General features: G+C 43.7%; 2 protein-coding genes and 1 non-coding gene across 4 annotated transcripts; 1 reads left to right on the top strand and 2 right to left on the bottom strand.

The window, feature by feature from the left end:
* Positions 1-4,305: 4,305 nt before the first annotated feature.
* On the bottom strand, positions 4,306-4,444 carry LOC127753602 (small nucleolar RNA Z247). Its single transcript, XR_008012657.1, has one exon. It is a non-coding gene; the product is annotated as a small nucleolar RNA Z247 (small nucleolar RNA).
* Positions 4,445-13,112: 8,668 nt separating this feature from the next.
* Positions 13,113-18,032, top strand: LOC127752785 (probable E3 ubiquitin-protein ligase LOG2). The gene is made up of 3 exons (XM_052278194.1): positions 13,113-14,033; positions 16,713-17,214; positions 17,385-18,032. The coding sequence occupies exons 1-3, from the start codon at positions 13,453-13,455 to the stop codon at positions 17,577-17,579; spliced, it is 1,278 nt and encodes a 425-aa protein (XP_052134154.1). The 5' UTR covers positions 13,113-13,452; the 3' UTR covers positions 17,580-18,032.
* An 18,112-nt stretch (positions 18,033-36,144) lies between these two features.
* On the bottom strand, positions 36,145-46,221 carry LOC127753366 (uncharacterized). 2 transcript variants are annotated; one of them, XM_052278841.1, is made up of 18 exons: positions 45,989-46,221; positions 45,818-45,883; positions 45,543-45,716; positions 44,573-44,647; positions 44,369-44,495; positions 41,502-41,566; positions 41,306-41,376; positions 41,080-41,189; positions 40,819-40,856; positions 39,913-40,048; positions 39,653-39,823; positions 39,417-39,491; positions 39,238-39,299; positions 38,860-38,926; positions 38,722-38,771; positions 37,461-37,694; positions 37,236-37,373; positions 36,145-37,137 (listed from the first exon to the last, which is right to left on the bottom strand). In XM_052278841.1, exons 1-18 carry the CDS (start codon positions 46,181-46,183, stop codon positions 37,000-37,002), a joined length of 1,992 nt encoding a protein of 663 aa, XP_052134801.1. In that variant the 5' UTR covers positions 46,184-46,221; the 3' UTR covers positions 36,145-36,999. The 2 variants fall into 2 exon arrangements, with proteins under 2 accessions (XP_052134801.1, XP_052134802.1); XM_052278842.1 differs by having other exon boundaries at positions 41,502-41,542.
* Positions 46,222-71,936: the final 25,715 nt, after the last annotated feature.

Below are 71,936 nucleotides of genomic sequence, written 5' to 3'. Positions count from 1 at the left end.
TCGGCACTCCCCGAGGCCCAAGCGAATCATGCCATCTCCGTGATTGGCACCTCCTCGCCGGACACCGCGCGACTCCCTCGATTCACGCCCAAACTCCGGTCGGCGATCTCCTCTTGCAACCTAAGAACACGCATTGGCATCCCCTAATGATTCGCTCCCGTGCACCGGTAACTCCATCTCGATCCTCTTCTCCTCCGCGATTCTCTCATCATCAGGACTGCCTGAGTTGCCATTGTTGCAGAATGACAGATCAACGCCACCTTCTCCAACGGTACGCACCATCTTCTCATCTACCGCCGATGCACCCTCAATCTCCATGGCCACGGTCGACACCTGCTCTCCATCAAGAAACCACCGACCAACTCATGTGAGTCATTAAATTTATCTTGCTGTTTTCATCTTTGTAGTTGACTGCTACGAGATTTATGCTAAGTTGGTATTGCTAACCATGGGCTATGTGGAAGAACTAGATTGATTAGGATCACCTCCCGTGGGAGGCCACACGAATATATTGATTGAGCCGGCAAAACACGGCGAGAGTTACAGGGAGTTTGTTACATATGATAAGCAACACAAAAGATAAGAAGATAACCAATCTAATCCTGAAACTTATCTCTACTCTAACAGCCCCCCTCAATCATAACTTTGACAAGTTAAGATTGTGCTGAAATTCGCGAAGTTTCTGAACACTGAGCGGTTTGGTGAAGCCATCAACTACTTGGTCATTAGTAGAAACAAATCTAACCTCAAGAAGCTTCTGCGCAACCCGTTCTCTCACAAAATGGAAATAAACTTCAATGTGCTTTGTCCTTGCATGAAATATTGGGTTAGCAGACAAATAAGTTGCACCCAAATTATCACGCCACAATCTTGCCATGGACGGACATTGTATACCAAGTTCCTTTAACAAAGTTTGCACCCAGATTACTTCTGCTGTTGCATTGGCCAAAGCCTTGTATTCTGCTTCTGTACTAGATCCAGATACAGTAGCTTGTTTGCGTGCACTCCAGGATATAAGATTACTTCCTAGAAATACAGCAAACCCACTAGTAGATCTTCTATCATCAACACATCCTGCCCAATCTGCATCTGAGAATGCACTTACAAGCATAGACTGAGATTTCTGTATCTTGAGTCCCATACCAACAGTACCTCTCAAATATCTGATAATTCTTTTAACAGCAGACCAATGTGTCAAAGTAGGAGAGTGCAAGAACTGGCATACCTTATTAACTGAAAAGGCAATATCAGGTCGAGTCAATGTCAGATACTGGAGAGCTCCAACAATACTCCTGTAATTAGTTGCATCTCCAGGACCTAAAAGACTCCCTTCCTGTACAGATAATTTTTCTGATGTTGACAAAGGGGTTGGCGCAGGCTTACAGGTCGACATACCCATTCTTTTCAATATATCATGTGTATATTTGTCTTGAGACAGAACTAAACCATCACTTATCTTCTTTACTTCTATCCCAAGGAAGTAATTAAGATCACCCAGATCTTTCAAGGCAAAATCCATCTTAAGATTATGAAGCAAAGAGCTAACAGCATCTTGTGACGAACTTGCAACAGTTATATCATCAACATATACCAAGACAAAGATAGTCACACTACCTTTTCTATTGAAAAATAATGAGGTATCAGCCTTTGAAGGACTGAATCCTAATTGTTGCAGCTTCATGCTTAGTCTAGAATACCAGGCTCTAGGGGCTTGTTTCAAACCATATAGGGCCTTGTCAAGTTTGCAAACATAGTGTGGCTTAGATTTCTCTTCATACCCAGGTGGTTGTCTCATATAAACATCCTCCTCAAGAATGCCATGTAAAAACACATTCTTCACATCTAGTTGGCACAAACTCCATCCTGTAGACACTGCTATTGATAAAACTGTTCTAATAGTGGTTGCCTTTACCACAGGACTGAAAGTGTCTTCATAATCTATGCCATAACATTGTTTAAAACCCTTAGCAACTAGCCTTGCTTTATATCTATCTATTGTGCCATCTGCTTTTCTTTTAACCTTGTACACCCACTTGCAATCAATGAGATTACTACCATCCTCAGGTGGAACTAGATGCCAGGTTTTATTTTGTTTAAGAGCATCAAACTCACTATCCATGGCTACCTTCCAATCCTTATGTTTTAAAGCCTCTTCTAGACTTTCAGGTTCTCCAGTAGATGTAAAGCAGCCATACCTGACACAGCCATCAGTATAAACTTTGGGCTTGCGCACACCACTTTGTAGCCTAGTGTGTGGTCGAGGGTTGTTTGCCACTGTATCCTTCGCCACAGAGGATCCTGAAACCAGCTCTTCCTCATCAGTGCGCGTACCAGATGGCGAGCTCACAGTGGTCGACGCGGCATGCGGTGAGGGAGGTGGCGACGGAGGATTGGGCAACGCTGGTGTAGAGAACGGCGAGGCGAGAGAATTTCCCCCTGCACTCCACACGTCAGCTGCTGGATCATCGGTCGCGGCAGACGATGATTCTGACGTCGATTCAGCGCCTGCAACGGAGTTAGTAGCAGCCGAATCGGTCTAGTGCTCCGCGGCATCTGTTGCTGCTGATATTTCATGTGAAATCTGCACCGAATCATCAGCAAAACTCGCAGAATTTTCTGCATTACACATATTTTCAGGCACAATATTTTGATTAGCATTATTAGGCACATGGTCACCCCCAGAAAAAGGAAGAAAAAGACTGGGAGTAAGATCAATTTTTTTGCGAAGAAGTGCACCAGCATTAGGATGAAGCTTTGCAAAGGGGAACACATTCTCATCAAAAATAACATCCCGAGAAATGTAGATGCGACCGGTGGATACATGTAAACATTTAAATCCTTTGTGGAGAGGGCTATAGCCAAGAAACATGCATTGCGTGGATCAGAAGGCAAGTTTCTTTGAATTGTAGGGTCTCAAATTAGGCCAACATGCACACCCAAATGTGCGAAGGGAAGCATATTCTGGTTTTTGATGAAAGAGACGCTCTAGGGGCGTATCAAAATTAATCGTCTTGGCCGGAGTATGATTAATAAGATAGGTCACAGTGCAAAAGGCCTCATCCCTAAACTTTAGTGGCATAGACGCATGAGCAAGCAAGGCTAAACCTACTTCAACAATGTGTCTATCTTTGCGCTCTGCAGCACCATTTTGTTGATGTGCGTGAGGGCAAGAGACCCTGTGAGAGATTCCTATTTTAGTAAAAAAAGAATTTAGTTTTTCATATTCACCACCCCAATCTGTTTGCATAGCAATTATTTTTCGATCCAAAAGCCTCCCAACAAGACTCTGAAATTCTTGAAATTTTTGGAGTACCTCAGACTTGTACTTAAGGAAATATATCCAAGTAAAATTGCTAAAATCATCAATAAAACTCACATAATAGTTCTTTCTGCCAACTGAATCAGTGGCAGGACCCCAGACATCTAAGTACACAAGTTCTAAAGGAACAGAGGAAATACTGCTAGACTTAGGATAGGGTAATTGGTGACTTTTGGCTTGTTGACAAGCATCACACACAGTTTCTTTATTGGACTCACTAGAACACAAAATATTATGCTTCTTAATGACTTGTTGAAGAACAAAAGAGGACGGATGCCCTAGACGACTATGCCACTTTGACGTTGAGGGTTTGATGGCGCCATATGCTTGCTTCCTTGTATCCACGGATTCGGGAGGAAAGGGATAAAGGCCATTCCTACACTTTCCTTGAAGAAGAGGTCTCCTCGTTGTTTTGTCCTTAACCAAAAAGAATTTATCATGAAGTTCAACAAATGCTCTATTGTCAGATGTAAGACGATGAATAGAAACTAAGTTCTTTTTGGCTTGAGGAACATAAAGGACATCATTAAGATTAAGTGCCCGAATGGAAGTAGGAATCTGGGTGTGACCAATGTGACTAATATGCATACCTGAGCCACTTGCTGTATAGATTTGTTCGCCACCATTGTACCTCTCACGCACGGAGAGCTTGTCTAGCTCGCCGGTGATGTGGTCTGTCGTCACCGTATCTACATACCAGTTGGTATCAGTGTTGTAGCCATGGATTGCTGCAGCTGCACTCTTCTCCGGAGCAAAGTCCTCGTTGTAACGGTACCAGCAGTCGGCCACCATGTGACCAACTTTGCCGCAAAGCTGGCAAGTTGGACGATTGCCTCACCCGCTAGCATTGCTAGGTGGTCTGCCGCCACAGCCACGGTTTCCGCCACCGCGACCGCGACCGCCGCCGCTGCGCCCTTGTTGGTTGCCTCCTCGTCCCCGCGAAGCCGCGTTCACGGAGTGTTGGGCCGCCCGACGACTCAGGCGCTCCTCAAAGCTGAGGAGTTGAGTGTATGCGTCGGCGATCGTCACTGCTTCAGTGCGCCCAGTGATCACCGAGACCACCGGGTCGTATTCTTCATCAAGGCCTGCCAAGATGTATGCGACAATCTCCTCGTCGTCCAATGGCTTTCCAGCCGCTGCCATCTCATCACTAAAAGACTTCATCTTGTTAATATAATCTGTAATTTTCAGATTACCTTTCCTGGTTGTGGTCATCGCCATCTCATCACTAAAAGAATTCATCTTGTGGTAATTTTCAGTCTGGGAGCAGAGCATGTTCTCCAGAGTCCTCCAGAGCTTGGCTGCAATTTCTATTGACACCACCTGTGTCAGGATCTCCCTCGTGAGGGAGGAAAGGAGGTAGCTCAAGACTTGTTGATCTGCAACCACCCACTTGGTGTACTCTGGATTGGTGGCTTTCACCACCTTCTCGCCTTCTTTGACGTCGATGAGACGGGCCGGCGGCGCCGTCCAGGTAGCCCATCATCTGTGCGCCGCGAACGGCCGGAACAACTTGTGTCTTCCAAAGCAGGAAGTTGTTTCTTCCTAGCTTTTCTGCCACCGGTTGGCCGAACAGAGAAGGGGACGCCGTTGCCATGACGGAGGAGCTCGCCATTATCAATCTAGATGACTTTGAGGAGTAGGCTCTGATACCATGTGGAAGAACTAGATTGATTAGGAAGCGTTATCACCTCCCGTGGGAGGCCGCACGAATATATTGATTGAGCCGGCAAAACGCGGCGAGAGTTACAGGGAGTTTGTTACATAGGATAAGCAACACAAAAGATAAGAAGATAACCAATCTAATCTTGAAACTTATCTCTACTCTAACAGGCTATTGTAATGCAATTCTCCAATTGAGAAAGTGAGATCCTGATGGCAATTTTTAGCTGACCGGACATGCTGGAAATCTCGTGGAAACAGCAGGCATGGTGACATATTTCTGTCTTTTACCCATCCCGAGATGCTTCAAAGCTGTTCTTTTTTTTGGATTAATGCGATCTCTCTACATATATTTCTGATGTTGATCTTCGCCTTATTCATTTCGTGCTCTTCCTTCTACTGCTTGGAATCAGGTATTAAATATTTTCTTTATGCACACAAGTTGGTTGATGAAACTACCCAATGCGGACATGCACTGGAATGCTTCCCTCGCATTCTACAACTAATACTGTTGTGACAAGTTGGGTGTTGATTATTACACCAAATGGGTTGAGTAAGTGTACTAACAAATGGAGACACAATATATATATGAGGAGGGACTGAGTATTCTCGTTCACGTTCTTTTTACTACGTACAAAAGCCTCTCCTCTCCTCCCTTTATATAGCCAATTAGTGTAAGGCCCATTAGTGTGTTGGGCTAGCCTTCATGGGCCAAAAGCCCATGTTTCTCAACACTCCCTCTTGGGCTTTCACCAGCCACCACGTATTGCTTATGCTTCATTAAAACGGCTCAAAAACCCAGTGGGAAAAATTGGAGAAAGAGTACATAACATATGTTTTGTGTGTTGCACGGATTGCCTAGTTAAAAACATTGATAAGAAACCACGGGAAAACTTATCTATGGGAAAAAGAGTACGACCCACCCAATTATTCTTTATTAGGCACTTTCTCATTCTGGACTAAGTTTGACAAGTGAGTGAAATTCTCTCCATGAATTTTGCACTTCTCTAAGTCCCATTATCCCGATCCCTCGAATGCATCTTTCAAAAGGGGTTGCCAGTAATGATTTAGTGAATAAATCTTCGAGATTTTAACGAGACTTAGTATGCAATACTTCGATTTTGTTCGTCTTATGCAGTTCATGAGCATAAAAGGACTTGGGGTTGATATGCTTGGTGAGATTGCTTTTCACTTAACCCATTTGTACTTGTGCGACACACGCTGCATTATCTTCATAGATAATTGTAGGGGTCTGGGTGGTGTTCAATTCACATGATTGCTGAATGTGGCGAATCATCCTACGAAGCCATACACATTCATGAGAGGCTTCGTATAGTGCAATGTTTTCCGAGTGGTTCGTCGAAGTTGCTACGAGACTTTGCTTTGACGATTTTCAGGAAATTGTCGTTCCTCCACATAGGAAAACATAACTGGTCTGTGACTTGGCTATGTGTGGATCTGATAGGAACTATCTTTGTAGCTCCAGAATGTTTCAGTTTATTTTCCTACCTATTGTCTGGTTATACCAAGAGAGATCTACAATCTAATGAGGCTACTATGAAATATTTACTCATGGGTGGGGTAAGCTCTTCTATTCTGGTTCATGGTTTCTCTTGATCTTACTGAGGAATCCTATCTTCCCCAAAGGTAGAACCCCTCTCTCTTTAAAACACTATACATTTAGCTACCCGAAAAACGAATGGTATCCCGTATTCGGGCTCGCCTCTTCAAGGGGCCTCCGCTCGGGGACAACCGAACTCCGGCCTTACCTACCTTCGAGTCCAATCTTGGGTAGGCACTTTAGGCATGTCCTATTCCCTGGACCGGATCCAAATCCAAAAATGCATAATTGATGTCAGCTTCGATAACTGATATATACCCAGCATCTGCATATCCTACTTAGGTGAGGTCCCGGTTCTTTCTGTAGAACAGTCCCATGTCCTTGCTTCCTTTAAGATAACGAAGAATGTCCTTGATGCCTTTACAATGTCTCTTAGTAGGCTCTGTGCTATACCTTGCAAGTAAGTTGACGACAAATGCTATGTCCGGTCTTTGTGCAATTTGCAAGGCACATATGTGCTCCTATTGCACTCAAGTATGGATATTCTGATCCAAGGACTTCCTCCCCCTCTTCTCTTGGTCTATACGGATCTTGGTCTACTTGGAGTGACCTTTCGACCATGGGGGTTTTCGAAGGATATGCCTTTTCAAAGCCAAATTGTTCCAACACTTTCTGTGTATAGGTTGACTAGTGCACTGAGACCCATTCGGGGGTATGCTCAAGCTGCAAGCCTAAGCAATACTTGGTTTTGCCTAAGACTTTCATTTCAAACTCAGATTGCAAATATGAGTTTGCTTTTTCAATATCCTTGAGTGTCCCGATGATGTTTAGATCATCGACATATACATATATTATGTAAAATCCATCATGGGATCTCTATATAAAAACACAAGGGCAATCTTCATAATTATTTCCCTTTTTTCTTAGGAAATTGCTAAGGCGATTATACCACATTTCCCCTGACTGTTTTAATTCGTATAGTGACTTCTTGAGTTGTACACTATACATATTTATTCTTGCCCTGTCTTAGTTTGGGACAGGGAAACCTTCTGGTACCTTCATGCAAATGTTCGTGTCCAAGTTCCCATAGAGATAGGCAGTTATAACATCTATCAATTATATTTCCAAATTCAAATTTACTGCCATTGAGATTAAGTATCTAAAGGTAATTCCGCTCATGACCGGGGAATAAGTTTCTTCGTAATCGACTCCAGGTTGTTGGGTGAAACCTTGAGCTACTAGCCTTGCTTTGTATCTCACTACCTCGTTATTCTCATTTCTCTTTCGAACAAATACCCATTTATGTCCTACGAGACATACCAAGGAGGGAGGGGGCAGAGCTAGCCCACCGCGCAAGGCAGGACAGGGGAGTCGAAGAGGGAGGGAGGTCGCTGCACAAGGAAGGTGGGAGCCAAGGGGGGAGGAGGGCAGCACCAGCCTACTGCGCAAGGCAGGAAGCGAGCTAAGCGGGAGGGGACGACACCAATCGTTCTGGCACCAAGGTTGGTGGGGGGCGGTGCTAGCTCGTTGCACAAGGCAGGAGGGAACCGAGGGGGGAGGGGGGGGGCGCCAGCCAATCGCCCGTGGCAAAAGGGGAACCGAGGCAGGAAGGGTAGGCCGCTCTGGTTTATCGACGCATGAGGGGATGCCGACGCTGTGTCAGAGGGGCCAGCCAGGGGGGAGGATGCTGTGACATGGAGAAGGCCACGATATGGGCTTCAAATACTCAGGAGACAAAAATCGAACCTAAAAAAACATACAAAGTCACTCTCATACATGCACGTCATACTTCCTTGATGCCGAACAAATACGATAACTTTTGTGGATCAAAACACGAGAAAAGTTCAATGGCATCATCATCAACTTAAAGTCTCAAATTTAAAGTGTTTTGCACCATGCATGGCATACTCGTGCACATTTCAATGCACAACATTCAATACTGCCATTATTACATGTCTTAGGGAATTTAAAAATGTCCTCGACCTCCAACTGAACTACTAGGTGCAACGAGTGCATTGCGCCTTGCTAGTGGCCTCTGGACCAGCCTCCTTGGCATGTTGTGCCCTATCCACCTTTCCCGCCCGTTCCTTTGCACGCTCGTTCTTCTCCGCAAACTCCCTTGCCATCTTCCTAAGCTCCCTCTCCTCATTCCTCTTCCTCTTAGTGTTCTCTATAGCCGCAAGTCTGAGACGATGATTGAGCTGTTCCTCTTCCTATTCGTGTTCCCTATGAATCATCTCCGTATTGTGGGGATCAATCTCCGTGTCAATCCATTTCACAAAGTCACACAGAGGAGGCGATGTCTTCGGTACCTGCACATTTCACGATTTAAAGGATCTTCATTACAAAATACAATGCATTTAGGATCTCAACCTCAGAAATATAAGAAATTACCTCCACCGTCTTCTCCACATTTCTTTTCTTTTTCTTTGCCTTAGGCTTCGGCTTAGGCTTCTCTAGATTGTACGCAGAGTTGCGATACATCCAATTCCTTTGGTGTTGTGTCTTGTGATCATTGCAAAACGACATTCGTCACCACACCAACACATGGGACGGTTAGTGTCCAGTGGAGGTAGTTTCCTAGGGCAATAACCTGCTGCATCCTTCCTGAACATTCTACAAAACCAAAATTGTCTCCCGCTACATAAATTACATTGAAATTTTATCAATCACCAGCCTTAAAAACTAATTAACTTGACAAGCACTCAATACCCACATATATTAATAAAGTAAGTACATTAAATTTGTCATTTTTCATACAAATTTATAAAGTTATATTTAATTTCAGTAAATTTCTATCATGCGACCAAATTTGTCTATCCTTCATACAATACATAGCAACAAATTTAACCTAAATCAATTTTTTCATACAACCATCTATTCATGTCTCAACTAAAAATTATCATTACCACATATATGTACTTGAAAAAAAATCATAGCACGAACAAGCACATTGCACATACCTAACACTACAATCATCAAATCCTTAATTTCAATGGTCAAAATAAAAAAAAGGGCAAAAAATAGGTTCTAGCGTTACCCTCCGATCTACAAATTTCATCGATTAAAACAAAAAAAAGAGGGATGAATGGAGTATTATACCTCGCTCTTCGATTTTCCTAAGAAATCCCATGAAAAATGGCTCCAAATTGAGTAGATTTGAGGAGGAGAGGTGGGGGGGAGGGGGAAGAGAGAGGAGCAGAGCCACTTGGGCTTGGATAGGGAGGAGGGGCGAATGGGTGGGGAGGGCTGGGCGGTGGGGCCTGCGTGGTTAAGTGCGCACACCCCCCTCGGGGGGTGCACGCTTTTGACGGTCGTTATAGACCAGTTTCGACCGTCAATATAACCAAAATAAAAGGAGAATTGGCTATGCTTGTAATACATATTTATTTTAGAATAATATATTTTCACTCATACTTGGAGTATTATTTGTTTGCAGAGATTAGTACATAAATGAAGAATAAATGAAGGAAAACTCACTCCTAAGCAATCTCAAGGATAAAGGGGCCCACAGGTCAGGTATAACCGTCCTGAAACCCACCATAACTGCCAGAACTGCCATGAGGACCCACCTATCAGCCCCTCTACCAAATCTGGAGGCTTGCTGTGCCGGCCCAGGTTCAGCCGAACCAGGGATTCGCCCAAATCCTGGCAGCGCCGGCTCAGCTCGGCCCTCCACATGGATGCTTCAGATGCACCCCCAATGATGTTTGTGGGGCATTTCCGACAATTCCAACTGCCATAACCGTCATTGGGAGGTTGTATAAAGGGCTCACTTCCTTCACTTCATCACACACTCAACCAAGAAGCTTTGATCCCTCTGTCAAGCTTAGTTTAGTGCTCTAGTTCTAAGTGAAATAGAATAGGATAGTTCTCGGAGTCCTCGAGTCTTCGGAAGATCTCGGTATGGCTCTAGTAGCTTTTCTTTCTTCTTTCGTAAGACTTCCGGAATTAATAGAATATTCTTCTTTATATACCTTCGGCACTTTAGTTTGCCCGAGTACTAGTTTTACTTTAGATTTGTGCCGATATAGTTGTGTGACTGGCCTACCAGAGAGGTGTAGTGGTGTGGGTTTAATGTTCATGCAAATGATTACTCTATATTATTCTAGAGGGTATAGAGTAGTATTTGATAATGTAAGCATGGTGCTTAGATTATTAGATATTATTAATTGGGCATATATGCTGCGGGATAGTAGAGGTGGGCCGCTTATCGTGATAGCTCAGTACGGGTATTCCTCCACATTAGTATATATTCCTAAGAAAATTTCCTGGGAGGGTACTCCTCTGTATTTAGCCTCGGTTGGACGGCCATGATAGGTTGTCGTAAGAAACTCGGCAACCCGGGTGGTCTCTCGAAGCACCAGGAGGGCATTGTTAAGGGGGTATTGGTCAACACAACTGTATACTAGCAAATGTAAACTAAAGTTGAGTGTATATTAGAAGTATAGGAATGACTACTTTTCTATTTCTTTTTCCAAGTTAGTCTAGAATTATTTAAATGAGAGAATCTAAGTCCTTATGCTTCGTGTCACCCTACCCATATAATTAAAGTAACCCTTGCATAGATTTTGATATATATGTAATGTATATAAGTTATTAGCAAAGTTCTCTCTTATAAATCTTCCCTTGGGATTAAACAAATACGATATCTTGAAATACTTCCGGGTGAAATGCTACAATGGTATATCCGTGCGCTTGCAGATTACTTCTATAACCATAAATATACTAGGGCTATTTTTGCACCGTTGCTGGAAATTCATATTCCTAGTAATGTCGTTAAGAAATACCAACACACGCCAACGGTGTTAGTGCTGTGGTGGAGGGGCGGCGCTAGCAATATTGGTGCCGTCCTCCTGCCACGTCAGCACGTGGCTGCTGTATTGGTGTCGTCCAGTTGGACCACGGCGCCAGCGACTCTAGCGTCCCAAAAATGATTATTCCTGGAATAAGTTTTCCAGGAATGTATTTCTAAAATAAGTTCCAAGGCCCTCGATCCGTGTGCTTGCGCGTGATTCGTCAGAGGTGTGTTTCGCATGCTGGCTCATTTCACTTTCACTTTATTGTATGTTCCCTACATACATAGTATTTCTTCAAGACAAATGGAACTACATTATTCAATACTAATATATGTGTAAGAAATGCTAGTTATTCTTTTATATATTATGATTTTATATATTATGGTAGTTGAATGTAAGCCGAAATCGGTAAGTAGCGACCGCCAACACTAGGTTAGAACAACATGACTACAAGTGGCATGTATTATTGTTTTTAAACAAATAAATTATTATGGAATTTTAAGAAGCATCCATTATTGATAGAAAAACAATGATGATAAAACCTGCGTATGAGGGGATCAAACTCAGTCCAATCGGCATGCTCTAGCAGCTCCCCACAAGATGAGCTACATTTTGTTCTTGGCTTGTATTTTTTTTCGCAGACGCGTAAAAGGATTACACGTTAATATAATAGACGAAAAGAGTTTTAGTTACACCACGCAATCAGCCAGACCTTGCGAAAAAGGATTACACGTTAATATAATAGACGAAAAGAGTTTTAGTTACACCACGCAATCAGCCAGACCAGCTTATGCTAGTGAAAGGGAGAAAAAGCAAAATAAAAAGCTGAAGCTAGAGAAACTACGACAGCTAACCACAAACTCCAAGTAGCGGGAATGGGCCTAGCCACGCTACACTCCCAACAAGTCCCCAAAAGCGGCAACGCCAGGTAAAGACCACAGATGGCCCTCCAAACGGATGGACTCCAGGACCATTGAGACGAAAGAGAGCGCGGAGTCGAAAACCCTAGAGTTCCATTTCTTCCACACCTGCCAAGAGACCAGGAACACCAGGGAGTCGAAGTCGGCGCATAGATGCTCAGGTAAGCAGGCCCTAGAAGATAGCCAACAGTCCTGGAACCAGCTGCCACAGGGAGAGAGAGGGCAGCCCAGCCAGGAGGCGACAACACCCAGAACCAAATCTGCTGAGCGAACATGCAGTCGAGGAGGATGTGGTTCGCTATCTCAAGATCCTGAGCGCAAAAGGGACAGGCCGAGTGACTATCGATACCACGCTTCTAGAGAAGATCAGCTGTCCAGTAGTGCCACTGGAATGCAAACCAAAGGAAGAATCTGCATTTAGCATTAAAAAAAATACTACATTCGTCCCAAAATATAAGAATCAAATACCGATGATACGTTTTCCTAATACAACGTATCTGGATAAGGAGTGTATGAAGCCTGTCTAGATACGTTGTCTCAGAAATATCCCGTCCGATTCTAGAATCTTGTATTTTGAGACGGAGGGAACATGAGACGGAGGGAATGTATGTTTTAGATCGATATTTTTTGTTATTTATGTTTATGGGTGGAATTGTTGGCTGTGGCAGGTTTTGGGTGGCATAATTCATGTACCATACATATATTTTAAAATTTTGTTTATGTATTTTACATTTCTTTGTTAAAAATCCTACTAAATATTTTTAAAGTGAAAATATATCTCTCAAAATTAGCGGCGGGCAAACCGCGAACGTTACAAAATATTAAATATTATGGCAAAGTCCCTAAAATCCTAGTTGCCGAAAAAGCGGCCACTTTTGCGAGTGGAGCGTTACGCAACCATCCACAACCAAAAGAGAAACAGAAAAAGCAACAGCATTTCCTTCCCGTTTCTTCCCCCAATCTCCGATCGAAATCCCTTCTACTCCCTAGCCAAGCGCTCCAGGTCGTGAATTCCACCCAAATTCGTTGCCTCCCCCACTACCCAACCCAAATCCGTAGAGGAACATAGCAGAAGTGAAGCCAAGAAACCAGAAAAAAAGCAAAGCTTCCTTGCTTCGATCGATTTATGATCAATTTTTGAAGATACTTCCGGCCACCGCTGGTCGATTCCGGCGACCCCGTTTCCAGGAGATGGGGAACATGGGCAGCAGCGGCGGCCACCGTCGCCGGAACAACGGCCACGGCCGGCATCACCACCATGGTCAGCCCACCGCGCCGCCGCCGCCGCCGCAGCAGCAGCAACCGGAGGTGGCGCCGAACCGCTACGTGTTCGCGGCGGCGAGCCCTTACCCGCCGCAGTACCCGAATCCCAACCCGCCGCAGTACTACCCGCAGTACGGGAACTTCTACCCGCCGCCGCCGCCATCGATGCCAGGGCCGCTCCCGGCGCCGTACGACCACCACCACCGTGGGGGTGGGCCAGCACAGCCGCCGCCACCACCGCCGCCACCCCAGCCGATCCATGCCGCAGGGGAGTTCCCGCCTGCTATGCTGCAACAGCATCCCCACTACCATGGCTGGGGTGGAAACTTCTCGTATGGTCCACCTACCCAGCCGCCGGCGCCGGCGCCGCCGTATGTTGAACACCAGAAGGCTGTCACCATCCGTAACGATGTGAATCTCAAGAAGGAGACTCTCCGGGTTGAGCCTGATGACGAGTGCCCTGGACGATTCCTCATCACCTTCACCTTTGATGCCACCGTCGCTGGAAGGTGAGATTTGTGATGCTTGTTTATTTATATACGTACATGTGATGTACTACTCCATACCTATACATACATGTTGTAATAGTGTAGCATATAACATGATGAGCTGATGACCGTAGCTGTGATATCTACAGTTTCTTGTTACCATTGAAATGTTAATGTTTGTTTTTTCTCTCATGTTGACCTTGACCTACAATTTCATGTTGGCTCCTTCTATGTGTTTTGTCAAGAATTTTGATGTTCCCTATCTTGATGCTGATGTTTTGTGAGATTCATCTTTCTCTATATTATGTCACACTCACCAAGAAATAATCGAACTAAAAAGGGAACTAAAGAATCATTGTAGAACTGAAGTACATTTCTAGCAGATTCTTGTAGCTGAACAGCTTAATTTCTAGGGGTGATAAAGGTCATTGTGGAAATTTATGTTTTTATGGGTCCATGGGCACCCTAGAATTTTAGTTGGTACAGTATTTGTGTTTGTGAACCAAGGAGAGCCCAACAAATATGGAAGTAGAGCTGACATTATACTCTGGGATGCTAAGGAATTGAGGAATTTGAGCAGTATGTTCAGATCGACACCATGTAGGTGGAGTTTCGTTTGGCTTAATTGGCGAAGTTTATTAAAATGGTGCCTGATTAAGTGATTATTTTAGTAGTTCCATGATGTGAGTTCGTTAATATTAAGAGTCAGTTTGAGTTTTAATTTGAGTCGGTGGTCTATATACTAGCAGAGTGTTTTAGCAAATGGGATTAACCAAAGGGCCATATTATTGTAGCATTATTGGACAAGATTCGCCTGGCCTGCTCGGTTATGTTGGTTTTCTGCGTGTGATTGGGCCTGTGCACGTTGGAGTCCATGCTGACTTGGTCTCCAGGCCCAATAAGTCTGCTCATAGTCTTTGTGCAGAGATTAGATTAGTTTTTGCTCTCGTGTGTTTGCCTATGTTTTTGCCCATCGTGTTGATGTGAAAAGAAAGGCCGTACCTGTGCGTTGCTCCATGACATGACCCTTAGTTCCTGCTGGTTCCATATATTGGTTAAAGTTTTGCACTTTTGCCATACTACTAATTATGTTGGTTCTGCCTACTGGAGTGCTAGCCACGGTTTTGGTTTACTTCGAGTGCTTTGTTGTTCTAACCTTAATTTGTGTCATATATATTTATGCTTTTTGGACTCTTCAAATTGCATCCATTCAGAGTAAAAAATTGCTGCTCTTTGTTGGTACCGTGAAAGATAGAGGGGAATAGGGTACTTGCTACCGGGTGCTCACCATATTTTGATGTTATAACTTACTGACAAACAAAAGGATGGTAACAATAAGTGGCAAGCGGCAAAGAGAATTACAACTTCCATTATCTTTGAACCATCAAAAGTGAATGTTCACTTGCATATTGAATTCTGTTTACAGAAAATTAAGCCCAATTTTTTGTTGGCTGGGCCCTTCATGGACCACAGTTGGCCATAGTTATTAATTCTTTATTATGAATTTTCATGTCATATTATAGGATAAATATCTGTGACCAACATGCCATATTGTAGAAATGCCTAAATGGTTTCCCAGCATAATTTTTTTTTATCAATTCTTGTAGTTTGTACGTTCTTAATATTTTTGTGGGAACTTAAGATAACATTCAGTTAGAAGAAGTGAATTTGTAATGTAGGCGCCATTGCTCTATATCATGTGTGAAAGCTTGAACTTTGGAGTCAACCGTTTACCTAATTTTCTGGATGATCTAGGTTTTGCTACTGAAATCAAGGAATTAGCTGCCCCAGTTAGTGGTGAATGTAAACAATGTAGCTGTTGTTTAGCCAAGGGCAGTGCTAGGATGTACAGAATCATTTAAAGCCATCTTTTGTTAGGCTTCGTTCGGCAGCAGTTGATTGGGAGAAAACCCCCTTGTTATCCGTGCCTTCCTGAACTGCTAAGCGGTGCATTTTTTACAAAAGATTTCTACAGGAAAATTGCTTTAAAAAATCATATTAATCCATTTTTCAAATTTGAAATAATTAATACTTAATTAATTATGAGCTAATGGCTCACCTTGTTTTGCGTTATCTTTTCAATCTTTTCCTTTTCATCTCCTCTCAAACACACACTTAGTCCTCACTTTGTTTTAGAAAAAAATAGATCATGCTTTTAAGCTATCATATTGTGTCTTGTTGAGTTATTAGTGTGCATCTTTTATGGAGTAGTAGAAAAATATCCCATGCTTGTAGTTAGCAATGGATAATCAGTATCATCTCCATTTCTTGCTTTGTAGTTCGTTACCTTTAGAAACTTGTTTTCTTTCCTGTTTCTGTCTTCGGCATCTTTTTTACTGTTCGTTTTTCTCCTAGTACCTTTTTAGACTGGTGTCTACATTAGATTGTATTTTGAAGATCAATGTGTAGGGACATGAGGCTTTATTTTAATTGGTAATCACTAGTTTATTAGTGGTGCTAATTGTTTGTTCAATCGGTATAATATTTTTATGGTGATCAAAGTTTTCTTTGTCTGTACATTGTCCATTACATGAGTTGTTCTCCTCTGATGTCTAAATATATATTTTTGCAGGAGGTGTGTAATCCTTTACTCTTATCTCTATAGCTGTGCATACTGTCGACTGATTTGAAGTTACTTTTAGTTGATTTTAACTTGTGTTTCTTCCTTTTTTTAATGAATTGTGTTTCTTTGTTGAACAGCATGACTGTTTACTTCTTTGCAAAGGAGGAGCTGAACTGTAACCTTACAGCAACGAAAGAAGATTTACTCAAGCCAGTCACTGTAACATTTAAAGAGGGTCTTGGTCAAAAATTTAGGCAACCTTCCGGGACAGGAATTGACTTCTCGTTGTTTGAAGATGCTGAATTATTTAAGGAGGGAGAGATGGATGTATATCCACTTGCAGTGAAGGCTGAAACAACATTCTCAATTGGTCAATTCTCAGAAGGGGAAGAACAAAAGTCACAAACTCCAAATTCACAGATCACCCAGGCTGTATTTGAGAGGAAGGAGAATGGGGATTACCATGTTCGTGTTGTTAAGCAGATCCTTTGGGTCAATGGCACGAGATATGAGTTGCAGGAGATTTATGGAATTGGAAACTCTGTTGAAGGTGACACCGAAGGGAATGATCCTGGCAAAGAGTGTGTTATCTGCCTATCGGAGCCAAGGGATACAACTGTCCTCCCATGTAGACATATGGTAAGTCTTGAAACAGGCTCTTGAGTTTATGTTTGTCCTTTATTTTACTTTATGCTGAAATTATGTCCTACAACTCTTCTGTTCATGTTTTACATAGTAGATGCCTAGATCGTCATCGTTGTGAAATTTTCGGAATGACAAACCCTTTTGACATTTTCCTTATGGTGCAGTGTATGTGCAGCGAGTGCGCAAAGGTTCTGAGGTACCAGACCAACCGATGTCCCATCTGCAGGCAACCTGTGGAGCGTTTGCTCGAGATCAAAGTCAACAACAAAGGTGAAGAGCAACAGCAGCAGCAGATACCACAGCCACCACCACCTCCTTCAACCGCGCCTCCGCACCAACAGCAAGAGTCGCAAGCGTGATCGCATTTGAACTTCATACATATAACATACACTACTTGATGTCTGGTTTGCTGCCTCCATATATACAGGAGCTCCCCTTGAATAAGTGGAAAACAGGGAGAAGACATGTGCGTGTTTTTAGTATATGTGAGCACAAAAGCTTGCTGCGCGCGGTGGCTTGCAAACTTGCACTTCAGTGCTGGGTGTGCTGTACTACAATCATGTAAGGGAGGATGGGTTAGTTAATACCCTGCATCCATGAAAACAAGGTTTGTACATAAATTCTCTCTACTTGTACTACTGCGACAGAAATTCTCACGATTTGTATTACTGCGGCTGATGGAAGTGGAGTGCGTGTGCGGTATTGGCTATAGTTCTGTCGTTAACTTGCCCTTTGAGGCAACAGTATGCGTGTAATTATCTGGCAATTACTCCCATCAAAGAAGAGCTAAATGGATATTATTTCCCCGTCAATGGCTATCTCATGTATCAGCGATCAAATATATCTCACTCTGGTCCTGTGACATTTCAAGTGTCGATGGAAACTGATCAAGAGAAATATTTGTTGCGGGACTTTATGAAGACTAAAGCAAATCAAATCAAACATACAAAGAATATTGAATTATAGTTAAAAAAAAAAGGACAGCAAAATTATTTGTGGACCTGCTCTATTACAGCCCGTAACGAATATAATGCTAAAAGAACGTATCATATGCAATAAACACTATGGAAAGGATCGCCAAATTTGATACTATATTAAATTACATAAAGAAATAATATTTGTATTGCACAGTAATTAATGTTTGTAATGTACTTCCTAAGCTGTTCGACAGGAATACTATTACTGTGCTCCCTTTTTTTTTTTCTGAAACATGCCTAGCTTAATTATATTATTCACGTTGCCACGTACAACGACTTTTCGTCAGGCCGGCGAATACAGCTGGCCGAAGTATATTAAGAGAAAAGGAGAAGCTATACAACGTACCCCAACAATAGGCACACGCTCGTAGTGTGTCAAAGCACCGCCTTTATAAACTTATTTACAAGGGCTAAAGTCTCCCTAATGAGTACACTTCGGCCTCGGTCATCGGACTAATAAGGCCGGCCGACCTCCTTGTCTCCTATTCTTCTGCCATGGTCGCACGAAGTTGAGGCACCATGGAGACTTTTCCGTTGAACACCCTTGTGTTGCGCTATTTCCAAATCAACCAAATTACAAGGATGACCCTGACATTGCACGTCTTGCAATCAATTTTAGCAATAGACTTTCAGGTGGAGAACCACCAGCTTGGAAAATCTAAGGACGGCGCACATAATGCAAGTCCCAAGCAATCCCATACCCACTCCCACATTTGATGCGTTAAAGAGCAGCCCTAAAGGATAAGTTGGCAAGTCTCGCCGTCGTTCGAGTAGAGGTGGTATACTAGCGCGAGGTGCCACCCATGGCACTGCAGGTTGTCTGCAGTTAGGCAAGCGCTGCGTGCTGCAAAGAACATAAAGAACTTGCGTCTCACCGGCACAAGAGACTTCCAGATGATCCTGCCAAGCAGGCACGCCGTCCTTCCGACCGACAGTAGCGAGTAGGCTAGCTGTTCGCACAGAGAACTCGCCATTTGACGCCGCCTTCCATACAACCACGTCCCTGCTCGTAGAATCGAGGGAGATTCTTGCGACCATATCTCAAAGCACCAGATACTCCCCAAGGGCTTGTATGGATAGGCCATCTCTAATGTCTGCGACCGAGGAATGTCATAGAGGGCAGAGGCAACCGTAATTACACAGTTCTTGATGAAGGAGAAGAGAATTGGTACTATGTTTTGCGCTGACCGACCCACCATCATGCAGCTATTTATCCCTTCAACTTGATGCCTGATGCGAAACTGTGCAACACCTTTTAATCGGCCAGCGGCGCAAACCTTGTCCACAAGCACTCCGGCTGTGTTCGGCACAACGAAATCCACATACAATGACTTGATCAGTGAAACAACAGCGCAAGCTGTAGCATGACAAATGGCCTGAAAGTAGATAAATAATGTTGCTAACCCATGGCATACCGTTGGAACGACATAATTATTAGTCGGACCCCTTTTTTTTACTGAAGAAAGCCGGATGTAGAATTTGGACAACTTGTTTATTCAATACTCCTTTCTAATTAAGTTTCAGCACCCTAACACCTTTTGGTGATTGAGATCAAACACATCCACCAACAAAAATAAGGAGGGGCGATACCTTTGTCGTAGTCTTCAGCCATGGTGTCGTCAGGGGACGGAGGTATGCAGCGGTGGCGAGGAGCTGACGCGGAGGAGGCAGCATGCGCAGGTGTGGGGAGTAGAACGGGAGGTGCTTGGGAGGCGCATGTGTGGAACAACGCGGTAGAGCGTCGCTAGAGGGATAAGCGATGTGGCCGCGTTGGAGGTGGTTCCGGGAAGAAAGTGGAGTGGAGATGTGGAGGGAACGACCGAGAGATGGGGGTTGGGGGGTAGGGGAGGGGGGACGCGTGCGTGGCATGGATCGGGGCTGCGGCAGCATGCGAAGGAAGAGAAACGCGATCTGAGCCGTTGGATTTGGCGATCCGACGTTCCGTATTTCATGTGTCTATCAAGTTTCGAGTCACCATCATCACTACGTTTTTTTAAGTAGTATAGATATTGTGACACTGTGTGATCAAGTGCTTTAGTAGGCTCGGTGTATGAAGTACTTCGCTAAATGGCATCATTCTGCATTCAGGCATCAACTTCCAGAGTTTCAGACATGACGCCACTGAAGTTGAACTTGAAATGAGTGAAATGGGCTACAAGCTACTTCACAATTTCTTCATTGTCTTGATTTGTTTTTCAGTATGATGATTTTAACTAGAAGATTTGAGCTAGCATAATGTCAACAGAAGCACGCATGCTATCCAGCTTGCAGCTTGCTGATGGACGTATGAACTAGTTCAAAAGAAAAACAACTTCTACCAGTTACTAACATTGCGTTGAAATATTCTTATTTACAGCAACTCCCTCATCAGTCTTCAGAACAAACAGAATAATAAATGAATTCCATAAACTAATTAAGACTCGATCTCGTCAAAGTTCCATCGACGGAATAATACATGATACTACGTACTATCTTAGAGTAGTTAAGCAAAGGTATTTTTTTCGATAATGGAAGCTTTATTAAGGCTCAGCCAAATACACCAAGATGATACATTCCAACTGAGCCCACCCCGGCCTCTGCATAAAATGCACATAGCCAAACAAAACAGCAAAAAAGAACATATCTAGAACTTCATCACGAGACCGAGATATTAATGACTATCTATTAGATCACCACAGATACTCCTGGGTTAAAAACTCCCGTGCCACCTGGCCCAAATGTCGCGATTACCACTGTAATAGTATCCGAAGACCCGGTTTGTGGAGGATAGCCCAGGTGCGAATCCACCGGGTGACTAAAGTAATAACCTATAAAGGAGAAGCACCAACTTGTTATAAAAAATTACCCTAATTCTGCTTATCAAAATGGACCAATAAATAGCTGTTGCACCCAGTAAAAGTAGATTTCTCATGTCTTTAGGAAACATGTAAGCCAACGCCCAATCATATGAATCACATTTCGTGGAGGTTGTAAGTTATAAGCCATATGAATAACCGACCAGACCAAGCGAGCAACATGACATTGGAAAAACAAATGTTGAACGGTTTCGTCCTTATAACAAAATCAACATTTCGTACCACCTTTCCATTTGCGCTTAGCTAGGTTATCCTTGGTTAGAGTTACACCCTGACGTAGAAACCAAAGGAAAATCTTCACTCTAAGTGGTACCTTAATCTTCCAAATACGTCTATTGATATTCGGGATACCCATATGAACAAGAGCTATGTAAAGAGAATTGACTGAAAAGACCCCATAAGCAGTGAGAATCTAGCGAAATTCATCTTGCTCCTGTGACAACACCAAATCAGCTATGCGAGGCCATAAGTTATGCCAAGCGACTAATTTTGCTCCGATTAATTCTCATCCCCATGAAAAGCTTGGAGGATTTTTTTTGAAAGATTTGTGAGATAGTTGACTGTTTATGCCTAGCTATGTTATAGAGACAAGGATAATGATCTCTCAAGAAGGCATTACCCAACCATTTATCCTCCTAAAACCTTATTTGAGAGCCGTCTCCAATACAAAAGGACCCAAACCTAAGAAAATCTTAGTTGGCTTTCATAAGACTAGCCCAAAAAAGAGAGTCTCCCGCTTTCCAAAAAGCCTGAGATAAAGGTTGTGATCCCAAATATTTATTGCGTAGCATCTGTTGCCACTTTCCGTCTATGGTGAGCAATTTGTATAGCCACTTGCTAAGTAAAGCTATATTCTTTATTTTGAGGTCGTGAATTCCTAGCCCACCTGGATCTTTGGGATGACATATAATGACCCACTTAGCAAGCCAGTATTTATTCTTATATCCATGCCCATGCCAATAGAATCTAGATCGAATGTAGTCAAGTTTCTTACGTACCCCTGTAGATATTGTAAGGAAAGGCATCATATACATTGGGAGACTACTAAGTACTAAATTAATCAGAGTAAGTCATCCTTCCAACGAGAGAAGTTTTCTTTTCACCCGAGTAAGTCACCCTCCCAAATCTTTCAACCACTTCTCTCCATTCCTCATTTATTAACTTCCTGCAATGGATCGGGATGCCAAAATATCGGAAAGGGAAGTAGACAACTTGGCAACACAAGAGTTGGTTATATTGATCTTTATATTCAAGTGCTTCACCAAAGCAATACAGTTCGCTTTAATGAAAGTTAATCTTCAAGCACGACATTTGCTCAAAGGCTAGAAGCACCGACTTCTGTAACGCCCTGAAATTACCCTAATATTTAAATCGTGTCTTAATGCATTTTCTAGAAATTGTAAAAGCTAAAAAGAGCCTATAACAATTAAAAATCACCAAGATTGAATTCAAAATGGCTTGTGGGAATTTTTCTTAAATTCTCATGCCTAAATATTCTTAAACAAATTTTACATGAATTTTCAGAGCACTCTAAACAATTTTAATGCAACAATAACCTTTCTCAGAGTGTTTATAAAAGAAAAATTAAAATAAAATCCTCTCCTCCTCTTGGGCTGCTTCCGGCTCATCTCTCCCTCTCTCCCTCTCTCGGCCCAGCCCAGCCGCCCTCTCTCTCCCTCTCCCGGCCCATCCAGCCCAGCTGCCGGCCGTCGTCTTCCTCCTCCAGCCGACCGGCCGCTCTTCCCTGTCTCCCGAACAGAAGCGCCGCCACCTCTTGATCTCCTTCCCCGGCCGATTCCCCTCCCGATTGAGTGCAAAAATCGGTTCCTCTCCTCCTCCTCTTCAATTCCCCCATAATTTCCCACTCCATCCCGCATTATTCGTAGTGGATTTTGATGGCGTTCATCAATGGTGAGCTCCACTGTGGCCGGTGTCGATCTCCCTCCCTGGCGCCCTTCTCCCTCCCCTCCGGCCGATAAAAGGGAGCCCCAACCCCCTTCTCTCTCCCCACACACTGCCCGTTCTCCTCTCCCTCTCCACGGCCGCCGCGCTGTTCTCTTCCTACGCCGCCGCCGTCGTGCAACTCCGGCCGCCCCTCGCCGGTGGACGGAACCTCCTCGGAGCCCGGCGTTGCCGCCATCTGCTTCGCCGCTTCCTCCTCCTTCCCGTCCACTCCTCCGTCGAGCACAAGGACCACGGGAACGACGACAACACCGACGACCCGAAGCTCCTCGTCGTTTCTCCCTCATCGCCGGCATCTCCGTCGAGCTCTCGCCGCAGCGTTCGCTCGGTGAGGACCGTCACCTCCTCCCCTTTCCGTTTTTCCCCTTTCCGCACTCTGTCGCAGCGCCGCCGCACCGTTGGCCGTCGCCGGCGAGCCGCCAGTTTCTGGTGCCACTCCTGCCCGGCTGTGCCTGTGCGCCGGTGCGCCGTGAGCTGCCCTCGTGCGCTCGGCTCACGATGGACCGAGCGGCTGGCAAGTGGGACCTGCTCGTGGACCCGGTCCACGTGCGCTCTCTCTCTCTCTTTCTGTTGCAATAGATCAATTTTTCTTTAGAAAAATAATTCACAAAATTGTAAATTTCCATTTAAACAACACCTAAACTTCAAACGGTCATATCTTGACCGTTCGAACTTCGAATCGACCCGTTCAAGTCTCTAATTTTTTCCTATAATGTTAAGAACCTACTTTTGTGCCTTGTTGTACTGTTTTGGTGGTTTCTCTTAGCCTAGTTTCTTTTCCCTTGTCGCGTAGATTCCGTTGTCGTGCCGGAAGATCTGTTGTTCGTCGCAGTGGACCGCGAAGACTTTGTGAGCAATCAAGGCAAGTCATATCATACCTTGAACATGTTGAATCCTAATGTTGTGAAAATTATATTGTTTTACTATTATTGCATTGCTTTTATAACCTATATCGTTTACTATTGTTTTTATTAGTTATTATTCCTATTATCCTTGTTATAGCCATATTGATTTGATATCCATGTCCTTGAGAACCCTAGGTAAAATAAAATGACTAGTCAAGTACCCTATATGTTGGACTTACTAGTTACTTTAGGTTTATGCTTAGCCATGCCTAGATTCAACTTTAGAATTTTTGGATAATTTGGGATATAGTAATCTCAACTTAAAATCTTGATTAAGTGCTAGATCATCAACTAGGTAGTTGATGGGTGGGAGAAATGGTGTTTTCTTTGCGAAAACTAAAACTCGTTTTGGGGCTCTCTCGGGCATATGTTGCGAAGCCTTATCGTACAACCACAAGTCTGATGGGTAAGGCCTGACCGGAAGTTTAATTTGTCTCAAGATAGTGAAACTCAGGAGCTATGGGTTGTGGGTCGGTCTCTGACCAAGTGGTGCCCAGTCGCGACGGCTAATCCCATCCTGAGGACCAGGGGATCGGTAATCAGGAGGCGAGTGCTTTAGCGGGTTCCATTGAAGGGTTACCTTCAGGAGTTTCATTGTTTCGAGGCAAATTATATGAAAGGTCTTGGCATGGTCTCCGTTCGGGTACCTTCGAGTATCGCGGCGTATGGTGGACATGACGAGGAGGACGTGCCTTGTGGCTAAAGTTGTACACCTCTGATCAGAGTTAAAATCTATTCGAATAGCCGCACCCTCGGTTATGGGCAAGCCTAGCAATGTTACTCCAAGTTGGTCCCGACTTTCTAAAACTTGGGAGGATGGATTCATGATGGTTTTCAGCAGGTGGTTTAACCTAGGCTGGTTGCATGGGCTCGCAACTTTGTGAACTGTATAATTATGACTTAGATCAAGATCGTGTTTTAAACTTTGCTTTAAACTTGTGAACTATTGGAACTATGGCTTTATGCAAAATGAACAATATTATGCCATTCCTTTGTTACCCTTATGCATTATTGTGCACCTCCGGTATGGCTTACTGAGTACCGCGTGGTACTCATTCTTGCTCACCTCTACTTCAGAAGTTGGATGCTTTGGAGGAGAAGGCTTGGACTGCTAGCTCGTACCGCCATCAAGTGCATGTGTGGATGCTGCTTTCGTAGACTTCCACTATCTTTTTTGTTTATCTTTGAATGTAAAGACCTATGCTCACTGTTTAATAAAGTACTCTATTTATGCTTTTGCAAGTGTGGCTTGTAATACAACAACTTTGTTATTGTACCCCGCCTTCCTGGGACGGGGATTAATACAATGAGCGTTTGGGAAAATGGGTGCATTTTTCCGGGCGTGACAACTTCAGATTTTGAGCTTTCTGTAGGTCATGGTTCATAAAAAGCACCGTGTCATCAGGATATTGTAGTATGGACAACCCCCGATCAATCATATGCGGTATGAGTCCATCTACTTGCCCTTGAGCTTTGAGCATGTTTATCAAGGTGGCTAACATGTCAGCAAAAAAGTTGAATAGGATTGGAGAGAGAGTCTCCTTGCCGAATGCCTTTTTTAATCCGGAAAAAAAGGCTCGAAGTCATAATTGACTTTGGCCGCAACAATTCCCCTGGGTATGAAAGATTCGATCCAAGAAATCCACTTGGGCAAAAAACCTTTCATTTGTAGAGTTTGTAGCAAAAAGGGTCATTTGACCATGTCATAGGCCTTTTCAATGTCAATTTTCAAAATCACCCCATTCAACCTTTTCCTGTGTAGTTCATGTACTGTTTCATGTGTGATGACTCCATATAGGATGTTTCACCCACGCATGAAGGCAGTTTGAGTTGGATTCAGTACATGGTTTACTTCCAAGATAATTCGGTTTGTGGCGACCTTAGTGAATAATTTATAACTGACATTCAACAAATATATCAGTCTGTACTATTGGATTCGATTTGCTTCTTCAACTTTTGGAATTAAAGTAATCACCCCAAAATATAGATAAAAAATGGGAAGACTGCCAGAATGAAATTAATTAAATAAATTCAACAAATTATGCTTGATGACATCCCAAAATTTTTGTAAAATTAATCTGGGAAACCATCTGGACAGATAGCTTCCTTTGTTTCTTCCTCTGAGAAAGGGGCAGTAAGAAAGTCATTTTCAGCTTATGTAACCTAACCATATCATCAGATATGCTCTCATCAAGTGAAAACAAATTTTCCTCAGGTGGTCCAAAGAGTTTCTTGTAAAAATTCGTAATGTACGTTTTCAACGCATGAACCCCCTGAATTTTTCCTTTATCCTGGTCTAGAAAGAAGATCCTCTTCTTCCTATGTTTGCCATTGGCATCAAGTTAAAATATTTTATATTATTGTCCCATAGGAGTACATCCGAAACTTTTGAGCGTTGGTACCATTTAACCTCCTCTTCACGAAGTAGGCTTGCAAGATTATCCCTCGATTAATCAAGAAGATTGTTTTCTTGATCCAAAAGGAGTCGAACCTCTGTAACTATGTCAAGTGACTCAATGGTCTGTTGTAGATGAGCTTTTTTCTGTTCTAAAATGCAATTGGTATGAGCGGACCAACCTGTAAGATGTCTGCGTAAAGCACTCATCTTATTATTCCTTCTTCGGGCTACATCCCGACCATTGACTAGCCTATTCCATACTTCGATAACACATTCATGGAAATCATCCCACAGAAACCAACTGAGTTCCAACTTGATCTTCTTAAGGTTACCATTGAAGGTCGCTTCCCCTGTATCAAGGAATAGAGGTGTGTGATTTGACACCCCTCTATATAGTGCATGAACCGAAACCAGAGGGTATTTGGATTCCCAATCTGTGGAAGTGAGAACCCTACCTAGCTTCTCATATGTTAGTGTAGGAAGCAAGTTTGCCCAGGTGAATTGCCTGCCCATTAGAGTGATTTCTCATAAGTCAAAGCTATCAATCACCTCGATGAAGAGAAAGGCCATCGAGCGTTGTATCGATCATTGTTGTTTTTTGCACAACTTTCTCAAAATGTTGAAGTCCACCCCCCCCCCCCCAAAAAAAAAAGGGTCGGTGGATGATTTTGTTGGCATGTACTTCTCCAAGAAATTGGATTTAAATCCAACTTGGACTGGACCATAAACAACCATCAAAATCCATTTAAAGTTATCCTCCCTATTGTTGAGATGAAAATTAACAAAAAGAAATCCCCTTTAATAATTAAAGATAGATCCAAGACAAACGCGTTAATTCCAATAAGTATACCCCTTGATCTTTCTTTAGGTGGAAGACAATGCCAGACAAAATCAGCACCTCCAGAAAGGCTATCTAAATTTATCTTTGACATTTTACCCTTTCTTGTCTCAAGCAATGCAATGTAGTCTAACTTTTTTTTCTCTAACTATCTCTACTGCATACCTATATTTAGCCAAGTTTGAAAGACCTTTGCTAGTCCAAAAAATACCCATCATGAGGAAATCATTGTAGAGCTTTTTGGATTTTTGGAACGAGACTTCCACAATTTCCTTTTTGAAGATGATTTGGTTTTTCCAGTGAAAACCAATAAGTCACAAATTATATCAATCTCCGAAATATCTTTTACTAAGCAAGCGAGTAGGGCGCTGCCAATATTGTCTCCCTCGTCATCACTTGACATAAAAGGATCCACCTCCGACAAAAGAATATTGGTTTGGGTATTATCACTAGACTTGTTTGCTACTTTAGTTCTATCTACCTCAATATGTTTCAAAGCATTTATCGAGAAAGAAACAGGAACAATAGAAGCACCCAAAGTAACTCCTAAAGATCTAAGATTGGCAACGACATTATCAAGAGGTGACGGTACAGAAAGTGAAGGGCTAGTAGCAATACCCTGATGAAGGGATGCATTATGGGAGGCCGAGTGCAGCTGAGTAGTCTATGCCGATACCTCCTGTGCAACAAAGCTATCATCCATATTGTGCCCTCTTCATTGCCTTGACCAGCGAATCCTCATCCCCTCTGGCCATGCCATCCAAGTTTTCAACATTGGATCGCGCACTATAGCAGCGGCGTGTGGAATTTGCAACCTTGCTACCCCTTGCATCCATCAAGCGGGGTACAGGAGATGGAGAAAAGACTTTCTCCTGAGAAACCAGAGAAAGGACAGCAGTATTCCTTGCTGCTACAGCTGCCCCTGGTGTAAGCGAATGGAGGTGTTTCGACCCTGTTATCGGCATGCCAAGTTGCTAGGGTGGAGAAGGGCAGCCGACCGGTTTAGGTGTGCAAGTTTCAACCATAATTCTTGGAGTAGGCCTAGCTGCAATGTATGCTTTCCCATCAATAACACACAGGTCGAGGTGTGGTGAAGGCCAGCACTTTCCAAAAGGAGTTAAAACCAGCTGCATGGCTGTGACCTCAGAGATGCTCCTTTCGAGAGGTTGAATTTTTTTAGTTCTTTGCCTTCTTATGTGCCTGATCTGGACGACCATCCTTTGACGAGTCATCTTGATCCTCCTGTGCATCCCATCATTATCCATATGATCAAACTCCAAGATCTGAGCTAGGCAGAAATTCTCTTTCACCAAAGTATAAGTAATAGGGTAACCCAATTTCCAAAGACGACATCTGTTGTGATTGGCAAAACCACACCGCTATGAATGAGAACCTTCATGCGAATCACCCCATACGTCTATAGGTGAGCATGTCAACCTCCTATGCCGGAATCACATTGTGACATCCCGGACCAGGGCTTAATAGGATTAATAGAATACTCATATCAATAAGTTGCAACTTTTTCCGGAAGCTGATCTCGAAAGAACTCTAAGGTTAAGCGTGCTTGGCCTGAAGCAATTTTGGGATGGCTGACTGACCGGGAAATTCTTCCTGGGTGCACATGAGTGAGGACAAAGTGTACAAAAAAGACTTGTGTTGGACTTGTGTTGGGCCTTGGAGAGGCGGGGCGTTACAAAATGGTATCAGAGCAGCCTCTCGTGGTTTCACAGCCGCGTGTGTCGCACAAAATGGTATCAGAGCCGCTGCCAGATGTAAGTGGGCCTGGCCTGGGAGAGGCGGGGCGTTACAAAATGGTATCAGAGCCACCTCTCACGGTTTCACGGGCGCGTGTGTCACACAAAATGGTATAAGAGCCGCTGCCAGATGTAAGTGGGCCCGGCCTGGAAGAGGCAGGGCGTTACAAAATGGTATCAGAGCCACCTCTCACGGTTTCATGGGCGCGTGTCACAGAGGGGACATTCCTGACCTGGGGTTGATCGACGGGGACGTCGATCTCTCTAGGACGTTCCTGGCCTGGGGTTGATCGACGGGGACGTCGATCTCTCTTAAGGGAGTGAGGATGTGACATTCCGGCCCAAGGTTTAATAGGATTAATAGAATACTCCTCGAAAGAACTCTGAGGTTAAGCGTGCTTGGCCTAGAGCAACTTCGGGATGGGTGACCGACCGGAAAATTCTTCCTGGGTGCACACGAGTGAGGACAAAGTGTGCCTAAAATACTTGTGTTGGTTTGTGAGGGCAGTCTATGAACCTATGAAAGCTGCCAGATGTAAGTACACACATCATCAGTAGCTTTCCACTCTATTATTGTCATTGAAACCCCATGATTCTTAAGACGGATTTCAACGTCATCCATCCTCTTTAATTCCTCAAAAGAAGGGGAGGCAACAAGAAAAGAGTTCTTACCATGAGGGACAGCTTCCCACATCCAATCCTTCCTTATTCAAAGAGGTAGCTCAGCCTGAACTATCTCCCTTGACAGCAAACCACCGTGAATGGAGACCAAAGCCGTGGGAGCTGTTGTGGCTGACTGCACATTCATTGCAAAGTCACTAATTTGGAGAAATCAAAATTCAGTTTTCCCGAAACCAAAAAAATAGCAAGTAGGTTATGGTAGCTTGAGTACCGGGCACTTCTTAGCTAGATGTGATTCCTTCTTGTTGCAAAACTAATGGCCAGCTTGAGTACCGGGCACTTCTCAGCTAGATGTGGTTCCTTCTTGTTGCAAACCTGTGCCGTGTGGCCACTAGTTTTGCACCAGTGACAACGAGGCAGCCCTTTTATTTTTTATTTTTTTTATTTTTTTTTTTTGCTTTAGCTATCGCTTGAGCACCCTCTGCCTGCTGCGTCTATTCCTGCTTTGCTGCCACTGGCGCGGTGGGTTGCAGCAGTGCAGCTTGTTGTGCTGTCCGTGGCTGCTCTCCCTGATCCCGGAAACAAAGTGCCCCTGAATTGCTTCCATGGGGAACCTTCCAGAAGGACTGATGTCCGTGAGCAGCTCCTCCTTGCCAGCGACCACCAAACCCCGATCTGCCGGCGTTGCTGCCCCAGCTCTCGGAAAATTGTGCGGTCGCTGAAATTGACGTGGGTGGTGCCGATTTGGGCCGTGCTGGTTTCGCGGATGAAACTGCTAATGCCTTACCGCACCATCCTCTCGCCGCTGCCCTCTAGTCGTCGTTTCTTCACACGTTCTAGCCGCCATTTCCGTGTATGAGATCTTCCCCTATGCTGTGTTTTTCAGTAGAGAGATAGCGCATCTGTTTAGACGAAAACAGGCTAAAGACTTTCCATAGTACCCATCACCAATCGAGCCCAACCGAAGAGAAGGAGTGCCAGATTTTGTGGATGGTTTGTTGGAAAGAATTGTCACCGAATTGGATCGTGCTGAACTTGTTTCACCGATGCCTGGCACGCCCTCACGCGAACGCCAAGCCGGTGAAACCACCTACTCTATCTCATGTCTACGCGCGTGAGCACTTTGTATATGTTTTGCAAAAGGCAATATTCTCCAAGCACTGCCGATTGCACCGGTTGTGGATGAGGTAGTGGCCCCTTCCATGGATGCATCACCCATCCACGGCGGCGGCGATCGGAGTTTTGCAACTTTGGTGAAGACCCCCGAGAAATATCTTTCGTACACAGCTCATCCGTATTTGAAGTAGTTGGCGCACCGGGACATGTAGTCCCAACCACTGAACCCGAACTTTTATGTTCCCACCACCGAGAAGCAGATATCAGGAAGCCGATCTCTTCCCAAAAGTTTTGAATTACTCCCTCTATTTCACAATGTAAGTCATTCTAACATTTTCTACATTCATATTGATGCTAATGAATCTAGACATATATACCTATCTAGATTCATTAGCATCAATATAAATGTGGAAAATGCTAGAATGACTTACATTGTGAAACGGAGGAAGTAGCAAAGATTTGGCGTCACGGAAAGGAGATACCGAATTCATCTCCTCAACCTTCATACTAGCTGATAACGAATTACTGACCAGATGTACAGAATCAGGTTGATGAGACGAACTGGACATGGTCGAGAGATGATCAAGTACTTCGTCATGTTCTTGATCGCAACCATCCAGAGAAGCAACATCTCCTTCCTCAAAAACAACGGACAAACTAGAGAAACAAGAAACATCCGGTGAAGGATTCAGAGCTAAAGACGATGGCGACGAAAAGGGCACCGCGCATAAACCTTAAAACCTGACTCATCTCCTCCATCGATCTGCACATCACCATCTGCAACAACAGAAATACCTTGTCCCGATGCAGAGGGTACGCTTGACGGAGCACTCCTTACCGGCTGTACATCATCGCAGAGTTCCAACGTCGAGGTCAGCCACGCCCAAACGAGTCCCTCCATGGGTTGTGTCTGACCCCCTGTGATGGCTAGAGGCCTAGAGCACCATTTTCAGCCAGTCCTGGACAAGAAGGAACCGCCGCCGGAGAAGACTCATTCATCGCGGGCAGTGAGGAGGAATCTCAGAGGTGGCTCCACAGGATCATTGATCCGTTTTTGTGGTTAGGACACAGCGCCGACGAGGACAGGGTGCATCTGCACGAAACGCACGACGACCTGCTAGCCGGATCGACAAATGTCAGACGAGAAACAGTGGCCGGATCTGGACACAAAAACGCGCCAGAAAACCGGAAGGAATTGGAGCCTCCGCAGGCGAAGCCCCGATGACCCTCCCCTGAGATCGTACAAACAGTCGCCCCTCCACGAAACCCGGATTTAAAAATTCAAAATTCAAGATTTTTTTAGTTCTTAAGCAAAGCCATAGCCTCTGATTAATTTGTTGGGTAAAATGAAGGGTGGAGTGAAGGAGCAGCAAATATATACAGCGCCCAACAAGTATAGTGATAAAATGATTACTATCTGTATCATTTCCACCGCCCAGCATGCTGTTATACTCCGGCCTCCCCTCCTGTACTGGGTTGGTACATGGGTTGAACCTATTACGCTGGAGTGGACTGAATCCATTCACCAGAATGGTTTGGGGTGGATTGGACAGGAATTCAAAGTGGGTTGGATTGGTTTGGGTGTTGGAGGAAGAGAAATGGATTAGTGTGTTGCTTTCGTGAGGAGATGGGCTGGGGTGGATTCGAACTGGATTCCTGCCCACTAGCAGGCCTTACTGGCAAGCCAAATGGACTATCTCGAACTCCAAGGCCAGCAAGCGACAGACGGTGAACCTCTGAACCGACTGAACAGATGCAGAGTTGATTAAAGCACGTTGGATGCTATTAAAGGTGTGTAGTCTTTATTCTTAATCTCCTTAATCTGTAGTAGTAATCAGCAGCCGTCGGAAGGGAAGTGGAAGGCTAAGCAAGGGTCGAAGACTCAAAGGGTGCCGCTTGCACCGGTCGCTTCCCATGCCCGTGCGGGAGGAGCGCTAGCGGCGGAGACCTGGCATGGTGCTCCATTCCAGGCGACGAAAGCGTCACGCTTTCGTAGGGGAGAGCGAACGGGCTAGGGAAGGGGAGGGAAAACGCTTCTATCCGGTCGTCCCATCTACCTCTCGCTATTACTTTATACTTTGATGTATGTGGCCTTTTTGTCAGATCCTACATATGCTTCCTTACTAAGCAGCATATATGAAGGAGAGAGGACATGAGATATTTACATGTACATAACATCCTTTTAGCAAACTTGAAAATGATTTTTCTTCTAGATTACTTATTCAATTTATGATCCGATTACACCATGGTATTTGTTACAATTAAATCTTTACAACAAGAACTCACATGACTATATTATAATAAAAAACACACATATGTTTCAACCAATTCAATTTAATGTTTCACATGTGAGAATAAGATGTTTCAGCTGACATTTTATTATGTTGCACATATTAAATTAGTGTCGCATGTATATATCTTTCTATATTGTATCACATGGTGCTATTTGTATGTTTCAGTAAGTAGTTTATTATGTTTCACTGGTTTATTTGTAAATGTTGCATATGTGTTGGTTGAGTGTTTCAATAAGTATTCACTAGTTAATTAAAAATATTTCACACGGTATCATTCATATGTTTTAGCAAATATTTAAAATGTTGTAAATATTATACGATTGGATTATACTATCATATTTGTTGCAATTAAATCTTTATAACAAGGTCTCACATGATTACATTCCGATAAATTTTAATTTTAGCTTATTTTTGTGTTGCGGTTGATTTTTTCCGAACGTTGCACACTAATTTATTTGCTCCAATAAATATTTCCCGATGTTTCTTTAGTTCATTTTGCAAATGTTGCATGTCATATTATATATATGTTTCAGCAAGTGTTACTTTATGTTTCAATAGTTACAACTCGATGTTTCATATACATGTGCTATGAAAATATTTCAAGAAAATCAAGTCTTTGTAAATATATAGTATTTATCATACTATCTTCTTTTGTGTTTCATTTGTTAAGATTCAATGTTTCATGTAGTAATTATTAGTGTTTCAATGATATTAAATATTATATCTCTTTGAAACATTATTAGAAGCGAGTTGAAACATTTGACCTCGAGTGCGGAAACATTTTTTATAACCGATGAAACAACACATTTTTAATTATTTTTTATCAAAATATAATCATGTTGGATCTTACTGTAAATATTTAATTGTGATGAATAAAACGGTGTAATCGAATTATAGATTGGATAAATAATTGAGAAGAAAAAATCATTTGAAATTTTCTAGCAAAGTTGGTTTATGCTAGCATTTGATGGGAGAGAGAGGAGAGAGAGTAGTTAAGTCACCATGCACAAAAATAATAAAGTAAGGAAGCAACAGTGCATTGCTACATACATGGAGCAGAGCCATGTGAGTAGCACACTAATCCAGAGTAGCGTCCGATTTTTCGTAATCCATCGGACGTCCGATCTCTAGTTCTCTCCGAAGGGGAGGAGATGGATGGGCTCTTGGTCTGAATTGTGTGTGAATTGTGTGGGCTATGTACACCAATGGGATTTTAAGCGTGCAGAGCAGGATCTAGACCTTCAAGATTTGATCCAGCAGCTATCATTTATTTGGATGATGTGAATGAACCACAGTATAGAAAATTGGGTAAAAGTAAAGTACACGGTCCTTAAATTTATAGGGGTGTGTCATCTAGGTCCTCAAACTCTCAAAATACACAAGTTCTAGGCCCCAAATCACCACAGTCTCTCTAGAATCCTACATGGCGTTGATATGGCATGTCACACGGACATGACGTGGCACAATCTTGACTGACAAAATGGGACTCACTTGAAAATTTCCCTTTTCCTTTTTTTTTCTTTCCTTTCCTTTTTATTTTACTTTTTCTTCTCATTCTATTTTTTCCCCTTCTCCTTCCTCTTACTGCAACTGTAGTCCATCACTGCACGGGGAGGTAGGGTCACAGAGAAAACGAACAAAAGGAAGAAAAAAGAGAAAGAGAATAAAAGGAGAAGAAAGGAAGAAAAAAGGAAAAAAGGAAAATTTTTAAATGGATCCCATTTTTCAGTCAAGATGATGCCACATCACATCCGTGTGGCATGCTACATCAGCACCACATCTAGAGGGACCTAGACGACACACTTTGACAAGCTCTGATACTTGAATCTATATTATGAGAGTTTAGGACCTAGATGACACACTCCTGTAAATTTAAGGACCTCCTGTATATTTTAATCATTGGGTAATAACTACAATAACTAAGTGGGAATCACTTATATAGGTTTATAAAATAGGTGTAAGCAGATTCGTATAAAAGGTTTGATTAAAGAAATGCATGCTAGTAAGGACATATTGTGCTGCCTTTGCTAGGCACAATGTTTGTTTTGGAAGGATAGGCACAATATTAGTGGGGAATTTTTTTTTAGAAGTACTATACTATTATTAAAATATCTCAGATTATGGGGAATGCCAAAAAAAATATGAAGAGTAATATCTGAGGTATGAAAAATTAACAAGTAGTGAAGAAAAAAACTATTCCTGATTTTTATCTTTCCTATTTTTAATATCATATCTCACAAACAAAGTTGACTTTACTCTTTAATTTTATATTTCTATGGTTGTCTAATATGACCTTAGTTATATGTGGGATTTATTTTTAGAACTATCATGGTTCCCACATATAGATAGTGGTTTCCACCATTGTTTTACCCATATTAGCATCCACTTCACCAGGAGAATTCCCATTTGTTTATTTGGGTCTTTTAGCAATCCCCACAATGTTGCATTTGGATCTTTTAGAAGAGACATAAAATGATAAAAGCATTAAACTATAATGAATTCACATTGAGATTTCTAATGAAATTTTATGTCGTGTTGATCCAGCAGCGGTTGCATTGAAGCATATCCGCACGATAGAATATTTTTTGAATGACTCGCACCACACAGCGCGAACGCACGAAAGAATATTAAATAAGATGTTAGTTTTCCCTTTGATGATAAACTAGGACAAAGAAGTAGCATTAGCATGAAGGAGAGACTAGTACTATGACATGTCCCACAGATATGGTATGGGAAGTCATTTAAAAGAGTCGGAGAAAAATATAGTGCTGTTTTTTCCTCACAAATATAGTGTACAAGTAGAAAACTACATGATGTGTCCCATGTTATTTAGCTTATTGTGTATATCAAGGGTGCAACGGATAAATATCTTCCTTTTGAGGAACTATATGTAATAATATCGCTTTTTTTTTCATTTATGTAATAATATTATGAATGTAATAATATTGCTGTTGATGCCATGAACAATACTTCAGATTTTATCAGTGGACATATATGCAATGCAATGTTTAATTAGCAGAAACAAATGAAAATAATGAAGAAATATAATAATACATGTAGCTCATCCATTGAACCTGTTAGTTCTATAATACTCCCTCCGTCCTATTTTAAGCGCAATAATAAGTTTACGTGTCCAACTTTGATCGTTCGTTTTATTTAAATTTTTTTTCTGACCTAGAGAAATAATATGTATGGCCTATGAAATACATTATAAATAGTTATCTGATAAAACATCAATATAATAAAAATAACAGCAAATTCAAAATAGTTATTTGATTTAAACAAGAAATACAAATTTCAAGCATCCCATGTTAGCAAAACTGAGAAGATGACTTAGATTTTACGGAAACTCTATTGGGATTTGGGAGATTTTACGGAAACTCCGTTGGGATTTGGGAGATTCGGCTGTGTTTAGTTCATACTGAAGTTTGAAAGTTTGGTTGAAATTGGTACAATGTGATAGAAAAGTTGTGTGTATATGAAAGGTTTGATGTGATGGAAAGTTGGAAGTTTGGAAAAAAACTTTGGAACTAAACAGGGCCTCAAAACCTAACCTGCCATGGTAATAAAAGCACTTGTTGAAAGATCTGAGCAACCTCAGCAGGGTAGAGAACACAACCTAAGGGTGCTACGGCAGAAGCACCAAACTGGTTACAACTTAAAAGGGCTGAGTTGTGCTGTCTATTCTTTGGTATAGACAAAGGCTGCTAATTCTGTTCAAGTGTTCATGATGAGGCTTGTTCAGCTGCCATAGCATCACTGATGATGTCAGTAGACGGTAATTCTTCCGTACTTAATTGGTCTTCATTTGGGGTCGGATGTGTCTGTCTTAATGGGTATAGCAGAGTGCCAACTTGGGCCATATGCATGAGATTGAACTCTATCTATAACTTGACATGTGACATTTTATAGTGTCTCTCACGTACTGCTCCATGTTTCCCAAGATTTATGTCAGCAGGAACTCATTTTAAAATGAGAAAGAAAAATGATAACCGAATTCTCTTCACAAGTCTACTTGTGCTTTGCAGACTGCACATGTTAGAAACTTGTACCTATATGTTAACCAATGAGCTCAGCGACTCTTTTGATAAGCATTTCCTTTGTCCCTCCAACCTTCACTTTTCTTGCACTAAGGAAGCACTTCAGATCTGCAACTGTTAGCAAACGCAGCTCACCTCGCTTCTGATGATCTGTCACCTGAAATTTTGGCATCGAGCTATTAAATTATTATAAAAAAGCAGTTATATATCTATATGATCATCAGACATTTTTAAGAAGCAAAAAGTTACTGTTACCTTTCTAACTATGTCATCATTGAGTACATCAGAGTTTGTTTTTGAGTTCATTGAAGTTAACTCAGTGCTGTTAACTACTCTCCTTCCTTTTGCCTTTGTTGCCTTTTTCATTAGCTCATCCTTCTGATTATTTACCACCTGAAGGAATAAATTCATCATTAAGATCACAACATCAATATGGAGAGCTATCTAGACTACAATCCGAAAGAAAATTTGTAAGATCACCTTTTTAGTGAAGTGGTCTTTGACATGTTCTGTTCTTATTGTTGGTTTTGTTACTGCAGTTAACACATCTTTGCGAACCTTCTGTTTAGTCTTTGAATTTGTTGGTGCAGTTTTCTCATCATTGCTGACTACACACTTCAATGTTGGTTTCATTACCTTAGTGCTAAGCATATCATTCTTGACACCTGGTATTGCTCTAGTCTCATCTGGGACTTGAGGTATACAATCTTTACTGTGCATAGAGAAACATTTGAGTCAGGAACAAGCAATTAAGATTTTGATGTGTGCATGTACTGCAGAAAAAATATAATAAAGAGAATAATGTTCTGAATTCCATATGTCATGTACTATGGGAGCCAAAAACAAATAAATTACTGGATTCCTAGAATTCATAACATAATAGCTTATGATCAGAAGATAATAAATAATAGCTTACTGTCTATTCTCAGTCACCAGTCCAAATTCAGAGAAATTTCCTTTTTGTCCAGTTCCAGTATCCACATAGCATTGTCAATATGTAATACTGTAGGACGATTATTCCCATTCTAATAAGAACAAAAAAAAAAGCCCTACCCAAGGGGAGAGACATCCCAAAGGCATTACAGTTAAGGTCGAGAAAAGGCCCCGAAAGCCCCAAAAAATTCTTACCCGTACAGGGACTCAATTGCCACAGACCATGTCTTAACACGTACTTTAGAGGAACATACAACAAGTGGCAGCCTTTTTTTTTTTTTTTTGTGAGAACGAGGGTTCGAGCCCTAGTTGACACAACTAGAGGGCTTACACCGTGCTATAAGAACAGAAAATGTTATTTCTTGTTGCTGCACACCAAATGCAAATATCTAATGAAGCAAAAAAGTCACAGGGCCTGCCTGGAAGGTATTTCTGGGGCTGTGACTTTGCCGAAAATACATGAACAATGCAATGAAGAATAGTTTAAGGATAAAATTTTTACACTTACATGCTCTTAGTGCTACAAAAGCCAAGCTGGAGAGGCGAAAGCAACAAAAATACCTCTAGTTATTAATTCTAAAATCAAGTTCTAAATTCAAAATTGACTGCATGTTATACAAGTCACAGCTCAAACAAGCGACCCAGAGACCCTCCCAAACTACCCATTAAGTTGAATGGTTTCTCTGAAGTACAAGGTATCGCTTTATGCAAGATACAATATTTGTACGTAACAATAAAATTTTATGTTAAATGACCAAGAATAGAATTCTCTAACACACAAATAAATATGAAAAGATCAGATACATATCTTCCTGCTTGTATCCAAATTTTCCTTTTGTGAGTAATCCTGTAAATGCACTGCACAGAAGGAATTTTAGGTTTTGTACTTATTCCTACAAATGGTATGTGCTGAAAGAAGAATTTACTGATAGTTAGTACTTGATACCTTTTGATACTTCTTGACAATTTCTATCCAGAGACTCTGCATGCTTTCTTTTATGACCTCCAGAAACCTGCAAGGATCACTGAGGGTTTCAGCCCTCCTGAAACTTCATTTTCAACAATTAGGAAGCATTGAAGCACACTGTAACCATCTCATGCTTGCATCAATATTAATTTGACATAGACAAATGTATCCGTTGAAGCTCTATTTGGCCAAACAGAAAATAATGCTAGTATTTTTGTCACCAGAGGATGTAAAGGATGTTTGCATGTAAGTATCCTTAATTAACCTTAACTCTTTCATACAGCCCTAAATTCACTTGGATAGACTTGCATTTGATAAACTAACAGGGTTCAGATAGCTTGCTTTAGGGAAAGTTACCAGTGTTGAATTTGTCAGAGAAGTATGTCTCAATTTGTCCGAGTTATCTGCATCAGAATGTTCTGCAACATGTGTTTGCCAACGTCATAATGGAAAATGAACTCAAAAACAGGATGTACCGAAAAAGTGAAAAAAAGATGTTCAACACGTGTGCATTTACTGATAGTCGCAATATTTACCTGAAGAATGCTTTCTTTTGTGTCCCTGTTCTGATTTACCTCTGCTGAATGACGGCTTCAATAAGGCAACTTGTGCTGCATAAGATTTGAATACAGAGGTAAATGAAGTTATTCCTACTCTAAATTGTGAATAACTTGAGACATGCACAAACAATTCATCTTTAAGGAAATAAAACAAAGATTATCGATCTTGTATTTATTAGAATAAATTGGAGGAAAGCAAAACTTGATCTTACACTTGCATAAATTGGTTCGAACAATGCACTGGGTTTGGCAATCATAATTGATGGAGCCTTTTCTATTGCCAGTGTCATCATTGTCAAGAGATAGACTTGTCATCTGAACTTTGGTATTCCATGGTTTGATACTTGTAGAACATAGAACAGCAGGTTTCGGAGTGCGAAAGTCTTAAATTACAAATACGGAGTAATTAGCATTTTGCAGGTCCTGAAACAAAAATTTCAGTTGTAGAAGAGAGTAATGTGACACATTGTACCTAGAGCCAAAGATTGATCATTCGTCAAAATATTTGTATGAACTAGTCTAAGATCCTCAGAGTTGTTAGTTCTTGCACTGCTCATAGCCTTATCCCAGGTAGGCAGAGTTGCTGTAGAATTGAGTAGTAACTGCTCCTGCAACATTTAAAGATTTGCCAGGGTCAGATTTCATAATTGCTTAGTGAAAATTAAAGGCTAACATCATTGAAGATTAGAAACACAAACTTAAACACATTTAACAATTAAAATTAATTTCTATCAGTTTAATGATCATATAATGATACAGTATTTCCCTGCTGTGTAGATAAAACAAGCAAATATTTACCTTTTTGTTAATACTTCCTTCAGTCATAGAAGTTTAGGACAAGATTTGGTCAAACTTTTGAAATTCCAGCCATTAATTTCTTATAAAATTGCTTAGTTTTGAAAACAGAAAATTATATGCATAGATTTGCCTTAAAAAGTACTGTTATAATATCATATACTTAATATATTTTATAAACTTACTGTAATACAAAATTGATGGCCGGAATTTCAAAAGTTTCACCGAATCTCGTTGTAAACATTAAATATTTATGACTGGAGGGAGTACACTGAATAGCATCATTACCCTTTCAAAAGAAGGTAGTGTCGGCGGTGGTAGTAAATCTGGTAATGACCTATCCCTGTAATTTTCTTGATTGTCCCCTAACAAAAACTTCCAATATAATTGAGTTTTTATGTATATATAGTGTTTAATTTACAAGTTAATTTTCAATATGCCATGTTTGACAAAGAAACATATCTATTTTTCTATATGTAACAACCAAGAGGCCTTTAGCTTGTAGAGTAAACAAATATCACTCTTAACATTTGAGTGAAACAAAACAACAATTACAAGAAAACTGCAGTTGCTCAAGCAGTACCTTAATTACTAGGTGATTCTGGCCAAAGAAGTTCCAAGCTGAAATATGGAGCAAAAGTGAAGCAATCTCATAAATTGTTGTTTCTTGCAAATAAAATTAGTGTTTCCTGTAATAATTAATTTTAAAGACAAAAGTACCCATGTAATGATGGCTATATTGCCTAATATGAATATTGGAGCATTAAATTGACTAGAAGCATGCATGAAAGTTGAAGTTCACGGAGAAGATTTTCATTAGACTTAGCAAAAAAATGTCATTTACCATTCAATAATCCCATAAAGGATTGCAAGGCACACATTGCCCTCGATGCTCTAGAAGATTTGGGGGCTGGTTGGAGCCCTGAACCTTGTAGAACAAATGAACAAGGCAACCTACATAAGTATAGGAGGTAATGAACATATCAGATGCATATTGAGATGCATATCAATATAAAATTATAAACTGTCTGAAAGCAACATGCACAAAGAGGATATATAGCAGGAACTACCATATTTCATGGGAAGATTCGTAACCAAATCTGACTGCTGCATAATGACTGTAGTCTGCCTCTAAACCATGCTGCAGATATGTACACGAGTAAAATGTTATTTGAGGGAGCTGATCCCAAAGGAAAAGCATGAAATAAATAAATAAATAAAAACATATAGCCATATATTAAGAAGATAAGAATTGCCACATGGCACCTTAAGTGAGCAAAGCTGCATAAACTTGTCCAAGCACTGTCCTGTAGGGAGTGTCATGCTAAAACCTGTTATGAGGGGGAAATAAAAATCTTCTGAAAAATGAATTAAGTTGAGGAGTGACACAAAATAAGAAAAAATAATTTACACCAGTAAATAAAGTTTAATTTTTCATGTATGCCGTTGATTTTGAGCATTTCTCATTCATGCCATCCTTTCATTCAGATCATTTTCACTTGCCATTCTCACCCAATTTTGCTGACCTAGCTCGGCTGCAAACTAGCATCACTGTAGAGGCTGCTCTCTCCTGCTAACCAGCATGGAGAAGCTGATCTCACAGTCCAGACTCCAGAACCCCCATCCAAAATATTATTTCTAGAGAAGCTAGCAAAGGCCACTTGAGGTTTGGTGATATGCCCTAGAGGCAATCATAGAGATGATTGTATCATATACTATGTTTACATATTTATCCGACATTATTCCTTGAAATAGATAACTCATTATTGATTAATGAATATGTGATTCTTTCATGAGACTCTTTATGTTGTATGTTGCTATTTCTAATGTATCCCTGATCAAATATCATATGTGGAATAAATATGTTTAAATGATCAGCACATATATTGATTGATGATCATGTCTCATGGATCATGATATGGAGATACCAAATTAATAATGTGGAGACATGTTGGGGAACATGTGTTGGATAGACTCAATATGAGACACTGCAAGAGGTATATGTGTTGTGCCATCAGTGGTCTCATTTAGTATTGGTATATAATCCTTAGACCTGAGATTATCATGGTTCCCAACATGTGTAGTAGCTTTCTTAGGGACTGCTAAACGTTACTCCGTAACTGGGTAGTTATAAAAGTAGTCTTCGGGTATGCTATGAAACATGTAGTGGGATATGAATAATTAAGATGAGATTCGCCCCTCCTATGGAGAGATATCTCTGGGCCCCCCGATGTTATCGATTATGGAAGTGCATGGCCATGCTAAAGTGATTGAGGAGTCAATCGTAGGTTATATAATCTATCACAGGTTCGAGTGAATGATTGAGCTATTAGAGGATGGCACATATCTAGCTTGGAGCTTAATCGATATTGTGAGGCAAAGGGATTCATACAAGTATACACTAGAGGTTCAACCGATATGATCTTTATGTATGCCCGGTGAGTCAATAAGTTCTGCTAGGGGCCGCTATTGACACGTGAACCGAAAAGGAGTTTTCGAGTTACAGCCGAGTGTACATAAACCTACAAGGTCGCACGCTTAACGGGCCGGAATAAGGGGATTGGATGGGAATCCAATATAAGCTTAATTCGGATAGGAATCCTAACAGGAGTCCTACGAGCCTTGGAGGCCTATTCATGGATCCTATAAATTTATGAGGGGGTGTGACCGGCGGATTGATTGGATCACGTGAGAAACCCTAGCTGCCACTTCCCCCCGAGCAAAACCCTAGCCGCGCGCGGGTGCTAGCACATCTGCGCGTGGCGTTCTGCCCCTGTACGTGTGGATACCGACAGAGGCGCCGCTGTCTGGCGGTGCTGATCGGCGTAAGAACACGGCGAGGAGAACGCACGAGGAGGAGAAGGTTGGGCTGTTGCGATCGACTACTTCCTCTACATCGACACACGCTACGTCCCCGACGTTTCTTCGGCTTCTTAGCTCTTACTTCCGCTGCACAGCACGTCGAGTGGTAACGATCTATGATCTAATACTTGCATGGTTCCTGGTTTACGCGGTAGAAAATTTTTTAATTTATGCTATCATAGCCTACACGTATCCCAACACTCCATTCTCATTGTTCAGGCCTTCAGGGCCTCTGACAGTGCCATGGGCACAACCACTTCCTGGCAACCTGGTCTCCACCACCCCCCGCCAGAGAGCAGTGTTATTACTTACTGATTGGGTATCGACCAGGATAAGGTACTTGGTCACTTGGTCAACAGTCTAACTGTTGGGTCACCAGTTGGACTGCAGATGCCATATATTACGCGATGCTATATTAAATTGCATTGACTGCAAGCAACAGCAATGAAGAATTGGGTTTGAGCCACAGCCTCATATCCATTTTTTGGAAAAAAGAAGAAACAGACATTGGTCAGTTGGATGAGAAACCATCTGTCCAAGCCAAAATTTTCTGGTCAACTGCTTGAACGGTCCATTTTTGGAAAAAGAAGAAATAACGGTCCATGGACCAGCTCAAGCGCTGGGTTCAGTTTTTTATGGTTGGACCCCAGGGCTAATCCATGTCTAATAACACCACTAGAGAGAGGATGGCTAGTAAGTTCTTCTGCATCGCTCGACTGCCTAAGCAAAAAGAAAGTCTTTGGTACTGTTTGCCTGCCTTATCTAGCCTTGTGTTTCAGTGTGCTCGTCACAAGCAGGAGCTTGCAAGGATCATGTGTATATATGCATTTGTTTGTTTTTAGTCATTTTGCTTTTATGGATCTAAAAGCTATGAAAGCTGAGCAGAGCTGTATGCTGATTGGATCTGCGTGACTACATGTGAAAGCTACGAATGCCACCATGCTGGGCAGGGATGGATGCTGTATTTTCCTTTTAACTTTCTGGCATCGCTCTTCTCTGCTTGGCGTCGCTGTGGGGTGCTTCTCACATCACTGATCATGTGCAGTAGAGTGGTGAAGACAATGGCCGGAGGAAGGAGTAACAGATGCATTCTTGTCTTTTGAGGAAAAAAGGCGCGGGGGGAGTAAATCTATCACACTATATAACCTCAGTGGTAAACATAAAATGTGGCTTGACAGAGGAATGGCATAAAGAAGAAATGCTCAATTAGTGACAAATTATAAATGTTTCTTAGCACCAAAAAATAATAGTCCCAAAAATGTTTAGCTTACCTATCACATGGCCTTCCTGAAGGGTTGGAAGAGTAGTACATGCTGTTCGGAAATTACAATAATCCAAAATTACTTCCTTGCCGTTTTCAAATGTTTCCATCTTATCAGAGCTAACAAAATCAGAGAACTAGCAGCAAAACATGTAAGTTCACTGTATTTTTTTTTTCTGCTGTTGTGGCAAAAGAAGTAAAAGATGAAGAATACCTTAGGTGTTGTAAACCAAAGTGCATCTGGTGAGACAGCAAATTCAATATCATCATTTCTCCCAAGCTTGACTTCCTGCAACCATTCGACCAACAAATGTACAAGTTTGTGTCATCAAGGTAAATGATAAAGGACAGAAAATAGTGGATACGAATAATTAAATAGCTTAACTGCAAGAAAAAAGAGGGTGCAGAAGGCATGGCAGCTATTTTTTATTTTGTAATCCAACACAGTATAATCTCTGTATTTTTTTTTGCTTGGTACAGTGTTTACATGGCTTGTTTCACTGAAATAAACTATACAAGAAGGACTTGGGCTTTCGGATCACAGATATGGGTATATGGCACAGCTTGCTTGGTACATTGTTTACATGGCTTGTTTCACTGAAATAAACTATACAAGAAGGACTTGGGCTTTTGGACCCCTGATGTGGCACAGCAGTACATACGTATGATGGATTAATACTCAGAGCATATAGTGTTTTGATAAATCAATTGCAATGAGGTGGCAACTATGGTTTCATGAGCATATCATGGAGATAGGGTGTACATTTCAATTTATTATGTCATGCACTAAAACATATTCAAAACTATCCTACAAAAACAACTCTAATTAATACCTAAAATAATGATAATTAATATTTATTCCAACACATTTACAGGCTGAATTAGCTACAAAGTCAGTTTAATTGATTTGCATCAAGATTACTCTAAACTGTGCTGAAGTCAAGCAAATGGGCTTGTGTAGAAAGAAAGTGACCAGAATTGCTGTTGCATGATTTGTGATATATTTTTGCATTACTGTTTTCCTCCATTGCTTCACATATCCAATCACATGGTCATATCAAGAAATCACATGACACTTTTTGGAGAGAAATGAAAGGACTAACATGCAGCATTATAGAAATGTAAATATTTTTCCATGTTTTTGGACATTGGTTGCTTCACTGATAGGGAGAAATTTACGATACCACGTTCACCGTGCATTGGTCAGTTCTCTCCTTAGTATCAGCAAACGTCGAAAGGACATACACGCTCTCCCCAAGACACCTCCATCCATGCTCAAGCATCAGGGAGCGCAGGTCGCACTCGACAGCTTTCGCAACCAGTGAGCCCGAACAAACCACCTCCTCCTCCTCGCCAACCTACAACGTCCAACGCCGAACAAGCCAGCACATCCTCACGAACCATTACTCGGTGCAGCAAAACGTCGAGCAGGTAGCGGGCGCAGGATAGAAGCGCTCACCGCGGCACCCTCGAACGCCTCCGCGATCCCCGACACGGCCTCCGCGGCAGCGCAAGACTGGCATCTCTGCATCCAGCCAGCCACAGCACGAAACTCGCCGTCAAGAACAGTACGGACGAGCACACATCGCTTTTTTCGGGTGGGTGCGAGCTAGCGCGAAGAGTTGGGAACCTGGTAGACAACGAGGACGTCGGACGGGGGCTGGGGGAGGCACGCGAGGCGGTGGCGGCGGGAGAGCCTGCAGCAGAGGATGTCGAGGTCGAGGGCGGGGACGGCGGCGGGGAAGGAGAGTTGTCGGAGGATGAACGGAGGAGGTGGCGCGGAGGGGACGGCGCGGGCGCGCACGAGGACTTTGTTGCGGAACATTGCAGCTTTGCTGCTCGGAGAGTCGGAGGTGGGGCCTTCCGGCCTGACCAAAGATCTGAGTCCCAAATTTGAATTTTTAACCCATATATAATCCGACAGTCATTAAAATCTCGATGAAATTTTACATGATCCGAATGCTGTGGTAATAGTTATAAATTTTGGCATATGACATAATTTCGAGTATTATGGCTACAGTGCTTCATAAAACGAACAGTTGATCCATTGATCTCGATCACTCTACTAATGAGATATAATATACTCCATAATGTAAGACTTTCTGGCATTGCCTAGATTCATATAAGATATTAATGAATCTAGACATATATAGTGTTTAGATTATTAACATCTATATGAATATGAGCAATGCTAGAAAGTCTTATATTGTGAAACAGAGGAATTACCTCTAATCTCTACAATTATAAAAATTAAAGATGTTTTTGTCGGTAATTTTATAAATCATCCGTGTTTAAGTCGGTTTTAATTTTTTGTTTCGGTTTTAATCTCTACTCCTCAAAATCCGTAACATAAAAAAGGGCACGCTGAAAAGAAAACACGCCATAAAAAACGCGAAAGAAAAACAGAGGAAAAAAGAAGTCCGATTGGTACCGGATAAAAAAATAGCAAAAAATTTTGGGTAAAAAAAAAGGCTGACCGTTAAAAAAAATCACCGACTGTAAAGAAAATCATGTGGAAAAACGGATTGGTATCAGTCCGTCTCTTTATCTGCCTTTTTTCCTTTTTTTCGCTTTTCTTTTTTTTCGTCCGTTTTTTTCCATCCGTATTTTTTATCCACTGTTCTTTCCGGTTATTTTGCCATCGCCTTTTTCCCTTTTATTCATCCATTTTCTTTTCGTCTCTATTTTTTATTCATATTTTTTTATGCGGAAGGGTGTGCGTATATGGTGAGGATTCTTTTTTATCTACTCGTTTTTTTTCGTCGGGCCGAACCTTAGCACCACCACCACATTGATCAATCTCCTCGTGCTTTCCCTCCTCTATTTGATTGTAAAAAAATGCCCTCTACTCCATCATCATTTTCCCCATATTTTTTCTTTTCAGTTCCGCTTTAATTCACCAGATTCCATCTTTATTTAGAAGTCACCGTTTATATCCCACAGTTTTGTGGATTCACTCCAATTTTGATAAAAACGACAAAAGGAGATTGAGTGAATCAAAAGCCCTCAATCGAAAGATTCGACTGAATTTGATGGGAGTATCGGTTCTGGCATCGTACTACACGGGACTGTCTTTCGGAGGTTGAAGATGACAGTCGACTATGCGAGCTGTCTTTCGGAGGTTGAAGATGACAGTCGACTATGCGAGCTAGGTTATAGTTCTACTTGTGGGCTAGGTCAAAGAGAAGCAGATGGCAGCCGACTATGTGAGCTAGGCCTATAGTTCTACTTGTGAGCTAGGTCAAAGAGAAACAGTCAAGCAGGAGGGAGGTAGTGGGCTGGACCGAGACTGAAAAGGAAGGAAGAAAATGAGTTTTTGACCCAAAATCAAAAAGTATAATGTATAGCAATCCAAAAATGTTTTTACCCGTTGCAACGCACGGGTATTTTTTCTAGTATTATAAAAAATAAAGATATTTTCGTTAGAATTTTCGTACGTCATTCGTATTTAAGTCGGTTTTTAGTTGGTTATATCTCACCCTATACAATTCGATGTGAGTCTATATACTAACTAGTTCCTTTGTCCTAGAATATAAGCATTTTTAGAGTTGGACACGGTTATTAAGAAAGTAAGTATAAGTGTGTTGTCGAAACGACAACCGCATACGTCGAAAGACGTGGTTACTCAACAGTGGTTGGAAAGAAACGAAGTGTATTAAATTTAGAATTTTTCACTTGGATCCCCCATTACATGGCCCTAGGGGGACTATTTATAGCCCCATTACAGGTTCTTACTAGTAGGGTTTAGGTTATACATGGGAATTTACATGGTTGCCCTTACGAAAGGGACATTTACAGGGGTACATAATGTTACGGAGGCTCATGGGCCCCTGATGGGCCGTCGGGCGATCGCCGACCCTATAGCCCCTAGGCTTGATGGGCCGGAAAAGCTTCTTCGGCCCTCGCAGGGGTGAACTTGCCATGGCGAAGCCGTCTTCCTTCGGCAGATACTCTACGCCTTGCACCCTTCACCTGGGACACCTCTGGCTTGACAAGGTACTCGCACGACCCCTCACCTCTCACCGTTCTTGCTCCATAGTCTTCGCCACGGGTTTCGACAGATTTGGTCAAAGGGCCTCATGCCATCCGCCAACAAGCCCCTCACGGGCAAGGGTGAGATTGGAGCTTCGGCCAAGACCGTGCAAACCATGTGGTATGGTATGCGGCGCCCCCTTTCGACTGATGCTCCTGCCGAAACCTACATTGTTCCTGCGAATAAGGTTTGTTATTTGTGCGACTGGTATTATTTTGCCGCTCTTCGCCTCCTGCGGCCGGTGGCATATACATATATATATTTTTTTACTTTTTTCGGGTCGAAAGGAACAGTATTGGGCTTTCCCTTCATGGGCCTTTTTTTTTTACTGTGCTGCTCGGTTGGTGGGAATTTACCGTTTCGCCTACCCTTGCGACACGTGGCGCTGTATTACTGGTGGGTAGGCGAACCCTTGGGGTTTTTCCCCCTGGTCTTTTTCGCTGATCAGGTGTTTGCCTTGGGGTTTTTCCACAAATTATCAATCACACAAAAATAAAAAGAAGGCGGAGGACACAGAGGTTTTATACTGGTTCGGGCCTCCGTGGTGGATAATAGCCCTACATCCAGTTTCTTTTCTCTTTTTCTTTTTTTTTCCTTTTTTTTTCTTGCCGAAAGGCTTACATAGTGCCGAAGGGCTTGCATAATGCCAAAGGGCTGATATGTACATTTTTACAAGTTGGCGATTTGGGTGCCACCCATTCTAGACATAGAAGCGCTTGAGAGAGGCGGCGTTCCAGGAATGGTCGAACTCGTCACCTTCTAGTGTCGCCAATCGAAAAGATCCCGTCCTGGACTTGTGCTTGATGAGGTATGGTCCTTCCCACTTTGATTCAAGCTTGCCAACAGCAATCGGGTTCGCTTTCTTCCTTAGGACAAGATGACCAGGCATCAGCTCCGTCGGTCGAACTTTTTTGTTGTAAGTTGCCAAAGTGCTTGTGGCATACTTGTGCATGTGCTCGAGTGCTTCGACTCTTACCCCTTCCAAGAGTTCGAGCGATACTTCGCGCCCCTCTTCGCTCCCAGAGAACATCACCCTTGGTAAGTTAGTCCCTAGCTCTGCTGGGGTCATTGCCTCATTGTCATAAAGAAGCATGAACGGGCTAAACTTGGTTGGTCTTGTGGAGGTCGTCCGAAGGGCCCAGAGAACCGATAGCATTTCCTCTGGCCATTTGCCTTTCGCTGCCCCCTCGAGCCTTTTCTTTAGTGCTTCTAGGATCTTGCCATTTGTACGATCGGCCGCCCCATTTGACTGCGGGTGCGCGACCGACGCGAACCTGATTTCCAGGTTAAGCCCTTCGCACATTTCTCTGAACTTATCAGAGTCAAACTGCTTCCCGTTGTCAGTGATGAACTCTTTTGGCACTCCGAAACGGCAAACAATGTTTTTCCACACAAACTTCTGTACTGCTGCCGAAGTGATTGCCCCGAGGGGTTCGGCTTCAATCCATCGAGAGAAATATTCCACAGCCACAATTACGAACTTATACCCGTTTCGCGCCACCGGGAACGGCCCGATGATGTCCAGTCCCCATCTGGCGAAGGGCCATATTGGCGCAATGGGCTGCAGATCATACTGGGGTGCGGTTTGGCTTCGGCCATGATGCTGGCAACTTTCGCACTTCTTGATTTGCTCAACACAGACTTTCAACACAGTGGGCCAATAAACTCCTTGTCTAAACACTTTGGAGGCCACTCTTCTTGCGGCCTGGTGCGCACCACATAGCCCCTGGTGTATCTCCTTTGCCATTTCCTCGCCTTCGGCAAAAGAGATGCAACAAAGTAAGGGTTGAAGTACCCCGGAGCGATAAAGCTGGCCTGAGACCATCTTATACTTCATGGCTCTGAGTTGCAAACGCTTTGCTTCTGCTTCGTCTTCCGGAAGCCAGCCAGTTTCAAGGTGTTTCACAAACGGGGTTCGCCAGTCATATGGGTCTTCGCCCAGTTTCACCTGGTCGATTGCCATGATCTCCGAGCTGTCCGTGGGCACACTTGGAGCATGCAGGACTTCGAAAAAGATGCCAGACGAATGTGGGCCACCATAAGCAGCGGATTTCACCAAGGTGTCTGCTTCCTCGTTCTGGCCTCTAGGTAAGTGTTCGACCGTTATGCCGGTGAAGCATTTTTCCATGAACCGAACGGCCTCCAGATACCTCTTCATCCCTTCTTCTTTTGCCTCGAAGGATTTGTCAACATGGCCTGCCACCAACTTGGAGTCGGTTCGAATTAGCAAGCGCCGGAATCCCAGTGCTTTCGCCTTTCTTAGGCCCAGGAGAATGACTTCGTATTCTGCTGCGTTGTTGGTTGTATCGAACTACAGCCTTGCAGCGTACCGAATCGGCACACCATTCGCGAAAAGAGGACTACCGCAATGCCTGCTCCCCTGTGCGACCATGAACCGTCGGAGCACATCACCCAGAATTGTTCGGCGGGCTCGGGCTCGGATGCAAATACCGGTGTCCATTCAGCTACGAAGTCAGCTAACACTTGAGACTTGATAGCAGTGCGTGCAATAAAATGCAAGTCGAACGGGGATAGCTCTGCCGCCCACTTGCTGAGCCGGCTAGAGACTTCCTTGCCTCGGAGTATTTCGCCCAAAGGGTACTGCGATGGCACTATGACTTTGTGGGCCTGGAAGTAGTGCTTAAGCTTGCGCGAAGCCATCACCAGGGCGTAAGCGAGTTTTTCCATTTCAATGTATCTTGTCTTCGCTCCTTGCAGTGCTTCGGAGATGAAGTAGACCGGTTTCTGTCCGAACTCTGTTTCTTGGACGAGGGCAGCACTGACTGCCACCGGCGAAGCTGCTAAGTATAGTAGCAGTTCGCTTCCTGGGGGTGGGCTTATCAGAGCTGGCGGGCTTTGCAGGTATTGCTTTAGCTCATTGAACGCTGCTTGGCACTCTGGTGTCCAATTAAACTTTCCCGCGCCCCGGAGGGTCTTGAAGAAGGGCAAACCTCTTTCGGCTGCCCTTGAGAGGAATCGACTGAGTGCCGCGATTCGGCCCGCAAGCTTTTGTACTTCATGTACGCTTCACGGAGGCTTCATTTGCTGGATGGCATCGATTTTCTCAGGATTCGCCTCGATGCCTCTTTCGGAAACAAGGAAGCCCAACAACTTGCCTGCGCGAACGCCGAAAACACACTTCTCCGGATTCAGTTTTATGCCTGCTGCGCGCAAGTTGTCGAATGTCTCCTGCAGGTCGATCGCATGGTCGAAAGCCTTGCGGCCTTTTACGACGATGTCGTCGACATAAGCTTCCACATTCCGCCCCAACTGCTTACAAAGGACCTTGTACACTAGCCTGGCGAAGGTTGCTCCTGCATTCCTCAGGCCGAAAGGCATCCTGATGAGATCTATCGAAACACCTCCCACCTCGTCGGGGCTCCAGGCGAAGATATCAATGTTCTTCTTGAGCACCTCTAGGATGCTCTCAACTTCCTCTTTGCCCATGTCGCCCCCCAGCAATACGAGCTTTGTGGGGACGACATCATCAATCTGCACCTTTATTATCTTGCTGTGAGGGGTGGGTTTTGGCGCGTGCTTCGGCCGGTCATGCGGTTCGACCTCAACATTGTGCACTGCTCTGTTGATTATGGCTAGATCGCCTTTTGAAGCGGCCGAAGGCTGAAGCCCCTTGACCACTATCACTCCTGTCAGACCGGGCATCTTGAGCTTGAGATAATTGTGGTGGGAAATGGCTTCGAACTTGTTCAGGGTTGCACGACCGAAGATGGCGTTGTAGTTGTACGGGATGTCGACGACGTCGAACAGTACTTGCTCTTCGCGTCTGTTCTCCCCCGAGCCAAAAGCTATCAGCAAGAGTGCTTGGCCAAGAACTTGAACTGCTTCTCCGCTGAAACCACGGAGCGATGCTGGTGCTGGGGTAAGGGCTTGGGTGGTCAACCCCATCTTGGCATATGCTTCGGCAAAGATAACGTCGGCCGAACTCCCTCCGTCGACCAGGATTTGTCGGACTTCGAAGCCAGCTATCTCGGCTGAGATCACCAGAGGAACTTGATGCGGGAACATAACTCCTTCTGCATCTTCCGGCCCAAAAGAAATTAACTGGTTCAGGTATTGCGGCGCCCCTTCACCCGCTGAAGTGATGCTGTGGACCATTCGGATCTGCATCTTCTTCTGTCGTTTGGACAACTGGCTTGGCGGGTCAGCCCTTGTAATCACTTGGATTACCCTTCGCTGTGCGTCTTGGCGTTGTTCGGCTAGGGGCGTTTGCTCCTGAAATGCTTCACGAGGTGCTTCGACAGTTGCTCCCTGCTGCGGCCTTGGATCTTGCGCGTTGCCACGTTGCCTAATGTTTCGGCATTGCTCCGTAGTGTGCGAAGAGCATCCGTGGAAGGCGCAGTAGAGGTCTTTTCGGACCTTCTTGCGGACTGGCTGCTGATGGTTGCTTGCTTGCTGGGCGTCGAACTCCTTGCGGAGGGCTTGCACCTCTTCGACAGCCATCACAGCCTTGCTCGCACGGTCGGTTCTGAACTTCCTCCAGGTCATGGGGGCTTGGCCTTGCCTTGGCGGCTATCCCTGGATCGCCGGCTGAGGCTGGCGAACGGCGAGGGGAGGTGGTTCGGCAACCTGAGCTTGTGCTTGAGCTGGAGCAGCGGCGACGGAAGCTTTATCGTATTCAGCTTGTATAGCTTGCCGTCGCTTGGAATCCTCCTCGCCCCTTGCGAACCCGTCAATGATGCGAAGTAGGTGCTCAAGCGTTTGTGGCTCCTTGTTGGCGATTTTTCTTGTGACTTCGCCCTCGAGCAGACCAGCCAAAGCGGCATTTATGACCGACGCCTCGGTGAACTTGGCACCGGGCTTGCGAGAAGCGACGCATTTACTCCCTTATCGACTCCCCCAGCCTTTGGCGAATGCCGAGTAGATGTTGCTGCGTCTTCGGCTCCTCATAGGTGCCTTTGCCTTGGTATTTTCGTCGCCATGAGCCTCTTCGATCGCTGACTCGTAGATGGAGAGGAACTCCTTCGGGTCAGTTTCGCCTGAATAGCGCGGGACGGGTGGGAATTTGAACTGGGGTGGGATTGGACGAGTCTTGATTCCCCCACTCAGTGGTAGCCCCTTTCGCCTCCCGCCCCGTTTACCGCACCCAGCTGCGGGTACGGTGTGGCGAAGGGCGAAATTGCAACTTGTGCGTGAGGTTGGGCCATGGCATTCAGCTGCCCGGCTCCAATTGGAGATACTTGCTGAGCCGCCATGGATGGGTCGAAAGTTGGCTGTGACCATGTCATGGGGGCTTGGATTGGTGCTTAGTTTGCTCCGAAGCCTGGAGTTGGAGCTTGCTGCCGAACGGTTGGCGCTTGAGCAGCGTTGACGAAGTCGAACTGCGGTCCTTGATTCCACGGCGAAGCCCCCAGGCCTGGCTGATTCGATGGCAACCAATTAAGCGTACCTTGACTTGTATTCCCCTCCGGGTGAGCCAGTGGGGTTGTACTTCAAATGTAGTGGGGTTGGTTGAGTTGCTGAAGGAAAGCTTGGACTTGCGCCTGCAGAGCCGAAGCCCCTTTCGCCATTGTTTGTGGAGCTTGGCCAGATGGTTGATGTTGTACTTGGGCAGCGACTGGTTGAGCTTGCAGTTGCATATGAGGGGCCGGATGTGCTGCTGCAGTTGATGGCTGCCCGGCGAAGTACGTTGGCGCTTATGCAACTTGTGGCGGAAAGGGCTGGGTCGTCACCTGCGGATAGACTTGGGGTGGGACATAACCTGCCGAGTACTGAAGGATTGGGGCCGACGTGACCTTGGTCCGCCTTGTCGCCTCGTATGCTTGTTGTTGTTCTTGCATTTGGCGAAGCATGTCTTGGAGTCGTGTCATGTTCTGCCGCATGGCTTCCATGTCGGCTTCGGCTTGTGCTTCGGGGTCAAGGCTGACTTGGGCCTGCACAGCGGCGAGCGCGGTTGGGGCTGCTGCCGGCCGCGATGAAGCGGCTTGGGGCACCAACAGTTGGCTTGTCGAAAGGATCTCCGCCCTGGTCTGGAGTGCCCTTGCCGCCGCAGCCGCCTTCGCCAGGTCGGCCGAGTTCGGCACTTGTACAGAGGTGGCAGGGGCCGAAGGCGGTAGTGATGGTGCAGTTGTGGAAGCAGATGGTCCACCTCGCTCTTCGGCCACGGGCGTCGAAGGCTCTACTCCGTCCTCGGCAGCCATGTCCGCTCCGGCGTCGCTTTCCTTTCGCCTTGTAACCTTCTCCTTCACGACCTTCTTCGGTGGCATTCACTCTCAGTGGTTTCGCTCGGAAGTCCCCACGGACGGCGCCAACTGTTGTTGAAACGACAACCGCATACGTCGAAAGACGTGGTTACTCAACAGTGGTTGGAAAGAAACGAAGTGTATTAAATTTAGAATTTTTCACTTGGATCCCCCCATTACATGGCCCTAGGGGGACTATTTATAGCCCCATTACAGGTTCTTACTACTAGGGTTTAGGTTATACAGGGGAATTTACATGGTTGCCCTTACGAAAGGGACATTTACAGGGTACATAATGTTTCGGAGGCTCATGGGCCCCTGATGGGCCGTCGGGCGATCGCCGGCCCTATAGCCCCTAGGCTTGATGGGCCGGAAAGGCTTTTTCGGCCCTCGCAAGGGCGAACTTGCCATGGCGAAGCCGTCTTCCTTCGGTAGATACTCTTCGCCTTGCACCCTTCGCTTAGGACACCTCTAGCTTGACAAGGTACTCGCACGAACCCTCGCCTCTCACCGTTCTTGCTCCATAGTCTTCGCCACGGGTTTCGGCAGATTTGGTCAAAGGGCCTCATGCCATCCGCCAACAAAGTGAATGGTGGAGGGCTGTGATTGGTTGAGCAGTGGAGGTAGGTGGGAAAAGTGAATGGTGTAGAGTTGTGATTGGTTGGGAAGAGAATGTTGGTGGATAAGTTGTTATATTTTGCGACAAATCTTAAGGGCTAAAAGTTGTTATATTTTAGGACGAAGGGAGTATTATATACTCGTATCCCTGCCCATCCCAACCGGCCCACACCATCCCGCCGCCCCATCCCAAGCACCTTCACTCGGCACCGCGTGCGCCCCTCTTCCAATCAGCGTCTTTTTTCTCTCTCATTTTTTCGTTTCTTTTTGTCCCTTTCTTTTCTCCCGATAATCCTGATCCCCTCTCTCTCCCCCTTCCGATCTCCTCTCTTTTATCCTCAATTTCTTTTTTTCCTCCTTTTTACTCTCCTCATAAATATTTTCGATATGCGTGTTAACAACGGAATTTTACATCATATTCAGAAAAGAAAGAAGAATATCGAAGCGGATTTGGTGGTAAATCGAGTTGGATTTGGAGTCGGACTGTGCATCAGCTAGATACCATATCGGCTAAAAGCAGAGTATGAGTTGATCAAGGTTGATGAAAGCTGATGGCTGATACAACCGATATGGTATAACTTGGGCTCGGTATGGCCCTACATTAGAATAACCATCATTGCCAATTAGAGATGGAGCTCGATTAAGGAAAGACCGCCTTATATGGTCTTGTTTGTATTTTATCTTTAGAAAGGTTTGAGTCGTGTCCATAATGGACTGGACTGGGTCTGTACTCGGGGTATAAATATGAACCCCATAACATTGTAATGAAGGGGTCAATCCAATACAACTTCGGTGTATCGCCACCCTTTTTTTGTTCTTCTTTTTGGCGAGTTCTCTCGACAAGAGGTAACCCGTCTCGATGGTTCGTACTATCGGGGCTATCATGTCGTTTTAGATGTTTTAGTCCTTTTATCATGACCATCTGTTATCATATATCTTAGTTAATCTAGCCTTAGTACCTCAATTTAGTGCTATCGGTTGGCTCTCGTTTTAGGGTTCTTGCCGGCATCAGCTAAATTGCCTTACTAGATTAGATTAACTAAGGCATCTACAATCTTGAAAAGTGGTTGATTCCTTGAATATTTAGACTTTAAGTTTCTTTAGTTACTTTGAGATGCATCATCCCTAGTTTTGTCTAGAACCCTAAAAACTAACCTGGAATTAATCATAATTAGAGATAGTATCGGAGTTTTAGCCGATCTTACCTAATATGCATGCTTCTTTACAAGTTTTATGTATATTTGCCACTTATACAGATAGATCATCCTATATAATCATATCAAGCTAGATCAGTATCGACTGGATATTTGAATTATTAACTGATCATGATTTGATACGTTCATATAGATTGATTTGTTTATATAAGTTTGTACTAGAGTATTAGCTACTACTTTATCATTATCTACAAATTCTGCTCTAAATATTGTTCCATCGACTATTTTCATAATACTGTCTTGAGCTTCTTTATCAAACCTAATAGGTAGTATTATAGCCGATGAGGCATGTTTAGGGTCTTTTATCCCTGATCTATCCAGTCCATAGCCGATTTGGTCTAACTACATCGGCTGAGACCACCAACGATACACTATCGGTCTATCAGTTGATCAGCTATCGGCTTACTAACTCTACTTTTGTCTTTCTTGCTGATTGCAGGATAAAATCAGCCGGCACGCCCTTGATACACTCGAGGCTAGCCTTGGACCTGCACTTGAGTTAAGCAGATCTCCCAGGGCATCGTGTTTTACATCAACAATTCGACAAGTTTGTTACTTTGCAAATGTTTTTTATCTACAGTCAAAAAAACTTTTACTATAATTAAATAATCAAAATTTCAATTTTTGATCTATGAGTAATAGCAAACTACTCATGTATCAACTTATGGAATAGCCACTCGATAAATTTGTGAGGCTATGGAAAGGTGTACATAACAGATTCTTTGTGTGATGATGCATAAAGCGAGCGCAACCGGGTTCACAAATTTATGACTTTGTTTTGCTGTTGTTTTGTTTGTCTTGTTTCAGTTTATTATTTAAATTGACACAACTTTTATCAATCGTGAAAATTTTTGTCGCGTCCCAAATCGACCCTAAAATACATCCTCTAAATCATGCCTAGAATGATTAAAATGCTTGTGAAAGCCTTCAAAAATTAAAATGTGCAAAGTTAAAAGTCAAATAGGGCTTGGAGGATTTTTGTATATTTCCTAAAAGCCTAAAATGTGTAAATAAATTTTAGTGGAATTTTCAGAGCACAAATAATAATTATTAAGAAATAAACAAAGTTAAAAAGGTTTTATAAAAAGAAAACCCTAAAAATCACCCTCTCCCCTCTCATGGGCCGAATTCGGCCCATCTCCCTCCCCCTCTCTCCTCTGCCCCGCGGCCCACTCGGCCCTCCCTGCGCGCGCGCCGCTGACGGGCGGGCCCGCCCGCCACCCTCGCTGACGGGTGGGGCCCACCCGTCATCCCCTTCCTCCCGCCGCTCCCGCCGCCTCCCCGCGCCCTAGCGCCGCCGCCGCCGCGAATCCCGCCGCCTCCCGCCGTCCCCGCAAGCAATAAAGTGGGGGGAATCACTCCCCGTGATCCCCTCTCCCTTTCCCCCCATTTTTCCCTCTCTCTCTCGCGTTCAAACGGGCGGATTTGCCCCCGCAAATCTCGCCGGCGCCATTGATGGCGGCCGGACCTCCCGCGCCGGTTTCCTTCCCCTCCGGCCGCCCTCTCTCACTCCCAACCCTATATAAACCCTCCCCGAGCTCCCCACCACCGTTTCCGCCACTCACCGCCCTCTCTCCTCGCCGGAATCGAGCTCGCGCCGTCGCTCTCTCTCTCCGCCGTCGCCGCCGAGCTCCGGTCCGCCGCCATTGTCGCCCCGGACCACCTCCCATCTCGGCGCCGCCTTCTTCGGCCTCGCCGCATCCTCGCCGACCTCGTCCACCCCTCCGTTTCGCTCGCCGACCGCCGGAGCGCCGTCGACCCCGTCCACCCGAGCCGCGCCGCCGCCTTCCTCCGCTCCGGTTGCCGTTTCCGTCGTCGCCGTCGACCCGGGGTGAGCCATGGACCGCCGCTTCGTTTCCCCCTTTCCCTCCCCTCTCTCGGCCGCCGCTCCGCCATGCCTATGGCCGCCGCCGGCGACCATAGGGGCGCGGGCGCGCTGCCTCCCGCCGGCCGCGCCGACGTGGCCGCCCCCGGGCGCGCCTAGCGGCTGCCGCGTGGGGCCCGGCCGTCAGCCGCCCGCGCCCTCGAGTGCGGCTGACGCGTGGGGCCCACGGCGCCGGCCGGTGTGAGCCGGGTGCACCCGGTCCACCGTGGACCGTGAGGCTGCCGCGTGGGTCCCACTCCCGTGGACCCGGTCCGCGCGCCCTCTCTCCCGGCTGACGCAATAAATATATTTTTAAATTAAAATTTAAATGAAGAAATTCGTAAATATTCATTTAAAGAGCATATAAACTTCAAATGGCCATAACTTGGCCATTTGAACTCGGAATTGGACCGTTCAAGTCTCTAATTTTTCCTTAAGAAGTCAAGAACCCATTTTTGTGCTTTGTTCCTGCTTGTTATATGGAGTTTATTAGAGTAAAAGCCCTTTTATTTTTCCGTTGGTCGTGTAGACGCTGCAGCTTCGGAGGATCCACTCTTCGTGGAGGTCGAAGCCGACGTTTGGGAAAGCGAGCAAGGCAAGTCACATCATCCTTGAACATATTGAATCCCAGTTTATAAAGTTATTTTGATTTAAATTATTGCATTACCGCTTTATTTAAAATTCCCGCGTTATCACTGTTTTATTTAGCCATGCCTATTTACCTTTGTTATGAACTTATTATTGTTATTGTTATTATTATTACCTTGTTCACCCTAGGATAAACAAAACCCCAACTAGTGGACATTTTATTCATGGTTCCACCAGTATGAAGTTAGGTAGATGCTTCGCTGTTTAATAGGACAACATAGGGTGGTTTTATAACTCTAGACTTTGGGAATATTCATATCACTTGGACACCATGGAATGGTTGGATTATTGTGGAATTGGATTCACACCTCTCCCTCTATTCAAAACCCTCAAAATGGTTTTAGGCTGGGCTCGGGGTGCATGGTTTTGATGGTAGCACCTCGGCCATATAAGGACCGGTCTTCGGGCCTCTGTTGCAAAGCACTACCGTACTTCCACATGTCTAATGGGTAAGGCTTAGTTTGTGGCTCAGTCTGGTTATAAACAAAAGTACACGGATGGAGATGGACGAAGTCGGGGGTCGATGGACATCTCTAGGACAAATGAAGGCTACACGAGCCGCGGCCCGGTAGTCGAGATGTCATGGCACAGGACCGGTGTCCTGCTGCTAGGGGCTCAGTCCTGCCTACCTGTCCCGGGGGTTCCGGCCGTAGGTGGGGTTGGGTCGGTACTCTTGTCTATGGCTAGGATGGGTTGGAAACTATGTCATGTCTTCCGTCCATATGCCGTGGTGGTATGTGGCACGTGGTTGCACGTGAGGAAGATGTGTCTTGTGGGCAAAGATGTACACCTCTGATCAGAGTATAATCTATTCGAATAGCCGCGCCCTCGGTTATGGGCAAGCCGAGCAATGTACCCAAGTTAGTGTTTTAATTCTTAAAACCTGCTTAACAACTAAAATGTGGAATGGTTGGCCTGGGTTGGCTTGGGACGAGCTGGGACCCAGGGTCGGGTTGCCAGTTCGGTCTGAATCATCGTAGGCCTTGGGTTAAGGCAGGTTCGTGTGGGTTCACGGCCTTGTTTAATAATATTAAATAGTTCTAGGATCGTGTTTTAAATTTAGCTTTGAGCAACTAAGGGTTTTTTTTTAAATGCTGCACTTGTGGGTGTGTCTTGTTGAGTACGGTGGTTGTACTCAGTCTTGCTCAATTTTTCCCAAACCCAGAAGAGGAGCCCCTGGATGATGAAGGCTTTGGTGTCTAGCTCGTGCCTGCCGTCAAGCGCCTGTGGTCGTCACCTTAGTCTTCCGCTGTTTTCCGTTGTCTTTGAGTGTGCTGGGCCGTCGCTGCCCATGTAATAATTAACTATTTACGCTTCCGCTTATTAAACTCTGAATTGTATCAACTTCTGGTGTACCTTGCCTCCTGGGACAAGGAATAATACACGCACGTAAGGAACGCCCGTTGGGTTATTTCCGGTCGTGACAATTTTCTTCACCTGTTGCAACACACAGGCATTTTTGCTAGTACTAAAATAAATAAAAATATATTTTAACGAAATATATTACCCACCTTTTCGCTATAGAGAAAACTCACATTAATTTAATTTTGCATGTAGCTATCTATTCAGATTTTATTGTTGTACAGTATTAAGAAGTTCACGGGCTTATCTATAAAACTAGATAAAAACTACAATAAAAGTAGGTGGGGTAGCAAATTTGTTGCCACCATCACTTCATTATATTTAAAGATGTATAGATTAGCAAGAAGCCAAGAAGATGAGTTCAAAATGTACATTCTGACATTAACAATTTAAAAATTAAATTAGCATTGTATTTGCTCATGAAAAATAATATACATGTATTGATGCGAAAAAACACACACTGGCCTGGGAGATCTGCTTAGCTCCAGTGTAGGTCCAACGTTTGGTGAGATGTAGGCGTGCCAGTCAGTTTGACCCTGCAACTGACAAGATATGCAAATAGTAGATCAATAAGCCGATCGGCTGACAAGCCGATGTTGTAGTTCCAGCCGATGCCGATAACAGCCGATGCCGATACCAGCCGATAGCGATAGGGTTTAAGCAAGACTATATGTCCAATGTAGATAATGATATAAAGGCAATCGGCTGATGATGATGTAATAAAATAACAGTATAATCTAGTATAAACCAATCAGCTAGCAATACAATATGATAGAATAAGCATTGATTCGATGATTAAAGCATACATCGGCTGGAGATCCGATGTCACAAAATCCACAAGATTAGATAAATCAATGAAACATTTGTTGTCATCGGCTAAATCCAACTTATACGTATATGCAATCCTTATAAGCCGATGCAACGTCCAGATAACTTATCGGCTAGCACCCCGATAAAACACTAGCATGAACCTATCGGCTTAACAAGATTTATATTATCAACAACAATCTAGTAGGTCGAACCTAACCGATGCAGCACAAGATTGTATATGATAATGTAATACTCGATGAGCCGATAGATCTGTCTAATGTGATGGATATAACAAATCTATTTACAACAGTATTGTGATTGTAGAGATATATTGGCTAAAGCAGAAGGTCGGACCTAACCGAGACAGTCCCAACTAAACCGATGTGTCTCTAAACACAATGTAATTAGAGATAGAATTGAGATATCAGATAGGCAAATATATCAACCAAACCAGAGCGATCCAAGAGATCGAAGCGATGCAGCCTTGAACAACACCAATGAAGCCGATAGATTCACTAGGGCCGGCAGAACATAGGACTTACCCCTTCGCCGGAGATCGAAAGCCGATGCAGCCCCGCGTCAGGTGCCAAGTTCTGTCGGATGATAAGTAAAAACCTCAGTAAAGAGGGTGGCAATGCTCCGAGAGTAGTTGTATTGATCGATAGATTGATTACAATGACCCCGGGTGTACATATTTATACCCATGGGGAGATACTAGTCATGTCGGACAAGAAAGAAACTGTCGACGGGGGATACCCGTAGACCGGATATAGAGGGTATTGGGGTACATTGGTATGAGGATCTATATAATACGACATCAAGCAAACAAAAGACAAGGATTATACTGGTTCAGACCCCTTGGTAGGTAATAGCCCTAATCCAGTTGGTATGTGATTATATAATGGAAACCATAGATTACAAAGGGGATGGTGGAACTCGATGATACCGACGAAACCGTAGTCGAGTTGGTTCGACTAGATCACCCGGCGATTTGGCTCCTGTAGGCTCCGACTCCGTAGGCTGTGGTGGATGTGTTGGCGATGAGATTCAATGCCCTAGGTCCTCCCCGGGGGTCCCTTTTATACCGCGGATAAGTTGATCTCCAAGTAGGACTCGGAGATATCGGACCCCTCACGATATGGTAACGACCCAGTTCTGTCCGAGTAGGACTTCTTCCATCTGTGGACTCTGCTTCTATCACGCGATAGATTTCCTTAACGTATACAGGAAATATCCGTATACGCGCGGGTATACCGTATCAGTATACAATGTATATCCAAGGATAGAGGGTATATCTTATCCGTAACCCTGACAGAAACTTTCCTAAAGATAAAAGAAAAACATAAAGTCCTTATCGGACACTAAACACACTTTCCTAAAGATAAATGGAAACTTACAAACTATTCCCAATTAATACCAATTAATAGATAACTTGCCATGACGCATCCTCCTTGAACTCGGACTCTTCTAGATAAATTTCCTTTAATTGATCCAACTCCATTAAGAACACAACTGCTGGCGACATGACGACTCCCATCGGCCGATTCCAGGACTCTAAAGCCGATACTGACTCTAACCCGATGATGACTTCGGGCTTACCAAATTTTGGCGTTAACAACATGTGTGGATTAAATATCTTTGTCGTGGAACTTTGTTGAAGCGGGAACTAATTCTTGCAGCCACAACCACCATGCGGCCTACCTGGACCCATGCAATTCCTAACCCATATACATCTCAGTCCAAGTCTTAAGCCCAGGCAACGTTGTTCTCTACACGTCTAGCTCAATGTAATAGACTAGCCCCGGTATTGACTATTTCAATTTCATTAATAGAGGAGTAATTTTTCCTGTACATGTATAGAAAAGAAAAAGGGGTATATTCAAGGTTGAGAAAACTAAGGTATAAGCTTCAAGCAAGAGATGTCTTGCTCGTACTAATGTCAAAGGTTCTAGCCCCTTGGTATTTGCTCCCAAGGTTAATGTGGATAATTTCGTATGGTGAAACACTCTCTGGTTTGTCTACTTCATTTCTCATGCTATTAGTAAGATGCGTGTGCAGCCCCCTTTTTAGGACTGGGCATGGGCCATGGCCATAGCCGTCCACCATTTATAGACCTCTCTGGCTGTTGTCCTCCATGTTGATGGCTTGAGCTGTTCTTGTGCCATCCAGAAAGCTAGCATGTCCTAGATTTTCCTTGTGTATCTGCATTCTGTTAGGAGGTGAAATATAGTTTTCATAGTGTGTGGGTGAAGCAGGTAGAAGGTGTTGTTTGGGCAGCCTAGGATTGCTAGCCTGTCTAACGGTCAAACTCAATGCTGCATATATGACCAGCCAGACAAAGAGCTTCCATTTTCTCGAAGCTTGAGGTTTCTATATCCTCATCTTGTAGTTTGTGTTGATAGCTCCAAGGAACTAGGCTCTTGTTGACGGGCTATACCTGAATATGATATTTGTAATGTATTTGGGACATTGGTACCAGGCATACATGAGATTGCGGTAAAAAAACAGGAGACAGGGATTTTTATATAGGTTTGGGTCCCCTTTGACGGGTAATAGCCTTACTCCTGTGGCCAGAGCCGAATGTTGCCATTATATAATCAATCTCTCACAAGTACAATGGGGAGGAGAACCTAATCTAGTATCTATTAGTTTTGTGGCATAAAGCTCGAATAGATGGTCGACGGCTAGCAGTCGTTAGCTTCCTCTAATAGAAACTCGATGAGATTGAGAGGCTGCTATAGATCCCTTTTGGCTTTTGTAGCGCTTGTGGATCATATAACCCTTGTTTGGGCTTGTGGGTTGGCTTGTCTTGCCTTGGTCCGTCGCCTTTCCTCCTGGGGGGGTCTTTATTTATACCCTCTGATACCCTTTTGTCCAAGTAAAACTAGGGAGATAAGTGTGAATATGATTCGAGTAGACCTTGTAGTGTTTAAGTAGGACTCTGCTTTATCTGTCCTTATCTGGGATTCTTGCCATACATATGAGGCGTGACTCCATATAGAACTTAGTATATGGTGGGCCCCGTTTAGCCCTATTACACAAGTATAGGGTATTTCATATTTAGGACACTGTAGGCATATCCAACTGTGTACCAACAAATTTTTATCTCCTTCATTGGCATTGAGTAGTTGATCCAAATTGGTATCCCTTGTACTATGTTCCACAGGGGTGACTAGTTGGTCTTGGACATAGACTGTGGTGTCTAGGAGATCCATGTGTTATTTCCAATGAATTTGCTCAAGGTCATGTTTTTCCTTATAGAGATTGTATAACTAGCGGTGATAAATCCTTGACAGCCTATCTAGATTGAGTCCTAGAAGTGCATTGTCTCCCCGTTGCCATATGTTATTGTCATAGCCGCCACAAAATGGATTTTTTTTGTGTGTCTTCACATGGGGTTTCCATCCCCCACCTATGTCTTCTTCAGCACCTTCTATTTGTGGCACAGCTATCTCACAACAACGCCCTTGTGAACTTTTTCCATGTTGAGCACCCCAAGCCCAACATGCGTCGTTGGTATGCATGTTTTTGTCTAGTTGATCTTGCATTTTCCACCGGTGAGGTCTCTAGATCCCTCCCAACAGAAAAGTTTTCTTTGTTTGTCTAGCACCTCTAGGGATTCATTTATAGGATGTGATGAAAGGGCTAACTTAACCAACACTGTTCCCCCCATAATTCCCATGTTTCTTCCCCACCGGTCGATCAAACATCCTACGATTTATCAAAAAGAGGTTAAACGTTTGCTTGGAGTGGTCTTGTGATGGCTAGTAGTGAGCCAAGATATTATATAATGAACGAAACCCCTCTCACTAGCGTTTCCTTGAGGACCATTATATAATGAACGAAGCCTCTCTCACTAGCGTTTCCTCGAGGACATCGTCTAGGTCTATGTCAACGCATCTGATGGTTGCTACTTGGGACGTTTGGATGTTGGTGCATAAGCCTATCACTTGTATGTACGCCTTATTTGGATTTAAGAAGACCAAGCCATCATTGGCATACATCGAGATTCGGAGTCTCATTGACCTTCCCTGCAATTTGCTGATCAATTTGAGTTTCGTTACTCTGGCTAGTAATGGTAGTACCGGGTCGATTGCTAAGATCATGAGAAGTGGGGACAAAGGGTCTCCTTACCAGATGCTGCTCCCACTGTTAGTTTTGTTTCCAGGGACGCTATTAACGGTCCTTCAATGCCGAATCTGACCGTCAATTTTTGCATGAAAGAAAGTAATATGAAACACCGGATATAGTGGTAGGGTTTGTTACTAACCATTTTCCACAAGTGTGAGTTAACAAGACCATAAAAGCCAAAGCCACACACTGCTACAATGCAAAGACCTATGGAACCATTTTCATTGCACAAATACACAAAATAAACATGTATATCACTAATGACAAGATTAACATCTAGCATTCCGTTATGAACAATTAAGGTTAGAGGTTATTGAATTAAAGATAAGGATAGCACAGCCAACATTTTTCTTTCTAGATCCCCATATTGAAAGAAGCATCAGCTACCCAGATCATCACACTATAATATGAATTTATATGCTCTCCTACAAAGCAATGGAGATTAAATGGTGATTAAATGGTCGAAAATTATCCATCCTAATGGACCACCAATCCTAGGCCTTAGGCCACAGACCAGGTGACACAGGGCTTGGGTTCGCGCCTGAAAGCAATGGTGAATAAACTCCTCTATCTATCTTGTTGCAAAACTTTTGCTTTAGGCCCAAATATTGCTTGTATCAGACGATGACAAGAGCTTACTCAAAACCAATATCTTTCATGGTGTGTTCGCTTCACAATACCATGTCCCAATTAACTAATCATTGCTTCTTACCCTCACTACCATGTCCCAATTAACTAATCATTGCTCCTTACCCTCACATTCAGAAGCACTCAAGGAAATACATTCATTAGCACTCAAGTAGAATTAGATTATCTTCATGCTTACTATGTATGAGGTTATGAGCATATCTATTTTTGGGTCATGTTTATCAAGAATATATTTCACATGCATCTATTGCCTTGGGGATTGTTTAAACCCTCCACTCTAAGGGCACTTTTGGATGGAGGGGGATAAAAACCCAGGGAGTTGTCTCGTACAGGCATTTTCGCGGCACCAACATAATCCCTAGAAGCCCTTCCTGGTAGGGGAGATTCCCTTGCCACTAGTTGGAAGCAGTTTAATTTGGGGAGTAAGGAATTCTTCGGGTTTCGTAGTTTTGACCTTATAATCCATCAAAGAATGGCTAGTAGGAGCACATTATTGACGGTCATTAAGTGCAAACTTTAACCGTCAACTCATGTATAAAAGATATTAAATATACTATCAAAACTTAGTGGTATGAGTTTACTACTAACCATTTCCACTACTTTTGCTAATATAAGTATACAGGTTATTTAAGGAGAAAATACACCCGACATGCGACGAAAATGAACATCCAGCCAATCATGTGCGAGTACAAGGATTGGACGGCCCGCAAGTCAGTCGAAACCGACTTAAAGTGGGTCCAAACCATCCTTAACCGCCATAGGGGCCAACCTGTAAGCTACTCGAGAAAGTTGGTGAGAGAGGTGGGGCCCAGGGATCTTCCGATAGGTATTGATAACTCTCTATTTAGTGGAAACTTGACAGACACGATCCGGTTTCCGATCAACACGATCCAAACCCAGCAATCGTAGCACCACGTCTCCTATGGTTATCAACCATAAACTACCCGGTTGACCTCACCGAGAGGGCTAATCCCTGCATGCAAATCAAAGAACACAAGCAAGAACAAGATAGATAGCAACTCAATTGCATATGAATAATTTAAGCACTCGAATTTGGGGTTCCATAAACCGATCTAGCGGAAAAACTACAATGGCGGAAATTATCTAAGCAAAATCCAACTCTAAACTATGACGGCTACTGAATAAATAGTATTTGGGATGTCCTAGGGTTTCCCTAGGGCACACAACCCCTTGTGCTCAGCCCACTACACAATTATAGGGCCCAAGACACAAATCAGATTCGGACTAGGTGAGGTTCATGGCTTGTTTTGCAAATTCCTGACAGCTCGGTGGAAATTTTGATGTGGGACCAAAACCGTCTGAAAGTAGACTCCATAAGCTTTTCAACAAGTACTCATGGGCCCCAAGGTTTCTTATATATTAGCAGCTAGGTCCGTTTGAAATTGATGTTGTCAGGAGACCCGAATCCAAATCCAAAACGTGTAGAACTTTATCTCTTGCCTTCTGTGGACCATAAATAACGTGGTGAGGTAGGAGTGGACTTGGAGAAGGTCTTGGTTTGGTCTCCAATCAACTTCTTGGATCATCCATGCATTCCTTACGCTCGGTCTCTTTTCCTTCATCCACGCAAGTACCTCTGCAAGCGAGAAGATACAAAACTCATAGTATAGTAACATTTGTTCAAATATATAATAAGTGAATCTAATATAGAATGTATGCACATTTGGTTAATGAATACGTAAGGTAGTCATGGTCATCTCTGAGCTAGTTGTGTCCTCATCAGAACCCCTGGTTCGGCCGAACCACCCCTGGCCGACCTCATCTCCACCTTACACATCGAGGGCCATGATGGACTCCCAATGATGGTTGTGACAGGTTAACCATCATTCCAATCGTCATTAGCAGCTATAAAAGGAGGACTCCATCCACACTTCAATACACACAACTTTGAGCTCAAGTAGAGTACAACTAACTTGTAGTATCATTTTTTGTATGTTGGCTTAGTAGAGAGTAAGGCAAAGCTTTGGAAAGAGTGCTCCAAATATCAGAGTTCCCTCGAGAATTTTATGGAGGAGTGCTGGAGTGTCGGCATTCTTCCAACGGATTTACAGAGAAAGCCGAGATTGTCGGCCTTCTTCTCTTGCTTGTACCGGTGAATAAGTGTCGAAAAAAATCCTCGCCTTCCTTTTGGGTATAACCCTTGGCCACAAGCCTTGCCTTGTACTTTTTAATTGTACCATTAGGCCTAAGTTTTTTCTTAAATACCCATTTGCATCCTACAGGCTTGCACCCATATGGACGCTCGACGACTTCCCAAGTACCATTAAACATAATTGAGTCCATCTCACTGCGTACAGCTTCCTTCCAATAGTCAGCATCAGGAGATGAATATGCCTCTTCAATGGTTCTTGGAGTGTCATTCACAAGGTATACAATGCAGTCATCTTCAAAAGACTTTGCAATCCTTTGTCTCTTACTCTTTCGAGTTGCTACAATGTCATCCTCCTCAAGATTTTCCTCAGGCGTTTGATCAATGTGTTCTATCGGTGCAAAGTGCTCAGGGGATAAAATAGGTTATTGACTAGAAGTGCTAGGTGCATTTTTCATAGGAAATTCATTCTCAGAAAATGTGCCATCTCTGGACTCAGTAATTGTACCAACATGCATGTCGGGTACTCCAGAATTTACTATTAAGAACCTATACCCCACACTGTGGATAGTGTCACACCCTGAAAATCACTAAATTATAAATTGTTGTGAAAAAGGAATTTTTAGAATTTATTTAATAATTAAAGCAAGTGTGTGAATAAAATCTATGAAAAATTTGAACATAAACTTGAGCTAGATAAAATTTTATTAAATACTTTGTATGCCCAAGTATTTTCTGGATTTTTCCCAGAATTATTTGAGCATTGGAAGTATTTTTTAATAAATGAAAGATCATCTCAGCAATTATTTAAATTAAAAAGTTAATTAAATTCCCTCTCTTGTTTTGGGCTGAATCCGGCCCACTCCTCTCCTCTCTCCCTTCCTTAGCCCGAGCCTGCATCCTCTCTTTCTCTCTCTGTCGAAGTTCTATTTGCCTCCCTCCTTCAATCGGGCCGAGGAAATGAAGCCCGGCAAGAAGTCTGTTTTGCCTCCCTCTGCTACAGTGTCGCCCCTAACCTCCAGCAGGTCGATCTCCTCCCTGCCGTGCCCGTGTGCAGTGCCACCTCCCCACCAAATTCGTCCTCTCCGTTGCTCCTCTTCTCAAATTAGTTGTGGGAACGGATTCCCCTCGATCTTCTCTATCTTATCCCCAAGAAACCCCCTTGAATCCCATGGTATATTGCGTGAATTCGACGCGGTTTCGAGCTCCGTTTTTCCGGCAAACCCTAACTAATTCACCGCCGTTTCCCCTCGTATCCCAGTCGATCTCCTCCTCCTTTGGCTATAAATAGCATGCCTCGGGTCTCCTCTTCCGTTTCCTCCTTTTTCCCGAATTTTTCCCTAGCCCTAGAGCCGCCGCCACGCTCGGCTTCTCTCTCCTTTGCTGGCTGCCGCTCCAGCCACGTCGCGCCGCCTCTTCGGTCGTCCCCGACCTGCGCCGTCGCTTCCCTCGGCTTCGCAAGGGTGAGAGCTACCCCGGCCACCCATTCCTTTGCGCCAAACCCCGCCGGAATTCGCCGTCACCGTGAAGGCCGAACCATCGCCATGTTTTGATCTCCGGCGAAGCTTTGCCGTCGACTCCGTGGTCGCCGAACCCCGCCGTCTCCTCCGTTGGCATCGCAGCGATAACAGCAAGCCCGGCAGCCACCTCCACGAAGCCGCAAGTCATCGGAGCGTCGTCGTCACCGTGAAGCCGATCTAATCTATCTCCGGCCGCGCTGTTCGTCGTCGTCTATCGTCGCCTTCGGTCGCCGTTGCTTCCATTAGATTCGTAGCTGTGAGGAGAAGCTCGTCCACCCCTCCGTTGCCGCCGCCCGTCGCCGGAAAGCCGTCGCCATTGTCAACCCAAGGTTGCCGCCCTTTGGAGCTCGTCGCCGGCCATCTCCCTCGCTGTCTGTCGTCGCGTAAGTGGTGGTAAGGGTCGCCTTGATCTCCTCTCTCTCCCGGTGCCCTCCGTCTGCGTCATTGTATCGTGGTTCTCTGGTAACCGCCGTTCCCGTGCTCATTAGCGTCGATCCTGCATGGCAGCCATGTCATCGCTGACATCAGCGCCATCTTGGCCATCCAAAATTAATATAAATTTGTCATCTCTTTTCAATGAAATATTATTCCGTTTTAATATATGTCATCTACCAAATATGATCTACTCTCTTCCGGAGAATGTTTTAATCTTTTGTCTCAGCTATAAATCATTTGTAAATTGTTTAATCAATTTGGAATAGTCTTTTCTTTAATAGGTTTAATTGGAATTAAATCTTGTAAAATACATATCTAATTCATATGAACTCGGAATGAGGTCGTTCAAGTCTCATAATTCATCTAAATTCAAGCTCTATCTATTTATGAACTTTAATTGTACTGTTTATTTGGTTTTTATTAGTGTTTTTCTCATTTTGTGTTCTAGGTTTAGTTTTCCGTTGTTTCGGAGGATCGTTCGTTCGTTGGAGAAGTTCCTGAAGACGAATTGAAGACGCTTGTTTGCAAGGCATGTCACACAGATCCCGAACAACCCTTTGAGCATGTTGAACCCGTTTAAAGCTATTGTTTTATTTCAACTTATGCATTATTTTAGAATGTCATCGGGTGGTGAGCCTTTCCCATTTAATTATGGCCAAAGATGACTTTATTTTCCTATGGGTTATAATTTGACTAGCATGGACCTTATATATTGGATTGGTTCAGCTAGATGTTATTTATAGTTGCTTAGCCATGCTTAGAAACATTAGCTCACAAATGGGATGAATCATACTACATTATTATTTATGGTTATATTTAATGGTAGCTCACGATGGTTAATCGTGTTATTATAATTAATTGATAATTAAAACTTGTCAATGGTGGGTTGTGAGCACATGGTTTTGAAGGTCGTGCTCATGACAATTAAGGACCGTTTCGCGAGCTACTGTTGTGAGACATTAACCGTGCCAACCACAAGCCAGCATGGGCAACGGCTTTACCTTTTGTATAGCATGATTCATTACGGGGCACCAGACTGAGAAGCGGCGAGAAGTTCGTGGGGGTCGCTGGGGAGTCCATGCCTCTGGTTTTTGAGGGGGTGATTATGATCCAGGAATGGTGCACTGTGGTGAGTTGTGTTGTGCGAAGGGTATTGTCACGATTTTCCCCTTTGCAGTGCCGTGGTGGTACTTCGGGGCATGACGACATGTGTGGAATCGTGTCTTGTGGGTACAGTGGTACATCTCTGGCCAGAGTAAAACTATTCGAATAGCCGTGCCCGCGGTTATGGGCGGGTTGAGCAATGTTTTTCGTGATTAGTCCCACACTACTCATTAATGGTAGTAATGTGATAATTAATTTGACTCCTAGTTTGGAATGGTTAATTCCTGGTTTGGAGGTTTGATCTGTACGACCGGGGTTGGTTGTTCAGGTTTGGTTGGGCCTGTGCAGCATTGGGGTGCTGTTCAGTGTTGATTAATATGGATGATTAATTACTCTACTGTTTTACTATTCTTAAATCTTTGCCAAATGCTGCTTTTGCAAATGAGCCTATATTATGCCATCCTTTGGTATCCTTGTGCACTTGCATATTTGTTATGTGGCTTGTTGAGTATGTCATATGCTCATTCTTGCAATAATCATCAAACCTCAGTTGAAGAAAAAGGATCCAGAAGAAGAAGACCTTTGGCTTAGATCCCAGTTGAGCTGCCTATGGGAGTGGAGCTGAGGCTCCGCTAGATTTTATTTTCCGCTGCAGTTTTCTTCATGGTGAGGACTAAGTGCCTCTTATGTAAGTATTTATCGTTTTAGTTATTTTGATGAATCTGTATATTAAATTGTCAGTTTGTGTACCTCGGCTGATTCCTGGACGAGGATTTTATGCACAAATTAGTTCGAAAATTACTAGTGAATTTTCGGGCGTGACAGATAGCATAGCCAAGGAACACACAATCTACGGGCTTTGGTCCAAGTTTACGCTTTTT

The sequence above is a fragment of the Oryza glaberrima genome, chromosome 10, assembly GCF_000147395.1.
Source record: "Oryza glaberrima chromosome 10, OglaRS2, whole genome shotgun sequence".
In the NCBI taxonomy this organism is placed as follows: Eukaryota; Viridiplantae; Streptophyta; class Magnoliopsida; order Poales; family Poaceae; genus Oryza; species Oryza glaberrima.
The sequence above is the reverse complement of the archived record's forward strand: the minus strand, read 5'-3'. Positions and strand labels throughout refer to the sequence as shown.

What these genes read in the sequence shown, in the direction of transcription:
- LOC127752785 (XM_052278194.1), top strand. Translation starts at nt 13,453, where the DNA reads ATGGGGAACATGGGCAGCAGCGGCGGCCACCGTCGCCGGAACAACGGC. An exon ending in GATGCCACCGTCGCTGGAAG is followed by an intron (nt 14,034 to 16,712) that starts GTGAGATTTGTG and finishes TTTGTTGAACAG; the next exon opens with CATGACTGTTTACTTCTTTG. An exon ending in TCCTCCCATGTAGACATATG is followed by an intron (nt 17,215 to 17,384) that starts GTAAGTCTTGAA and finishes CTTATGGTGCAG; the next exon opens with TGTATGTGCAGCGAGTGCGC.
- LOC127753366 (XM_052278841.1), bottom strand. Translation starts at nt 46,183, where the DNA reads ATGTTCCGCAACAAAGTCCTCGTGCGCGCCCGCGCCGTCCCCTCCGCG. An exon ending in CTCTGACAAATTCAACACTG is followed by an intron (nt 38,927 to 39,237) that starts GTAACTTTCCCT and finishes TGATCCTTGCAG; the next exon opens with GTTTCTGGAGGTCATAAAAG. An exon ending in AAGACCACTTCACTAAAAAG is followed by an intron (nt 37,374 to 37,460) that starts GTGATCTTACAA and finishes TTATTCCTTCAG; the next exon opens with GTGGTAAATAATCAGAAGGA.